Source organism: Convolutriloba macropyga, chromosome 3 (assembly GCF_964194025.1).
Source record: "Convolutriloba macropyga chromosome 3, txConMacr16.3, whole genome shotgun sequence".
In the NCBI taxonomy this organism is placed as follows: domain Eukaryota; kingdom Metazoa; phylum Xenacoelomorpha; order Acoela; family Convolutidae; genus Convolutriloba; species Convolutriloba macropyga.
In genome coordinates, this window is record NC_134470.1 from 56,701,562 (window position 1) to 56,773,650 (window position 72,089).

The window sequence follows — 72,089 nt, forward strand, 5'->3', positions numbered from 1 at the left end:
TCAAGTGTGAAGCAGGTTGATTCAGGATTTGTTTTGCATGTGGGTTCGTTTAAAACTCAGGTACAAAAATGTTGGAGTTCAACGGTGGCATAACAGGTGTCGGGGGCCGGAGAAGTTGCATAGGTAGCTGAAGTTGTGGCAGTGCAACATTTTGTACGTCAGCTGATGCTTGGTTCACGTGGTCCACCACACCACTGTCGGAGGGACTATGTTCGTGCTCGACCCTTTGATCACTGAGAGTTTGCTGCAGTTGAGCATGGAGTTTTTCCAGATACATTGCCTCTTGCTGAGCAATGGAAATCGCAATTTTTGGCCATGTGTACTGATATGGCATTTCAAAAGGATTTAAGTTACCAGCAACATTACTTGAACTTTCCGGGGGATAACTTAGTGCAGTATCCTGAACGGGATGGTGAGCGGTTGTTGAACCAGGACGAGAAAAATTTGAATCACTTGCAGCATTCAATGAATTATCGAGTGGAAACGATTTTACCCAATCCTGAACAAGTCATGACTTCCATTTGATCCCATATATTTAAATAAATTTAGTTCGCTTGAGTGGTCACTAAAAAAATGAACGATTATCCATTAATTCATCATAATAACTCATCTAATTTATCAGCGGCAATACGCTGGCGGTGGTTTTCCTCCAATTCTGATTCATTTCTACTTCATGTTCCTTTTTTTCTCATGGCAATTTCGTGTTTTTGTTTAGCGAGGCGCATGGCAGCTTGTTCGTGTTTCTCAGCCTCTTCGCGTTTTAATTTAGCCATATGAAAGTCACGTTTACGCTGGCTAGACTTTGATTACATTGTTCGGCGTGAACCTCTCTTAGAATGACCTTGAGTGTTAGCGCCCTCGCATACGGTGCCTTGGTCAGCAACTGAGTCAATATAGCTTCTAACCGCAAGCAAAAATTCATCAGGGTTCTTAGTTACATCATCCAACCATTGCTCAAGGACAGAATAAATTGAATTTGGGTTCTCGGTTTCACTGGCCAAGTCAAGGAGTTCTTTATTCTTCTGCACCAGTTTACTGGAAACATCTTTCAATTTAGAAACCAAGCGTTCAATTTTAACCCTCCTGTCCTGCCAATCTATGGCATCTGTGATGTCCTTATGGTTGTTTTGTAACTCAGATTCTAGATTAGATCCTGCTTTAAAGAGCTTTTTCAATTTCTCTGGCTGTTCGGTCATGATATTGAAAAGGCTTGTTTCTCAATGTAAAGTAACTTCGAACCAAACACGTAGGTTGAGGTTTACACCGAACCTAAATGATGACGACTTGATAAACAAGACGCCAAAGAGCAGGAAAAACGTTACCGAGTAACGAAGTACTCGGGGAAAGTGAGTAACAAAATTGAAAGCGTCTCAAGTGTTTTTTTTTAGAAACGTGAGACTAAACAGGAAGACAGGCGACCGGCAAGGGGGCGAAGTGTGAGCAATAGAAATCGCAATTTCTGGCCATGTGTACTGGTATGGCATTTCAAAAGGATTTAAGTTACCAGCAACATTACTTGAGTTTTCCGGAGGATTACTGGGGACAGTATCCTGAACGGGAGTGTCTAACTCACTTGCAGCATTCAATGAGTTACCGGCTGGAAACGATTTTACCCAATCCTGAACAAATCATGACTTCTATCTGATCCTATATATTTTTTAAAAAATTATTTCACTTGAGTGGTTACTAAACAATGAACGATTATCACTTAATTCGGCCTCATCTAATTTAGCAGCGGCAACACGCTGGTGGTGGTTTTCCTCCAAGTCTGCTTCAATTGTATTTCATGCTCCTTTTTTCTCATGGCAATTTCGTGTTTTTGTTTAGCGAGGCGCATGACAGCTTTTTCGTGTTTCTCAGCCTCTTCGCGTTTTAATTTTGCCATGAGAAAGTCACGTTTACTCTGGCTAGACATTGATAACGTTGTTCGGCGTGAACCTCTCTTAGATTGCCCTTGAGGATTAGCGCCCTCGCATGCGGTGTCTTGGTCAGCAACTGAGTCAACATAGCTTCTGACCGCAAGCAAAAATTCATCGGGTTTCTTAGTTACATCATCCAACCATTGCTCAAGGAGAGAATAAATTGAATTTGGGTTCTCAGTTTCACTGGCCAAGTCAAAGAGTTCTTCATTCTTCTGCACCAGTTTACTGAAAACATCTTTCAATTTAGAAACCAAGCGTTCAAATTTATCCCCCCTGTCCTGTCAATCTATGGCATCTGTGATATCCCTATGGTTGTTTTTTAACTCCGATTCCAGATTAGATCTCGCATTAAAGAGCTTTTTCAATTTCTCTGACTGTTCGGCCATGATATTGAAATGGCTAGTTTCTCAATGTAAAGTAACGTCCAACTAAACACGTAGATTGAGGGTTATACGGAACCCAAATGATGACGACCTGATAAACAAAACGCCGAAGAGCAGGAAAGACGTTACCGAGAAACGAAATACTTGGCGAAAGTAAGTAACAAAAGTGAAAGCGTCTAACGTGCTTTTAAGCAACGTGAGACTAAACAGGAAGACCGGCGACCGGCAAGGGGGCGGAGCGTGATAAAACGGGATACGAAACGGACGGGGCGTGAAAAACAGGGGAACGGCGCACAACAAAACGGGAAAAAGAACAGACAGGACAAAAAAGCGGGTAGGAAACGGGCAACAAAAGGGACGGTAGGGAGACGCTGAGCAAGCGGCGCACGACAAAACGGGAAACCAACCGAACGGAAAAGAAATATTGGGCGAAGAGCGCACGACGAGGCGGGAAAACGAACGGACTGAATGGAGTCGTTGAGCGAATAGCCCGCAACGAAAAAGGAAGACGGGAAATAACTGGCGGGGAACGAGCCAACAACAAGCTGGGAGGTGGTGAATACTATGCTAGCAGACCAGAGCAACAAACTCGACCAAACAAACTAGCCGTAACTCCAGAACAAACTTAATTCACACACTAGGAAGGAGGAGGGATGCTACTGCAAGACAAACTAGCACAAGGCATCAGGGGGCTTAATATACCAGTAACAAATTAATTTATGGCAACGCAGTAATATACTAATTGGATGAAAAAGGCAAGAAATTGCCTAGCGGTAACTCCAGAATAAACCTAAGTCACACCCTAGCAACACCCAAACCTAAACAACCAAACAGCATACTAAAAACATTGAATAAACTACAGCAAAAGTTAAATAAACTGGAAAGTTTTTTTTGTAGACAATGACAGCTCGAAAAGTCAAAAAACAACCTAGCCGTGACTCCAGAACAAACATAAGTCACACCCTAGAAAGTAAAAGATTAAAACAACTAACAATCATTCAGTTACACGCAAACATACATCAGCAAAAATCAATATACTACAACAGGGTAGCTAGTAAGTTAGTAAAGTTCAAAAAGTCAAGAGAAACTCCAGCCGTAACTCGTGAATCAACTAAATCACACCATAGAGAGCTACAAGACCAAAACAAGAAACCAGCATACTAGCATAAACAACATACTGCAACAAGAAGAAAACATACCTCATCACATATGAAAACATACTACATCGAAGGAATAAATGGAACGGCTAAACACGACGTTGAACGCAAAAAAAATCGGAACGATCGGACACGAAAAATAAAAAACAACGTTTTTGGGAGAGCGACTTTATTGAAAAATAAACGGAACGCGAATAGTTGAACAGTCAATGTACGAAAAATACGCGGGCGGTACGATATCGAATCGAGAACGAGAAAAAAGGCATGGCAAAGCAATTTTAGGTTGGAGGTTGTGAAACTTTTTTCACACATTTTTTGTATTGAGTTTAACTCAATTGATGAATCTTCTAGTTGGTACAACTGGTTTTTGGACAAATTTGTCAAACATTTATACTTCTGTACGTTTTCTTTTCTATTTTTGTTCAATTCTTTTGCAAACTCTTGTATACGGAACGGTAATCCAGTAAACTGGCGGTTTTGTGCTTGAAAGTCCGGTTTATCAATTTTCGATTTTGATTTTCTTTGTTTTTTGAATTGCATCAAAACTGACCAAAAAATTTCAAAATTGAGCAATTTAGCATAATGTTCTCTCAATTTTCTCTATATCAGAGTTTATTTTTGATATATGAACCGACTATATGAATTTTCCCGAATTTTCGACAATTCGACCAAAAATTTTCAAAATCGATGTTTTTTCGTTTCAAAAATTGTGTTTGTGGGGAGTAATGGTTACCATTTTTCCAATATTTTGAACTGACTACCCCATTCATTTTCAATAGTTCAATGATTGGGTTTCTTGCCGTCTGAAAATAATCAATTTACTGCAAAATCAGTAAACGAAGTTTTTAAGTTCTTTATTAGATTTTTTGTTGATTTCAGCAATTCTCTGGACGTTGGTGAAATTGAAATTAAAATTCCTCGGTGATAAAAGTTCTTTTTGAACTTTATCACAACATCTAAGGTTTTCCAGTAGAAAACATGTATCACGATTAACGCGGTAGTTCACTGCACAAATTCTTTTTTTTTCATTTTCCGTTCCCTGATGCGTGGCTGTGCCAACCATGGCGAATAATTCCGCTTAGGGAGCGGCACAATATACAGCTGACAAATTCAGACTTTCGAAGTATCAACTCAAAAAATTATCCTCTTCTAGCCTCTTCTAGCAAAAAGAAAGTTTGTTAGCTTCTGAATGTTTACCATCTGTCCACAAGGCGACAATGATGAGCCAATGTTCAAAGGGAATGAGAGGGTTGGAAACATTATCTGCATATTGACATTAGTTTACCTTCTCGTAGTCATTAGTATATTAGTATGTTTTGTTTTCAAAGTACTGTCATCAACACAGACGTGTCCAGCTGGCGAGGACTGTCCCCGCAAATACAGCACACCCAAGATTCCCCAATCTGGAAACAAAACACCCAGGGGAAAGTCAAGCAAGGCAACTACTGTTTCACTCTGTATTCTAAAAGTCTGGTTAAAAGTTTGATACATTCAAACAAAAAATATTTCTCAACCCAGGGAAAGTCTTATTTACACAAAATCCGTAAAAAGAGGTGATTTTATATTCAAACTTTCAAATTATTCTCCAAAGGAACCTGACAATCTACTTGACAGTTAAGCTGGATTTGATATCTACACGGCTCAGTGTGGGGTTCTATGAGACAAAGAAGATAACTCTACATCATGATTCAAACTTTGATCCATAAAATCAAAACATGTTGAGGTATACAATTGCACAATTTGTAATTGTTTCTGTAGCGACCTTTTTCAAAACATTTTTTACTAAAAGGAACTTTTCTAGGAACAACTCTCAAAAGCAAATGATTGGATGAGAAAATTGTCAAGCCAGGCTATAAATCAACTGAAAATTTCCAAATAATTTGACAAAAATAATTGTTCAATAAATGTTTACAATATAAATTTCGAAATTGATTGAACCAGTGAAACATGTTTGTGCCTGAACAAATATAGTCCAAATCGGCAGCTGAGTCCAGTTACAGACCAAAGTTTAAGACAGGAGAGGTTGCTCCTTACTACTACTATTACTATCCAGCTGCTCCAGGTAGACCACCTACAGCTGTAACCATGGCCTCAAATATGAACAGTTACGAAATGGTACCGAGAGATGGATCTGTCATCGAGGACAAAGGCATCAACACTAAAGGTAAAATATGCTGAAAACAAGAGTCCTATTTAGTTCAAAAATGTTGTTTTCGTTTCTCTCCTGTGAACAATATTTTCATTTTCATTAATGTGTGAGCAGAACAAGGTTTTGGTTTTGCACTTCAAAAAATATTTGTGATATCTATGGAGAGATCTGTTTATCCTTTACAGTTTGTAAAAGAATATAATAAAAGTGTAAAAAGTAGTTGTAGGTCATAATTTACCAGCAGAAAAGAAAAAATCCACTATTTACAGAAAAGGCAAAATAGAAAACATCTACATAATGAGATATCTACTTAGAAGATATCTAAAATTAGCTATTTGCTAATTGCTCTCAAATGAGGTTTGTAGCAATTACTCTGATCGCCTTGATATTTTTAATGCCCCTCTTGTTGTACTACTAATTTCTCATCTGGCCGTTCTTTTGCCTGATCACATAACACAGTGAGGGCAATAAGTCTCCGAGCCATGCTAGCCACTTTGTATGCAATTCACTGAAACCGTTGAAGACAAATTCATGTCATGGTACCGAAGAGCAGTCATTAAGCTTGCGTGTTTCGTGTTTGCATCATATTTTTGTATCATTACTTATAGAAATAACTGTACAAAGAATACGAAGTGAGCCATTGTTTTTTTAAAAAAAATGGTGTAAGATTGTTTTTTTTGGATCAGATCTGGGCAATCTCAAAGCTATAGTTCAGATGGTTGACAAAATTTGATGAAATTTGTTGCTTATTGAAACCTTTCTTTATTGAAAACAAATTTCCTGAAAAGCTTCAGAATCTAAGTTATTCAGTTTAAATTTGATTGACCAAATCACGAGAACTGTTCTTGCTCTTTCATAGAAGAAAGGTCGAGAAAAATCTAAAATAAATTTTTTGATCAACAAACCCAATGTTTGGTAAAAGAAATCTTTTAACATCTTCGGTACTGCTTTGCTTATCTCTAGCTCTATAGCATATGTAGTCAAGAAAAGTTTTTCAAATATCTTTTTTCCTTGTTAGAATGCCCATTAAAAACTCATATTGAAAGGAAAATTCAAAATGTGTTGATGCAGAAGAATTATGTGTCTGCTTTATTTCTTCGAAAGCATCTTTTTAATTACAACATGAGTTGTTGCTTCAGCTTTAAAAATTGTGGTACCTAGATTTAGCGTAATTTGATGAACGCTCAATTATTTTTCATTCGCTACTTAGTGAACAGAAAATTATTTTAATTCCCTCTGCTTTTCTGAAACTCGGAGCCCTTTCATACAAATGTGGAACCTGATCTCTTTATTTTTTTCAGATACCTTCTAACAGTTTTGGGAAAATTTCCAGTCCTATGCTGCTCTTAATCATTGAAAAAGACTTATATCGTTGCGCTGTTGACAATAATGGCTTTCTAAAACTCGCTCATTTTTTGAAAGCGAGCCCAATTCTGACAGCGAGCTTTTTTAATTGCTCTGCAACGAAGTTCGTAGCATCCTATATATTAAATGCATGACAGTTTATTAGGCACTGTGTTTAATGAGAGGCTAAAATGCATGGATAACAGGCCTCTGAATAGCATGTTTAAGAGCTCTCGAGCAGCATGGTTAAGAGGGCAGACTGCGAGAGGTCAGAGACCGAAAAAAATTGCTATCGTAAAAGGTCAATGGCCGAAAATACGCAGACTGCAAAAGAGTCATTGATCTAAATGCAAAATGACCGATAATCCAGCTGCAAAAAAATACAGATGCAAGAAAAATCATTCACCGAAAAAATGTCAATTAGAAATAGATCCAAAAAGAGGTAATTGCTGTTATCGGCCTTTATTTGACTTTTTATTTCCTCGACAATATCTTGGTTACGAATATATGAGGTTGAACTACTACTCTTTTTAATTGCTCTCAAACGAAGTTTGTAGCAATTATATTAGTCCTATTGGTCTTTTTTTAATGCGACTTTTCGCTTGACCAACTTTTTAAGTTTCCTCAGAGGCCCTTAGTCGCGTTTAGTATTCCTCCAAGTGCTTAGTGTGGTGTAGATACTGGGAAAGCACTAGTTTAAGGTTAAAAGATCATTTTGGCTTTTTTTTAGCCCAAAATGTTGTAACCTTTTGTGTTTTTTCGTCAGTTTTCGAATTTTTTTTCGGAGCAGTCTAAAATTGAGGCTGCTTAAAGTTGATAATGGTCATTTGCAAGACATCAGTACTTTCTGAGACCATTTTAACTTCGAACAAAAACACGCAAATATAAACTGATTTTCACATTTTTTGTCACGTTTTTGAAACATTTGTCATTTTCCGAGTTTTTTCAGCCCTAGGTGTCAACGAACCTCCTCTAGGGTTTGATAATAGGTTACTGCATTGTGGCAATTGAATCGTTTTTAATGTTTTAACATCCCGAATTCTAACATTTTTCCGATAAACATTACAATTTTCAATTTTTTGACATTGTCATTATTCAAGTATTTCAATTTTTGCAATTTCTTTCAAGTTTTTTGAAATTTTTCCATATCATAGTTTTCTTCAGCTTCAAGAGCCAAGGAACCTCTTCCAGGTTTTGATAATAGGTTACTGCATAGCTTTTGGATGTAGTGGAATGTTGTTCAAGACTTTAATATCACAAATTTTATAGCATTTTTTTAAACAAAGCAGTTTTTAATATTTTTTTACGTTCATTATTATTATTCAGGTTTTTTCAGCCTCAGGGGCCAAAAAAACTCCTTAGATTTTTATACGTTACTGGACTGTTTTTTTTTCACCATGAATTAGTTTTCAACTTTTTAATATCACAAATTTTAGCAATTTTTTTAACAACATGCAATTTTTTTCAAGTTTTTTGTAAGGAGCCAAGAAACCTCCTCCAGGCTTTCATAATAGCTTACTGCATAATTTCTAGAGGTAATTTCAAGTTTTTTTGAAAATTTTTGAGTCTTTCTGATTTTTTCCGGGTCCAGGGACCTCCTAAGGTTTGACAATAAGCTACTGCATAGTTTCTAGAGTTAATGGAATGGTAATCAATATTTCAATAACTCGAGTTTTGCATTTTTTGATAAGTTTTAAAAATTTTTTTCAAGTTTTTGGAACATTATTATGTTCCAAATTTAAAGATTTTTATGAGCCACTTAAACTATTTGAGTCTTGAAATGGGGAAACTGGTTAGTCTCATGAAACAATGGAAAGGTCCTGAAGATTTTAATATTACAAAATTTAGCAAAATTTAGTTGAAATTTTCAATTTTAAAATTTTTGAATATTCTTTATTTCTGTGTTTAACAATCATTACATGCCAACGAAACTTTTTAATTCTTGCAAATGGGGTTTATGATAAAACTCCATAGACAAATAATAGTTTTGAACATTTTTTCTACTGCTAAACTGGGAAACTTCTTTTTTTGAACTTATTAGTCTTCATATGATTTAATTACTAATAAGGCTTGAAATTAGAATGTGCAGAGTCGAATCTCATCATGAAAAACTTTTCTAGCTCTCTCTCTCTCTCTAACTCCCGCTTGTGGTTTCTTTCCTTCTCCTTCTCGTTCACGTTTTATCTCTCACATTCTATCTCAAACAAAATTCGTAGCAATTAAATTAATCCTGTTGGTCTTTTTATACGATTTTTTTTGCTTGACCGATTTTTTGTCACCCATTTGACTTTTCGTCCTCAGGCTTAAACAGGTAGCGCCCAGAGGGTATCAAGTTCTCTTAAAGCCTTACAGATCACTAGTCTCCAAGTACGCGCTTCACAGAAACTGTTTTGTGGACATATTCATTGTGTGATGGGCGGTTTTGAAATGCTAGCATCTCCAAGCTATCATGCCCCTCCCCAGTATTGCTAGCATCTCCAAACCCCAGCTGGGTACTGCCCAAGCAAACCGCTCGCGGTTGATTTGAGAGCAATTCGCCCGACGTTAGTCGGTTATGTTTCAGCTTTTGCGTAGTAGGTTTTGTTGGCCTAGGGAGTTTTACAAGTTTTCGCTGACGATCGATTTTACGATATTTTACGATAATCTATTCGTTAATTGCTTTCCATCAAAATTCTTCAGGCAATGTTTTTGGCTGAGAGATCGGGAATTTTGATATACTTGTTTGCTTTTTTATTCACGATTTTCTCCTTCACTTTTGCAAGCCCCATTTGTACTTTCGAAAGTGAGTTGGAATGTGCACCAAGTTACTAAAATTTTATCGAAGGATCTGATATTGCTTCAAGATGCTTGAAGAAATTTTCAGCTCACCGCCAACGTAGGTTGAGTTTATACCCCACTTCTTTTCGAGGGCGTTTCTATGGATGTTAATCGGATGTTTCATTGTTATCAGACAGAACACAAAACTTTTTATTCACATACAAATTTAGCAGTTGTGCTTAATCTTAATATTTGTGGCTTAATTTTGAAGAATTTTTTCAATTACCTCACGATCGTATACAATTTTTCAGTTCTCGGTAAATGCATCAATGAAATTAATATTGGGATGTGTACACTTGTTCGTCCGAATTTTTTAGAAAGTTCTTGGAAAAAAGTTTATTTAGATTGCTTTTAGAGACCTGCTAGTTTATTGTAAAACGTGTTGGTATATTTATGCAAAATTTCGCTTGACCGTTTATGAGCTTCACTTCTGGAACATTTTTTTGACTTCTCAAGTGTTTTTATCACGCACTTCTTGATTTTTGAGTGATTTCAATTGCTCTCACTAAGCAATAAAGTTTGTTGTTCAAACAGAACCAATCGTAAGAGACTTGATGATAAGTCGCTGATATTCGAGTGGTGAATACCTCCGTCGAGGTGAGGGAATAGGAAGCAGGAGGTCGGGGTTCGAATTATACCGTCGGCTAAAGTTTTCGCGCCCACAAAGAAAATTTATCGAGGCTACAGCCCTGAAATAAATTGCGCCGTCTGTCATTCGAGAGTAATTTTTCCGACGGTAGACGGTTTATGATCACTTTTAGAAAACAAACTGCTCAGAGAAATCAACTTCTTGGTTCAGGTTTGCCATTAACTAAAATGTTGATAATGCAATATTTTCTCATTTGCATAGTTTGCTTGCTGACTTAAGTAAAACCTTACTTTTTAGCGCAGATGGATTTTGTACGCTTAAATGGAATATTTTTCTCTATATTAGTGCTACTTAAATTGGCTGTAATTTTTTGATGTTGTTCAGCTAATGACTCGGCTGGTGGAAACCTGATTGTGGGCGCTTTCTGTCCAAAGAGCTCATCAATATACCAGGTCAAGGGCAACAGTCTCAGAAAGTGTCTATGGAAGGACTCCATTGACAAAGGTTACTATGATACTGAACGCGAGGAACTCTCTCACTTTCACTCTATTATTTCTCTTCATTTAATACATTTTTTAAATCGAACTTCATTTTTTTGTGAAATTTTCTAAGATGCATTAAATTAAATTTCATATCGGTATTCTGTGCGAAGATGTGATATTTGAAAAATCTCAAGGCAATCGCCGATTTGTAAAATAAGCATTGCATTTGCATTGGATTGCATTTATCATACACCGTTCAACTTTTTGAAGGAAACCGTACAATGGGAAATATAGAACCACTATCCACAGTACCCTGGGAACGTCCAAACTATCCCCGCGCAGTCACTCTAGGTCAAATCATCACCCACGATAGCAAACCCCAACAAGCTACTGGAACCCTAATATACGTCGGGGGGTTCGAGCTCCAAGAAGGTCAGAGGATTCCAACAGTCTGGCTTGTCGATTCGGAGTCGCTGCAGCCTAGATTGAACCTGAATATTAAAGATTACATGAAACAGAACGAGCTTGAAACAATGAACTTTAAACTTGCAGCTCAAGACGAAGTATTAGTTATTCACGTTGTAAACACTCAATATTTCTACGTGTACAAAAACCAAAGATTCGTCGCAAAGCTGAAAACTAAAGTGCCTCAAGGAATCTCGCAAATGGAGTTACGTCATAACTATTTATTTATCGGTAGTGCTTCGGAGGAAACCGTTGCTGTGTTCGAGCTCACCGAAAAGAACCCGAACAAGTTTAAGTTCTCGGACAAGAAACCCATTTGGGGTCCAGTTAAAGCACGAAAAGGTGTCTTCGTAATTCCAAATGATGAAAACGACATTGTTGTTGGAGATATGACAGATAGGAACAAAATGCTGCTCTTCAATTGTTCACACAAGAATCAAGAATGTTTTGACACTTATGAATGTGAACACACTCTGAACAAGTTTGGGGGCATTGAAGGTGGGTTGCTGCAGGGTAGGGATGGCAACGACAAACTTTTCTTACTCAAAATGGACTAACTGAAACTTAATTACCAATTCAACTTTGTTAACTTAATTGAAACAGTATACAGATAAAATTATTGTGAACTGAAGAGGGCCATTTCCCAGAATAAAGGCGAACTAATTAGAATATTTTAGGCAATTAATTGCTCAAACAAACTTTGTAGCAATTATAGTCTTTTCGCGGTTTTTCACTTGACCGCTTTTCGTCTGATGTGCGGTGCTCCACCTTCAGTTAATATTGAATGTGGTGTTGGTGGTGCTGCGTCCGGACGTCAGAGAATCAAGCTAATCAGCTGGCTTCACTGACGCCAGTGTTGCTGGTGTTTCAAAAAAGACCTTGAGTTAAATTTCCTTTGACATGATAGTAGTATACAGAGCTGTGTAGTGACTATTACGGGGGGGACGTTTCCACTTTTTGGTCGAAAGTTCACCTTTCCGAAAAAAGTGAAATTGTTCTAAGGGTTATGGGGTGGGCAATTTCCGGGGATAAAATCTTTTGGACTTTTGCTCAGTCGACTTACTGACGAGCGTTTACAGTGGTTTTATTGCTCACCTGCTCCATCAAAGTCTTGCGCGCGGGTTGTTTATTTAGTACTAGATATACAGCTGACCTACCTAACTACAACAGAGACGAGACTGATACTTATGATTGCAGTAAATTTGTTGCATCTTTGCAGAATTCTGTGTTCATGCACACATATGGGTGTTTTTTATAGTCTGAATTTTCCGACAAGTCCTATCTGATCTAACCGAGAACGCAACTGATATCTCCGTGAATGTGGCAACCGTTGCAACTGTTCAATAGAGCCGGGAAGCGGACTATTATTGTTGCTTGGGTTGAGAAACCAATGTCTAGACTATATTTGTAAGTGATAGGCAAGATATTGTCTCCATTTTTATTTATGCTTTCATTCCTCGAATATTAAAACAATTTAAAACAACTGTTTTTGTTTAAATATCCTAGTTCGTTTTTCCGTTATTTCAGTTTGGTTTCCAATTTTTGCTTAATCGGTAGCTTCTAATGCAGGTTGAAGATTACTACAATTACTCAAAGGAAAAAGACTTGAAAATCGGCAAAGTTTAGAGTTTTCAAATTTTGTATTAGATCGGTTTAAAAGAACAGTGATTAGAGCAATAAATCTATGCAAAACTGAAACCAGGGGAGTAAATAAGTTCTTGTCCATAAAAGTCAATTAGCTTACTACTATAATTTGCCGTTTTTCTTCGTCTTTATTTTCAGTCAAAGCCCTTAGTCCGGCTCCTGAAATCACTCGTGACGGAACTGAGGAAAAGAGAAAATCAACGTGACACGGCCAGACATCACCGAGACCAAGCCATTAAACAATTTGACGAGGCTATGTCACGAGCGAATTTTAGTTGCGCGAATTCGAACTGAATTGAGTAACAGTGAGATAAATCGATTGAGGAATAAATCTTAAGGCACTATTTGAGGCAATATATTTTAAGAACGGGGCCGAGGAACGCTTGGAACAAGCAATTGAAGATGCCCGAAGCTACCTGCAGGTTGCCCAAGCCAGTTTTAACTTGTACATATATGCCTGGGCTACCCTTTACGCCTGGGCGTAAAGGGTAGCCAAGGGTTACACTTTACCCACTATTGCTCCTTGGCAACAGTTGAAAACTTTTCGTGGGATTTGCTTCACAAATCTTCTTTTTCTACCGTGAAAAGGCTATCCATTTCCTAGCCATTGAATTACATCTCAATAATTAACATTATGACTTGGTGTTTCAAAGTTACAGTTTTTAGCAAGTGCCTCCTGGTTCATCTGACATTTTGAACGTTTGGTCCTCAAAAATGGGATACGCAGGTAAAGCCCAGAGGACATTAAGTGGCTGAGCAGCTCTCTAAGAGCATTACGCCATTTGGTCCCTAAATATGGGGTTCACCAAAACTGTTTTAAGAAGACAATTTCATGGTGAAAAGGGCGGTTCTTAATCTTAAAAGTTTGACGCCCTCAGTCACACCCCGCCCAACACTCCCCCGTCTACCCTCCTCCGCCATGTGGTTCGGAACCTCCTCTAGCGCACCCCTCCCAACCCTACGAACGCACATTGTATTCTTGATCAGTGCAGACGCATAGAATTTTCAGGTTTGGTGCAAATACAATTATATTGGTCTTTATGCGATTCGCGTGATTCTATACAATTTCTGCCCCAGCAATTTTAATCAAAAAGAACGGGGAAAAACCGATCTTTTAAAGAAGTCATTTGAAAACTTTATTAGTCCCTATTTTTTGTTGAGCAAAACAATCTAATTGCTACGCAATTTTCACTCCAAGTTCAAGTGCTTGTTATAAATGCACTACTTCAGCTTGTTATAAATGCCTTGACACAGAAAACCTGCATTATTCAGCAATCGTAATTCGTTAAGTTAGGAAAAATCCTGTTATTTGTCAGAAACAACTGGACAAGGCCGACACAATCGCGGTTCTTTTAACGAATTGAAGTGTAGTCAAAGCATCCCTTCAAGGAGTTTGTTCATAAAATCAAAAGATTACAATGCATTTGAATAATTAAGGAAAAGCTACGCCCCGAATTTGCACTCGGGGAAATCATATGAATCTTAAAAAAGACACCACTGCTAAAAGTTCCACTCCAATACGATGCAAAACACATTTACGCTCTTAGTCGTCAAAGGTTAGAATACATGATTTCGAGAAGCTTCATAGTCTTTGACGTTCAGTGTTTGAATTAAAGTCTTTGACAGAAGGTTACTTCTTCATCTTGTCGTGACTTGTATCTTAACAGATTGCAGTTTTTGACAATTGTTGGGCTGACTTTTCAAAATATTCATTCTTTCAAAAGTAACAAGATCATTTCACTTAATGGTTTGTAACCTTCACATTTTTAACTAAGATAAAAATTTTGTTTTTCAGCCTTGAAACTTACTACTTCTCAATTTTTCGAAGTAGCAGTTATAACTATTTAATAACTATCACGAATAAATTAGCAATGAAATTAAGTTGTGAGCAAAATCTTGCAAAAACAATCTTATTTTTTGTAGTTTGTTGTTGTAACCCCAATTTTGTGGGAATAGATTTCATGCCTGAAAACTGTTTCTGGGGCACCTGGGACCGATTTTCAAGTAGAGAAATTGGTTTAATTTAAAAGCTCTTAAAAACTGAATCGATATGGTGAAATAGAACTTTAAACTTCTGTTTACTTTGGAAGCAAACGTGCTTTGGTTATTTATTTTCGAAATTTTCTGGCACAAAGTTTTAATTCAAACTAAATCAACAACAAGAAGTTTCGGTAATGTACGTTCGCGTATAATAATCTGACTCCGCTCAACCACATTTTTGACTCAATTATCTACCAAACGAAGAGATAGCAAACATAAAAAAATTCATATATTGGTCAAAAAAATTTTGGTGTATCCATTTAAAAATTGGTTTAAAAACTCAAACCACTAAACAAATTAAATACTGCCTCGATAGAGGGGCAATAGTAATTGCCATTAAGGAGACTAAGAGACAAGACAAACAGCAAAATCAAACAAACAACAAGCGTTAATAACGACCAAAACTCAATAACTATCTATTTAAAAAAAAACTCAACAACAAAGTCAAAAAAAGCATCAGATAAAAAATAGAACAAACAAATTGGCTTGAACTTCACCAGAAAAGTTGTGGGACCTGTCTTTAGTGAGTAAAATAAAGGTGTGGACAAAAAGGCGAAAGTTAAAAATACCTACCTGGGAAGCCATTGAGACCTGTCATTAATCAGCCTAACAAACAACTACAATAAAAACAAATATAAGCAAAAGTAAAACTCTTTTTTGTGAAAATGATGTCGAATCCATTAAAATCACAACCATTTCACTAAAAACATAAAATAAAAAGCGCTTTTTTAAAACAACAATAATGTGATATGATAGACAAAAAATCATTATTTAAATGGTACAAAAACAAGGCATACAATATTGTAACCCATTTGAAAGTCGACGCGCCCTCTCCATCTTTGCTGTGATTACGCTAGAAAGTCAGAGAAATAAGACAAAACTTAGCACAAATAAAACAAACAGTTAACTTTTTATCAAAAGAAGGTTCTTCGAAACCATAGGCCATTTAAACAATAAGCTCTAAGCTTACAAATAGTACGCTGATTAATTTGCTAACGTCTAGGAAGCCAACTGCACACGTTGTTACTGAGAAAAAGTCAAAAGATTATAAAATAACAACAAATACAGGCAGAACTCGAAATTTTAGAAGCAATTTTAAGCATTTTTTGATGAAATTATAATCTGTGTCCTCTGGCCTTCATTAGCACACGCATTTTGTTTGCGAATAAGTGAGCTTAGATTTCAAATTTTGCTGGTCTGTAATTAAATATTAAAAAATCAAAAGAAATTAAGTAAATAATAAACAAACAATAAACAAAAGGCAAATCGGATTCTATTAGCAGTAAACCATTGGGCATCGACTGCAGGAATTAGATAGTTTTCTTAATAGTTCCTAAAATGGCGAATAAGACCTATGATTAATTAGACTCATTCATACGACAAAAAAAAACATGAACTGACAAAAACTAAAAAAAAAAATCATTAAAAACTTACGAAGACACTTCGTCGCAAAAATCAAAACTGTGAGCTTTACTTAGAAAGCAAAAAAAATTGTCCATTCGGCCACCTTTGAATAAGACTTGTCTGTTATTGCGATGAAAAAAAAGAACGGGAAACATTTTAAAAGTGACAGAGCAAAAATACAATCTGAATCTTTTTCCTGAAAAATCAACGATGAGAGCAAAACTGGCCTTTCTATTACTACGCGGCCGTCGAAAAAACGCCATTAATTCAAATAGTTGTTTAATAGTTCTTTGGGAAAACCAAAATCTTTTTCATCAATCAATGCAATTTTGATAAAAATCGGTTTAAATTAGCAAAAAGTCGTCAAATTCTTAGGAACCGGACGTAAAAATAGGCCTTATCTAACTAAACGACGTTCGTGCCAGCAGTGTTTATGTCTGCAATAGAAGTCAATTTGTACAAGGTGGCTAGAGACGCATAGCTGATGCAATTTTTCATAAAAGAACGAAAATTTTAGCCAAAAGAGTTGGTTCACGCAATTCAGAAACTTTCTTTTATCTTTTAACGCAAAACAATTGAGACTTTAGTTAACAGTTTAATCATATTTTAGCAAAATTTATCAAAATGTTAGCCAATTACGAAAATAGCAAACAACGGAAATAAGGCTAGCGTTCACAAAATTTAAACCTGATTAACTCCGTGAGAAAACAATCTTTTTAATTTGACATTCTACGCTTGACAAGCTTTCTAATGATACCAGTCACAACTCTTTACAAAGAATATACCGATCGGCAAAAATTGACTGACTAAAATAACCCAGTTAAGCATATAGTCCCTTCCCTACTAAAGTGGGTCGGACCAATTAAGACGCTTTCATGTGTAGCGCATGTTTGAGCATATCTGTGAGCTGTATAAAAAAGCATATTTCTGCGTGTGTATGAATCAGTGTACGTGCGGAAATGTGATAGTGTATGCATATAAATGCACCCGGACTACATATGAAGTCAGAAATAGTTTGGTCAGAAAACAAATTTCTCAAAAAATCTGACGAAGTTTGGCTCTTTTTGAAATTCATGAATTTTAAATACTTTCTCAAAACTATAGTTTGCTTATCAACTGAGCAATAATCAAGATTTGACAAGTCTGGAGCAAGTCGCTACAAATTTTAAGACTTGAAACAAAACGTACTGATTTGTAAATTTAAGACGTGTATGCCACTGGAGAAGTACTGATCAAGACTTCGAACTCGTTCCGGGCATATGTTTGTCAGTGTGCAAGCGTATGTATTCTTTCAAGTGGGCGCACTTGTGTGTGTTTCTGTGCACTCCGGTCTTTTCTTAGTTTTCAATAATTCGAAGAAGTTGAGTTTTCATGGGATGCTGTCCTCTTGAGGTTTTTCCAATCTGCCAAAACTGACGTCAGAAAATGGTGTCTGAACACTTTATGGAAATTTTCGAAAATAGTTTTTTTCGCTCCTTCTGGATCTCAAAGCTTCCGCTTATCATTCAATCTTTGTATTATTTAGGTTTCAGCCATTTATTGAAGATCTTAAATAAATTGAAACCAGACGTTTTCGAAAATTAGGAGCCATTTTCTCAATTTGTCGAACAATTTGTCACTTGTCGTTTTTTTTTTTGGTTCTGAATTTGTCTTCTGGGTCTAAGGGGGAAAGTAACTAGAAAGGTGAGCCCTAGAAAGCTGAGCCCTTAGAACAAATCTACATGAGATTTGAAGTATTGATGTAAATGCCGATAATTCTCAGACCATTAGTGCAGTATTTGTTTAATGTGCACCACTAACGTTGTAATTTCAGCAGAAATTGTAGTAGCACGATCCATCTTGTTTCTGGAGTAGATCGATTTTAGTTGCCTAAGTTCTCAAGCAGAAAAAACAACAAGGAGGCGCGTTAATGTGCGTTTGCACATGATGTTCCGACCCGAGCTGATCTACATTTTTTACCTAATTGTCAACCAAATGAAAAGATAACCAAAAACAGATGTTTGAGTTTAAAAAAATTGTGACACACCCAATCTACTAACTGAATTACGTAATGCCATTCTCCATCACAGCGCTCATGAGACGTGCGAATGAAAAGACTACGAGAAAAAAAAGCAGAAGCAAAACTAAAAAAATAACAGCAAAGAAGCTCAATATCTAAATGTAAAAGCACCTAACAAGCAACGTTTAAATGCAATGAGATAAACTTTAAATGCCCAAATTTTCTTTTATCTTAGCTATACAGCAGATGGGACTTTTCCTTATTGAGACTAGGTAGCAAGTAAAAAGAAAAAAATAAGGCGAAATTCAAAAATCGAATTTTTTAAACCAAATAATTTCAAAAGTCTTAAAAATCATTAGCTTTTAAGAAAACAATTCTCGATACATTCACTAAAAAATCAAACTGAATACGAAACTGATAGGACCTGTCTTTGGTTAGACTAAGCCAAAGAAACGGACTACAGATGCAGAAAAACTCAAGAAATTACAAACAATCTGCGAAAACGCAAACTATTGAAGCCATTAAAATCATTAGCTATTATCTCAATAATGTTTTTTATTTCAGTTATCTGTACTAATTAAGCTAAAAGTATACTGAATAATAAATAAGTTCACTTGAGCCTCATTTGCATATAATTGGGCTCTGTTATTACGCGAATGCGCTAAAAGAAGAGAAAAAGAAACACAAATATTGACCAATCACAAAACATTTAAGAAAACGAATATTGTCCCACAAACAAAACATCAGTTACGACATAATAACAATAGGAAGTTGAATTTTTGAATTACAAGAAACTGGATGGGACCTCTCAATGACGAGAGCAAGTTACAAGTTGACGAAAAAAAAAACAAAACTGAAAAAAAAATGAAACCGAATAATATCAAAAACATTAAGACTAATCGCTATGATCTGGCTGCAAAGAATAATATCATTCATACAATCCTCAATTAGAAGCTTATGAGACCTCTCAGCATTTAACAACTACATAAAGAACAAAAAAACAGCAAAAGCAGCAAACTCAAAAAAAATGAGAGAAGTGTCGAAGCCAATAAAAAATAAACTTTTGAAAAAAACGTTTTTTCAAATAAATTTTTAAAATCACAAACAAGACATCAGAATAAGTCTTATGACTACAAAAACAATAACAAATACAGGCAAAATAAAAAAATTCAGTAGAAAAGTGCGAAACGAAAGGGTTGAAGCAATTTCTCTGAAAATTTTATCCAGGATTCTTTTAACGTCTTCTCTGATCCAATGGGAAGTATCAATATTAGTATAATGTTATAAGATTTCAAAAGGAAACAATTGAAAAATATATCCAAAATTTAAAAATATATATAAAAACTCGTCGCATCGAAATCAAGAAGCCAAAAATTGACGATTAAACTGCTAATCAGATTAATTGTGTTGCAGTAAAAAAGACGGGGGTCTTTTCATTAATGAGTTTGACTTATAGTTCACCAAATTGAGCTTAAGATCGGTTGATGTTCAAAAAAGAATTTTTCGAAAAATTATTTTCAAAGTCTGAACAGCCATTACCTGTCCACTCAAAGCACTATATAGATTCAATTAATGTTCATTGAGAAGACTATTGCACTTTTAGTCAACGTGTCTATTCCATAGGACTTCAAAAGTTCAGTACAATCTCAAAAAGAAAATCAAAATTTCATTAAAAATTACGAACACTCAGAGTCGAAGCCAAAAAAAATTATGAGCGACTCCTTGAAAGCTAATTTTCTGTTCATTGGGCATCATTGGACTGTAAATGAGGTTTTTCATTAACGAAATATCGATAGGAAAGGTGACTATTCTCTTAGTGACTTAAAAAAACAAAATGCAGAAAGTTTTCTAAAAAAAAAAACAGCTCTCAAATAGAATTTGAATTCTTTTTGATAGTAAACGTCCCTATGGGACAAGAACTAGTCTTTTAAATCGCCTTTCGTCTATTAGGAACACCAAATTGATGCATTTGTAGCGTGAAATCCGAATTTGAATTAAAACTTTTATAGAAAAATGTAAATTCAGACAAATATTACGGAAAAAGTGAACCAATTATCCCGTTCTCACATGAAACTTTAAAGCTCAAAAACTCCTCGAAAAAAGCGAAATTCAAAAAAATCTTTTTAATTTCGAATTCTACGCTGGACGAGCTTTTTAATGATACCACTCACATTTCTCTGCGATGAATATATCCATCGGCCAAAATTGTCTTAACAAAAAAAAACATTTGAGTATATAGTTCTTCCCCCCACAAGTGGGATCGGAACAATAAGCAAATAACGCACTTACTCTACCCACAAACGCCCGCGCTTTTTAGCACCGCCGCTTACAAATTATGAGTAGCCGCATAACAACGTTACCATTTAAAAAATAGCACGATCAACATTTAAAGGGGGGTTGCGTAAAAGTTTCAAAGAAAAATCAAGGATTTAGTCCCTTCGTTTTTATTTTTGATTACCATTACCCTAGTACAGATTTATTTGGGGCATGTATGCTTGAACTATGTCAAGGATGCTTCATCCAGAGAATTTTTATTAAAAAATCCATTTACCATTTGATACAAAAAAATATGTACCGAATCGCAATTTAAAGATAGCTCTGGAAGATAATGAGAAACGGATTGGTCAAAATCTAACTCATGCAAATCATGATTGGTGGATATTTGAAAAATCAGTTAAATTGAAATGAAAAATAACCTGCGGAATTCATTTTTCATCGATAAGCTTCATACAGTATTTTCAGAAATAATACTGCGTAGTTAACCCGTATTTTGACCAATCTTTATAATTTCTAAATTTATCTGAAATTCATAAAAAAAAGTTTTTGATCCCTGAGATAGAGTCTTTTCTGAGTTCCACTCTATTTTGTCTTCATTAAATCGGAAATGTTTCCTTTTCCCGTTAAAAAAGTTTTATTCTTTCAGAACATATGTTAAAAACTTATGCTTGCTTGCGCAATGATAACGGCTCGCTTAGAAAAACAAGCGCATGAACTAGCCGAGAACCAAAACCACTCTAAAATCATAAAAAATTTTAAAATCACAGATGCCTATTTTACCAGAGACCAGGAGATGGGGGAGAGGAAGAGGAATTGTTTTCAAAAAAGTTCAGAGGACCCCCCCCCCCCCTAAAAAAAACAAAAAACCTCGTGAAAAAATTTTTCAGAGCCATGTGCGAACACACTTACATAGCCAGCAGATTGCCGGAAAATAGCCGCGATAGACGACTGTGGCCTTGCGTGCATTGAAACAACTAAAGAAATAAGATAGACAAATTGACCACAAGTCTTTTAATAGACTAAGACTTTTTTGTTAGATTCGGACTGTCATTTTTAGGAGACAGCTTTTTCAAAATTAATATTCAAAATCAAAAACTCAAGAGTCGTAATACTCAAGAATTGGGGGCAACTACGTTTCGCACTACTTAGATGCACACTATTGACCTTTAACTAATAAATGTTCATAAAATTTAAAGTTCATTATGCGAGTTTAGAAGCCATTTTTTTAGTGAGGCATGTCACGCAATTGACCTAAAAGCAGAACAAATGATGTCACGCACACAAATTTTAATTGCAAAGCAGTAGAAATCACTGAAATTTAAAGTCAATTCCAAGAGGTCAAGTCGCAAGAATCATCGATGGAGACGACGAATTAAAAACAAGTCCTGACGTACAATTCAAGGAATTTTCATTGAATTAACAAAAAACTAGACATAGAACGGACTATTAGTCAATTGGGATTTCAAAAAACTTCAGATAAAAAAAACAGAAAATCGATGTCAAAACGCCGCATGTGAACAAAAAACCACCAGCGAGAATTGGTAATTTGGTTCGAACTAGGCCTAGAATGAACTATGAAGGGATTGAGAAAACTATTTACAAATAAATCTAATCCAAAAGATCGACAAAAACATACCCGGCAGATTGCCGGAAAATAGCCGCCGTTGATTCCAATAAGCAGGATTGGGATTGAAAGAATAGAAGATATTGAAAAAAAAAAGATTTTTGTACAAAAACATTTTTTACGTCCGATTTATTTTCATGGCATTTAGTAGTTGAACATAACGTACTTCTGTTTCTTAGAGAGAGGCTACAGGGGCTACTATAAATACCAATAAGCATTAGAGATGGTAACTAAGACTTATAGGAACGACGTTCAAATAGCGGGCATCTAAAATTGGGCTTTATGGGTTTATCCCGTTTCTACTTCTGACTTCAATTTTTTATACTGACTCTGTTCATTTTGAATTGCTTTGCTGAGCAACTGATGTTCAAAATCACTTTAAGCAGAATGAGAGAAGAGAGAAACTAGCCTAGAGAAGTCAGAAAGATATCACGCAAAATGTTGAAAAAGCGGCAAAATGAGGTAAAGCGAAACATTTTTTTATTCGACGAAGTAAAAAAAAATAGGAGCGCTATAATAGCCGGCTGAGAAGATGAGGGCGGCTATTAACCAGTAAAAATCAAAGTAAAATTTCCGCATGCGAACAAAAAAACCACAAGCAAGAAAGTGAATTTTTGTCCAAACACCGTTTTCTCACTCAACTTTAAAATTAGAGCAAAAAAATTTCACGCCGCAAAACCACTCGCTTTTTCGCTCCATTTCCTGTTTCGGCGTGACCAAAACCACGACTCCAATTTGACTTCAAAAATCATGAAAATGTGCACATATCTTTAAAAAAAGACAGCGCCCCAATACAATTCAAATTCTTTGAATTGTAAAAAACCACGAGGTCCCCAATAATAGCCGTTATCACTTTGCGGCTATCAATTAAAAAAGGTTGATAAAAGTCGATTATATATAGTTATACTCTAACGGGATAGAAAAGGAAACAATTGCATGCTTTATTCTGAATAGGCTTTGATGGCCATTTTGAGTATGTTCTCAGCATTCGTTGTCTTGTCAATCCAATCACGTGGTATGCCCTCAATGCCATATATGGCACCACACATCCCTCCTGCGAAAAGCGCACGTGAACAGTTACACCCTCCCGCTCTGATACATTTTCTGATAGCTTCAGGATATGATTGTGACGTCACAACTGCGTGTATTGCACCCTGGAAATATGAAATAATCGTTTAAGCTGTAATTATATAAAACCGAAATGGTGTAAATGTGGTAGGCCAAGTTTTTCTTAGCTTTTGTTTCGTAGTTCTTATGGACACATCAGTGAAAAGGAGAAATATTTTAAATCACCTTGAACCTAATATCAATTTATAAAACAAACTCAAGGTGAACACAAAAGAAAGAAATCGCTGTTTTGTTATGAAAATTTATGCATCAATTATAATTACCTCAAGCTCAATATTGCACCAGCACCATCATCGGTTCAAACACAACTGTAAGATCCGTACAAAAAATTAAAATCTATGTGAAGATAAGCTCTCACTTAACCATAGCTTCAACCTGACTATCTTGGCCGCAATGATGGTAAAGTTCCGGTCATAAAAAGTTGCACAAACACAAAAGTGGCCATAGTGACCAAAAAAGAGCAATGTTGCCTATGAAACGAACAGTCTGAAATGTTGCAAATACAGGGAAAAACAGGCCGCTGTGACCTAATTCTGTTCCACTACGATTATGCAGAAATTGCAATTATTATCATTATCAGAAAGCTGTCAACTATTTAACTTTAGTGTCTAGCGTCTTTTTAATTCTGCTGTCTTGGAAACATATTTAACACAAAAATTGAAAGTTGCAACAACCCATCGCTGAACAAGCTCGCATTTAACAACAATTTCTGACAGCCGCTAATTTCACGAAACCATAATTGCCACAAAAACAAAGTAATTGCCCAAAAAAAGTTCCACTTCTCTTATGGCAAAAACGATTATGAACGCAGGGATATTCAATCACAGGGAACCAGTCAAAGTTATTAAGCCTTGCCAAGAATATTGTTTTTTTTCGATACTAAAATCTGAAGGCAGCGATTGTGCAAAATAATACACATTTTTTTCCACAACCACGTCCCGCAACAAGTTCACCAAGGCTTTGCTCACCTGAAAAGATCCAGGGTTGTAACAAGGACTTCCAAAAACGTAGTTCACGGCTTTAGTATGGTCCAAATTCTCTTCAATCACCAACTGGATACCATCCAGTCTCCTACTCACTTCTGGATAATCTCGTTTAATTTCGGCTTTGATTGAGAAAATATCAAAATTTGGTTCACGAATCAGACGAGAAATAATATTTGAAGCAACCATTCCGTGTTGAAATGCAATATTATAAGTCGACAACGTTTTGATAATTTCTGCTGATATTTCGTCAACATTCTCGTAGTCCATAAACTAACAAACAAGAGGCAAGTTGAAACAAAACCCATCAGTTTCTTTAATTCCCGGCCCCCCGTAGGGCTTTCTACCTTCACCATTTTTGTAGCTCTGAAGAAACTCAATTACAGCGCCGTGGAACCATTTGCCTATTATCGGTCCATCCAATTTCTGGCCTAAACTTCGCTTCTTCATGTAAGTTTGTCGCGCTTCTAGATCGTACCCTTTCGCATTTCCGGGAAGAAACGCATTTTGCAAAGTGTCGCAAACATTATTATAATCGTAACTTGAACTTTCAGCCAACAACACTTAGAGATGATTCTGCAATATCCCAATAGCAACTATTTTCGCCAGTGGGTAGAGTATAAAACGGTGATTTAGATTCCGGAAAAAATTCGGGAGTTTCTTTCACTTTTGAAATATAGGATTGTAACTTTGAGTTGTCATACACCCAGTGCATCGGCCTGGTGGCTGCATCACCCACTGCAGCTCCTAACACTACAGCAATTTTTCGCTGAGCTATTTTGTCCAATTTGATGACACTATCCAGTAAATTTTGAATAGAAGCCGACATACTGAACCTTCTGAAAAAGTATTGTATTGAAAAATAGGATGTTCTATTCTTTTCCGCGGAATTACCGGACCGAAATAAATTTATTCACCAAGCAAAATCATTTCAGAGTTTTCACTCTGTTAGAAAAAATATCAAAGCATCATTAGTTGAGTGAGCTTGACCGTTTTCGAACATGCAACAATTTAGTTTAAGGAAGAAATCCAAGTAGAGTAAAAAACCAGGAAATTTTCATAATAAAAAAGACGTCGTTCAAAAGCTCATTTGACACCGAATGCCTAGAACACTCAAACATTGTATTCAGAAAATGAAAGGAACAGGAAACAGAAAGAAAAATATCTTTTCAAAAAATGAAGTAACGTAAGTACATCAACTAAAAGAAGTCTACAAATTGACGGTAAAAACAGTGAAGAAAAGAACAGTCAACATATACCGTTGCAAACTGACAGAAAATCTTTAATCGGAAGCACTTCGCACACGCTCTGGGTTATCAACCAGAGTTACATTGTCCTCTACAACAAAATCGGTGGCAACCGATTGTTTTCGTTTGTCAGATTTTAACCAACCAACAGCCTAATTTTCTTGCGTGACGTCAATTTTCATCTCTTTGGATTGAGTTCCATAGAAATTTGCGTGACCTCAATCCAATAAAACTAATCAAACCGTAGCCATTTAACTATATCTCAATTGATATAAATGAATTGATTCCTCGATACTTTCTGGAAACCAAAACATGAAAGGAAACAGAACCTCTATTGTTTATCGACCCTGGTACTATGGAGCAAAGACGCAGCTTTTAAAATATGCGTAGTGAGTCCAAACAATCACGCACCCGGAAAAAATAGATCCACTAAGTGAAAAATGACGTCACAAACGCAGTAAAAGTTGAATGAAGGAATGAACAAAAGTAGATTTGAAGTGGGCGTTAGGTCATATGGTTGTACCAAACTCTTCACGAAATAAAAAACAGCAGGAAAAAGTCCTGAATTACAAAACAGCAAAATCAAATTTTGACAGCTAACAAAGCGCACCAACCTATATGCCGTAAACTAAAAAAATCTACCAGCAATCATCAAAATAATTTTTCCAAAAACAAGCGTTGTAGAAAAACTCTTAATAACAACTGAATGCGTACACCATACGAAAACCTTGCCAAAATGAGAAAAATTTAAAACAAAAATTAGAAAATTGGCAGAAATCATAATCCTTCGGAAACTGAAAATTACTGGCCTCAAAGTAAGAAAAGACGAATCACTATGTACTTTCACTAATTTAAAAAAATCAAAAAAAACAACAACGGGCAGAATTCAATAAATCCAACTAACTATTTGAAAAAAAGTTTTGAAGTATTGGTATTAACACCAGACAATAATAAGTTTCAATTTTGCGTCATTAGCGACCGATGAGATGGTTTCTTAATGGTATAAATTAATAGCACCAGAAAATGAACAACAAATACATGCAAAATCAAAAATTGGCTCATATTTTATTACAACAAATAGTGTCAATCAACGTCATAGACCCTTTTGCTATGAGCTGATACAGAACCTTTTTGCTCTGAGCTGATTTTGAAACCCTTTTATTATAAGCTCAGAACAACTAGTTGGGTATATCCTTTTTTGTGAACCGATGAGACTAATTGATAACTACTCTTACCAGCGTCACTAAAATCACCCCTCTAACTTCACATCAAAAAATCGCTAAAATATGTGAACAGATCCTAGAAGACGAAGCGCCAATACTATTAAATCCGTTGGATTTTTAGAAAAACCAAGAGAAGGCTAATAATAGCCCACAATCGCAGCTATCAAAAACAAGTTTGACAAATTTCAAGATGCTTTCGAAAATTAGTGGCTTTTAAGTAAATAGAATAAGAACCTATATAATAGAAACCTTCAGACAGCCCAAAGATGTAGGGCAGCTAACATTGTTTCTCACAAGCAAAACGATCAACAAATGAAAAAAATCAAAATCGTAAAAAAATGGTGTCTCAGTTAATCCTACCAGCCAAAAACTATAACTAAATTAAAAGTGGTCACATTATGTGCCCGATTAATAAGTTAGATAACACATGACATTAAAAAACAATTAAATACAAAAGTCTACACGAAACAAACAATATCAAAGACAAAAATCCTTTGTTAAACAAAAAGCACTGGTCAGATTGACTTTAATTTCTTTAGAAAGCAGATAGCTGATGTCATTAATGAGACTAAGACGCAAGTCGAAGAGAAAATTAAAACTGGGTCAAAAATCGGAACTTAGCTTTTAGAAAACCAATAATTTGGAATCACGAAAAACATGCTATGAACATAAACAGTGAATAAGTTCGACTATGCTTCCTTAGAAAGCCAGAGAGATCAGTCGGTAGTGAGACCAAATAGTAAGACTAAAATTAACATCAAGTACAGACAAAACTCATGGCTTCAAAGCCATAAGAATCATGACATTAAATAATAACATTGGATACTTACTTTTGGTCAGCACAAAGTCAATTTGAGCAGCCACCATTGGGTCGAGAGAAACAGACGATGCATAGGCAGGCAAGACTTTCACAGAAAAGAGAACTTTCTTGAACATTTTATATAAAAACGCTGACCTGGGTCCAAGTCATTATAATAATTAGCCAACAATTGAAAACTCCCTACACTGAAAAACGAAAGCCATTAAATGAAAATTCACAGGCCTCAACTAAACAACATCAATAATGGGACCGATCATTAACAGGGCTAAATTATCTACAACAAAAAGAATAACTGATGAAACAATTAACTGATGAAGCAAAATTGGTTCTAGAAGACCTCATTTCAACGTAAATGGGGCCTTTCGTTAAATGGGTTATATAAAAGAAGAACAAAAAGCGCAAAAACTACGCACAGAAATCGAAACTCAGAAAAGTTTTGAAAATTTTCCAAAAACGGAAAATTTGTTCCAACACCAATACGTAACTTCACTTCGAAAGAAGTTTGAAAAAATTTAAGCCTTAAAATTCCACTCTCTATAATCTTTAGATTCCACTCCTTCCCTATTTCCCTACTCACTCTTTCTCTATTTACACTACTCCAGCGTTATTAAAATCAAGGTTCCAATTTGACTTTTCATCGAAACAAGGAGGCTCAGTAATGTGCGTTCGCACATAAGGTTCCGACCCCGCATATCCACAAGTTTGACTTGATTGTCGACCAAATGAAGAAGAGATAGAAAACTTTCAAAATTTCGCACATGTTGATCAACAATAATTGGTGTATGAATAAAAAAAATGCCTCCAACTCAAATCACTTATTTAAGTAAATAAAGCCGCGTTAGTGGGCCAATGAGAATTGTCATTAAGAAGACTACGAGACAAGACAAACAAGAAAATCAAATAACAATAACAAGCATTTACATCCAAAACTCAATTTTTTTTGAAAAAAAAAAAACAAAATAATAAGTAAAAAAAAGCTAAAGTTTCAAATAAAACCTATATTAAACAAACTACTTTGGTTTGCTAGGAGAAACATGGGACCAGTCTTTAATTACACTCGGCATCAAGCAGACAAAAAAGAAAAAGGACGAAGTTACAAAAAAAAGTTTGTCTTCTCCAAAACAAATAAATCAATGAAATCCATTGCGCACGAATTCAAAACCTTAAATAGATTTGTTTTCATCCTTATTAAAAAATAAAGACATTGAGAACTGTAAGTTTCCAGAATATGTCTCACGTCTACAAATATAAACGAAAAGGTCAGAAGAAAAACAACAAAATTTCTGCTAAATTTTGCAATAAAACGGCGTGGAAGCAGTTAAAACCAAATTATAGTCAGTAAAAATTAAAACCCAATGGTGAGATATGTGAGCGTTGAACAATGAGACTGCGTAACAATTTTTAAAGAAAGAAAAAGGGGAGAAGTTTAAAAAAACATTTATCTCTAACTTTTCGAAAACTGTTAATTTCAAAAGCATCAAAGAATTAGATAGCAACGAAATCACTGAAGAGGGTTGTTTATTTCTAAAGAAGGCATTGGGAACTGCCGTTATTGTGAATGTCATACATCTACAAAAAGGATGATAGATAGACAAAAATCAAATACTAAATATATATTTTGCAAAAAAAACTGGTATTGAAGGCGTAAAACAAAAAGCACTGCACTATAAAACTTAGATTTGCTCAACTGTGCTTTTTTAACAACAAAAATATGATATGCAAGTTGTAGTTAAGGACACTGGATAACATGTAGTTAAAAGACAGCCAATTTCAAATTTAAAAAATAAACCGTTTATATCTTCAAAAACATTTGATTCCAAATTCTTGAAGATTTTAGCTATCAAATGAATCAGCAAACAGTTCTTCCACAACAAGCCATTTTGACGTGCATTTATGCAGTGTTTCTCATTCGACTACAAAAAGAACTACAAACATTAACGAAAATCAAACACAACTTTTGCAAAAAAAACCGGTACCGAGACCGTTAAAACAATGAGCGATGCACCAAAAAACTCCACATGTTGAATTTTGCCTTTCATCATCATCAATATTTTTTATTAGCAGCTGTATTTTTAGCGAGTCGGTAACATGTTGGCAAAGAAAACAGCAAATTATGAATCTTAAAAAAAGATTTCAAAGTCGTGAAAAACTTTAGCACTTAACTATAATCAGCAAAAAATTTCCATAGGAAGACGCTAACACCTGCAAATATCTAGAATTTGTCAAAGGACTACAAAAAGATTGAAAAATAAAGACCGAAAACCGAAAAAATCTTAAATTCTAGAAGACAGAGTCGAAGCAGTTATAACAATAATCTGTTCGTAGAAAAACCGATAATTTCAAAAAATTTTTCCTTTAAAATGCCCAGAATGTGACACTTGAGCTGTCGATAGTGTGACAGAACCCGAATGATGGGAAAATGTCCAAAAAAATTTTAAAATTTTATGAAAACTTGTAGCATCAAAGCAGTAAAATCGCTGTAGGTATTAAATTGTTAACCGAAAAGGAAACCGTGTGACTTGTGTTTGCTGACCTTAAGCTAGAAATTGACAAAAGCTAAGAAAGTCGCAAAGCTCAATAAATTATTGTATATTTTAAAATATGGATTTTTAAAAGTCAAAACGACCATAAGCTTTCGACTAAGAAGCGAAATAGGTTTCCTTGAAAACCCCTAGTAATGAAATCAAATGGACGTGTCATTATTTCGTTTTGGTATTAAATATTATTTTCAGTAATTAACGGAAAAAATGGGGAAATGCAAAAATCTTTGAAAAAAACACACTGATCACAATCAGGTCTTTTGGAATTTATGAAACAACAATCAGACCAAAACTAGCTTGGCCATTGCTGTACGTCTATTGGAAGCACTTTATTGTTCCGAATATTATGGATTTGGATTATTTGACAAAAAAGTCAAAATATCAACATAAATGATGCATTTTGCTTAATTAAAGGGTTAAATTAGCGAATAACCGGCAAACGATTAGTTCAAGTACACTGTAAAAGGATGCACAATTAACACTAGCCTGTTTCCGAAACACCGAAAACTGTGTCAGCAGTTTTTAGGTGTATTAATGCTGTAAATTTAAACAAATTGGCCTTGTGTAAATTCAAACAAAAGCCTATTTCCAGCCATTTTTGGTGGAAAAAGGCCAAAATTTGACAAATTTAGCACAATTATTGCTAACAAATTGAACCAAACGGTCGAAAACCACCCATGTTCTTAGAGGTAAAACGAACAACACTATCTTTACCAATTGGCAAAAAATTTGCATAAAAATATGAATTGCGGAAAATGTGAAAAGAAACAACGAAAATCAGTCAAACGTTCACAAAACTTTAAACCTCGATAACTGTGTGCAAGAAATAAAATTCAGGAAGCTTTTTAGTTATAATTTTATTGAATTCAGTGACATTGTTATTAACAATTTTCATAAATTTTAGCAAAATTGACGAAAAATTTTGTCAAAAATAGGGAAAATGTGAACAAAACAACGGATTTCGGTCTACTATTCTGAAATTTTTAAACCATTGTAACTCTCTAAAAAGAACGAAAATCAAAAAAATCTTTGCAATTCCACGAGTTCGGAGGGTTGGGGGTACGAAACCCTTCACGCCATAACTTATGCTTTCTCAGTAGTTTCGGTGAATCGCATACATGCAGACTACTACTAAGGCTCTTAGAGAACTGCTCAACAACTTGCGCAGAAATTTGGACCACAAAAATCGGTACGAAAAATCGCATACAAAAAGACAAACCAGACTGATATAATTGTTGCAAACTTTCTCTGAGATCATTTAATAATTGTGCGCATCTTTTCTGTTATACCCCCCCCCGGATTTTGACCCCAGCTTAAACGTGAAGCATACTGATACATATAATGTTACTTTGTATGTAAATATACGACCAATGTGCATTTACTACATACTAACACAGCGGAGGTTTCAAATTAATACATACGAAATAACTTTTTGCATATATGCATAGGAAGTTTAGTTTTATCCAATTTTTAAAGTTTTTGGCTACAAAAACAGGGCTGATCAAGTTCATTTTCTGAGAAATTGTTGTAAAAGTGCTTTCATTTCTCTCAATCATTCGGGTAGTAATGAAAAATAAGCAGGGTGTTGTTATTGAGGAAAAAGTTTGGGAAAAAATTTTGGGGGTGAAAAAACATCAGCAATATAGATAGGGTAATTATCTACAAAAATTTCATTTGTGCTTTCGCATTAATTGCAGAGAAACAGCATTAGACCAACCAGTGTTCTCAGCTTTTTTCTCAATATTTACCAAAGCTTTCAATTTTGTAAACAGGACATTTCCTTTTGGTGACTATGGTCATTTTTTGTGTCTGAAATTATCACGTGGTAACACCACTGCTGCCATGATTGGTACACTAGTCTGCAATGGGGCTCATATGCCTGGTATTACCTGGCGCTTGGTTCTACTATTCCGAGGTTAAACGAGGTCAACCTCACAGAGAGCACCAAAGAGGCAGCATTAAAACACCAATCAAAGGCGGGTTTAATTATACGACTTACCTCTCATACGCTCCTATTAATTATATTAAATACCTCCGCCTTTTTTAAAACCCAATGAGACACTCGAACTACTAACAACTATCTGTTCTAGAACACATTAGCAGTACTAAAACATGTGATTTCTTAAAACTGAATTGAATTTGATTCATTCAATGCAACTTTCGTTTGATAGCACATGTTAGATATTGGTCTGGAAACATGTATTCATTACACAGAATACCTATTGAATAATTTGAAGAGTGGTTTTGCTTTTCATATCTTTTATCAAGTGAAAACAATTCATCGCAACATTAGTATAATATAAGACACATTTGAAGATCACACAAGTGCTTGAAAGATAACAACTAATGGTTACTGCCCGTTATGACAATCTGTACGCATAATTAAAGCTTGTTCTGGCACACAGAAATAAATATGAACGCTTGTAGCAAATATCTCAGAGTTAACTCGATTTGTGGCTCCAAAAGAAATTAAATCCATTAAAATCAATTGAAGTCGACGATTGGCTACACTAGAACTAATTTGAAGTCGGAAAAAAAACAGTAATTGATCCTTGTAGGTGATATGGCCACAATGCAAATTCTCTATAAAGGATAGGGGTCAACATAAAACTGCCAGAATGTTGTAAACGGGTAAAAAGAAGCCCCCCAAGCGAGAACCAATTAGGAAACTAAGAACAAGCAGACAGGATTAAAGTCTTTGCGAAAACAGGGAACTAGAACTGCTATCAACCAAAGTTCGGTTTTCACCTGGTAACACCAAAGTGTTAGTGTGAATTTTCTTAAAAAATTGCAGCTACTGCCACTTATTCAGAAGTGAAGTGAAAGTACTAAGACTCCGAAATTCCGCATAATTCCGATACCACGCATTTCAAAACTTAGTAAATTTAGGCATGTATGTGTCGCAGATTGCTACGAAGAATCAGATAATTATGACTGATCTTTGTTGTGATCAGAAAAACCAGGTTGTTTTGTTAAAAACACATGGTAGAAAACCAGGAAAAAACGGGAGCTCTAGGTTGAGCACAACACCAAATCTATTTGTGGAAGCCATTTGGGCTTGAATGTTATAGGAAGAGAAATTTAACAACAGAATCCAGTCTGCATAACCGGTTTAGTTCATATTCAGTAAGTCTGGAAAGTTAAAGTTTGAAAGATTGAAATTTGTCGATTTTACAATTTGGTACTGAAACATAAATGTATATCAGAACAAAGTAAGTCTCACCCTTTTGAGTTACTTTTGTGTGATTAGATTAATTGTGTAAACTGATGTCTGATCATTTGAGATTATCATTTTATTTTAAAGGATCAGAATCAAACCTTGTCCGTTGAATAAGACGTATTGGGCCTTTTCCAGACTTAAGTAATTTAAGTTTTAATCTCATATGGTCGCTTAGATAAAAGGGGTAAAACTATTTACGCGATGTATTAAATGAATATTTGCACGACCTTAAGATTATACTGAATACCCCCACAACTTTTCAAGCGTAAATCTGTTGCGACCGCAGCTCAACTAAATACCCATTTTAACATCAAAATTACAAACAATTTTAAAAAATCTTTGACTGTGATATTCATTTTTTTATTCTAGGCTGACAACTGATTTACAATCAGTGTGTCGAATGTATTAGGTGGTGGAAGATAGATGTTCGATTCACAGACGTGAGTTTTCCAACCCAAAAATTTAGATGCTACGTCGTCTCTATGGCTTCGGCCCCAGTGACTAACGAGAACCTCTCTTTCGAACCACGATTCAAGTTCGCTTATGGCAAAAGACGAATTCTCCACTGTGAATTGTGTTCTATTCTGAAACCGAATGTTCCCTCTTAGATCTACTTAGCTATTTTTTTCTTGAATATTTCTATTAGTTGCTGTCTCACCAAAATTGCGCTTGCCTGTGACTGGTATTTCTTAGAATTTCTTTAATTTTATATGGAGTAATTTTGTTCTTCTAAATCCCCCCGCACTTTAAATTTTTAATAGCAACCACTGGGTAAAAAACATTTTATCATAAACAAATCTTAAACAATTTTTCGCTTTTAAATTGACATCTCACTTACAAATCAATTTCTTAATTTGGAACATGTTTCCCACCCTTTGCTTTAATAAACAAACTTTTCCGGAAACCGTTATACTTCCCGGTATATGCCACTTTCTCTGTCTTTCAAAATTTTTCGTACCACAAATACTTTTATTTCACTGTGTATTGCTGAAAAAATTTCATAATGGCCAACATTGTTGCTTATCCCGGCTTAGCATTGGAAAAGTTCACCGGTCTAGACCCATCAGAGGATGCACAAGATTTTTTGAACCTAATCAATAAAAAAATCGACTTTCCACTGGGTATACGCCCTGCCGATCCTAGTGACCAACCAGCGTAGGACGCTAGAAAACGAGCACTTTTTGGCTCTGTCTTACGAGGCCCGGCCGCTGAATGGTTTGAAACACTTCCCGATGGTGAAACCTGGACTCAAATAAGTAACGCATTTGTCAATAGATTTTCAGATAACCGAGATCAGTACCGTAAGTGCATCGAAATTGAAAATATTAAACGGCAACCAAACGAACTGTTTAAAAAATATATTCATCGGGTCAACACAGCAGTAGAAAAAGGCAGCACCAAACCCTTTCACAAATGATAAGAACATCAAAAAGAATGGAGTTTTTTGTGCGCGGATTAACGCCCCCAAGTTTAAAACAAAATCTCACCAACGCCAAATTGAGCATCCAGGGGATACTTGGCAAGATCTACAAGACTATGTAATTAACAGAGATCTAAGTTAGACAGTGAGTAGTGAGTATGCTTGAGCCGGCTCTTCCAATTTTCATAATCAATCCGAATTCAGGCACTGAAAAATCAACTAACCGAACTTACAAACCTAAAGAAAGAAAACAAAATAAATGCTACTTAAGACCCCAACCAGCCAAGATATAGACAAAATCATACACTTTTTTGAATTTATTGCAAAAGATCAGGGCACACTATTGCTTATTTTTTTGAGAAAAAGACATGACGAGCAAAACAGACAACCCCTAATTATCGGTACAAATTTACTGATAACTACCGACGCTCTCGATCAAATGAATACAATAGACAAACCATTCCCCAAAAAAATTCTCGGGACATAACCAGAGACTTTTTTCCGAGTAATAACAAAAACAATGACTATAATAATAGTACTAAGTTTTACCACAACCCTGGTCGCTCACCATCTAATCATTCGAGGCAACGATATCCCGATTCGCATAATCAAAATCGTGTTGCACAAAATGCAGCCACGCGATCACGTTCTCGAAGTTTTGAATTCAAAAACCGCTCTCATGAAATTTATCGAGATAACAGTAGGGAAAGATACCGATCTGAGAATGACAGAGCACGACATCCTGCGTATTCTAGACAAAATTCCAACAACTCTCGAAGTCCAAGTAGGGACAGAAAAACTGTTCACTTCCAATCAGAGCGTACACAAATTCAGGACCCAGGCAGAAATGAGTTTAATTTAAACTAGAGCAGTCTCCGAAAATTGATAAATCTCATATTTACATTAACTTGTATCAACGACCCGTCGGGGACGCTGAAAAAATATAACGGTTAAGAAACTCAGTTCCTTGTAAACATTGGCGCAACTTGTTCCCTGTTAAACTACTATTCATACGAAAAGATTTGTCATGTACAAAAATAAACAATCACCCCAACAAATTCAAGCACTATTGCAGTCAATGGTGAACGTCTCAAAATCCTTGGGTGCATAATCATAAAATCATCTTTTGACATCGAAGGGCAGTACGAAGTGGAACAAAGAATCCTAGTATCCGAAGAAAATGGCGCGAAGCATAACATATTAGGAATGAATTTCCTTCAATCATGCTCAAATAATATTGATCTAACGACACCCAAAATGGATCTAAAAATTCATCCAGGAGTGTCCGCAAAACTTTTCACATTTGAGTCCAACACCTTTCCATACATTGGGATATTCAATCAAGTTTGCCTTGTAATGTTATTGAGATTGCACCGCTAACAACACGCATCATAACGGTACATCAGCCTAACTATAAAATTCCCAGAGGAACAAGTTTTGTTTTAAGTGAAAAAATTACGGCTAAGGGCATACACTCTTATAACGTTTTTGCTCACAAGATGAAAAAGAACTTCCTGTAAGGCTCAACAATCCCGGACACCGGAAAATGGTTTTAGCAAAAAGTTATCGGACATACAATCCTTGACATTGATTACGAACAATTCGTTCAACTTTCAGTTTTTGACAATATCGCTTTTATAGACCTAATCCTAAAAAATGATGCGGATACTAATCGTTTGTTCCACGTCACGGAATGCGTACTTCCATCAATAATTAATGAACCTGATAAAAAAGAAGTAAACAAAATTAATCCAGTCAGCGGTAAACGAATAAAACAAAAACAAAATTTTTTTGAAACATTTGAGCTACCAGCAGATTTTAGTGACGAATTGAAAAGTTTGAAACCAAAAGCCGAACAAACCTTTATAACAAAAAGGGATGAAAAACTGGACAAAAAATTGTTATCAAAGTTTCAAAAATCCGACCGTGAATTTCTACAAACGTTTGATATTAGTCAATCAGACATCGATGAAAAACAATTGGCCGAACTTCTGGAAATTCTTGTCCTAAATAAAGACGTTTATTCTTACCACAAATACGACGTTGGCGTCATAAAGCAAAAATTTCACGTTAAGTTACTCCCAAATGCTCTTTTCCGCAAACAACGACCTTCACGTGTTCCTCTGCACTATGAGGAAAAACTCAAATCTATACTTGAACAACTAATTCAATCGGGTATTATCCAAGAAATGGGTGACAATAATGAAAGGGGTTCGTTGCTTATTAACCCCATAAACATCTTACAATTCTTTCTCAAAAGAAAACATTGTAAAGCTTGTCATAGATGCTCGATATTTAAATTCAATTACCAACTTGATGTCGTATTCGTGGCCACTCGAACAGGTGGGTGCCTCGCTAAATAGACTCAATGGTAAATATTTCACTACAAGTGATGTTTGTTCCGCATATAATCAAGTCCCTCTAACGGAGGAAACAAAAAATTAACGAGTTTTGTAATTGGCTCAAAGCAATATACTTTCCAACGTGGTTTTATTGACTTTGTGGTTTGCCAAGTTTTTTCAGCAGAATAATGACAATTCATTTTTCTCCCTTGATTAGAATTAACCAAGCAATCAATTACATCGACAATAATATCATGCAAGCTCAAACACAAAGTAAGATGTTTAAGATTCTTATTCATTATCACCATCTGTTACGTAAATCGGGATTAAAAGCCCAGCCAGAGAAAACTAAATTTTTCCTGCAAAAAGTTCAATTTCTTGGCCATGTAGTAGGTAAAGACCGCATTCAACCTGTTAAAAAAGGGAAGAAGACCTTCACGCCCTAAAATCTCCTGAAAATAAAAGATGTTATGCGAGTACTTGGTTGTCTAGGTTTTTATAGCATGTACATAAAAAATCTTCACTTCGATTGTGAACCTTTTTAAGACCTTACACGTGATGCTGTTTTTGAATGAAAACCAGAACATGAAAAATTATTTTGTGAAATAAAAAATAGACTAAGTTCTGACACTGTACTAGCTATCCCTACCACTAAATATCCTTTCCGTGTTCATGTTGATTCTTTCTCAATAGGAACAGTTTCTATTCTTGTCCAGGAATTCCCCAAAGGAAAACGCATCGTGTCGGATAATTCTGAACAAAAAAGTTATCTGAGTTTTTGATAAGTCTGAACAAAAAGTGTCAACTACGCACAGGGAGCTATGTGGTATTGTGTCCGCACTACAAACATACGAAAACTATCTTCTAGGTTTGCCGCATCCCATTTATGTTTATTGTGACCACAAACCAATAATTTAGTTGTCGGGAAGACGCAGAAAACGTTCATCGTTTTCTTAGATATCAAGTTGTTATTACGCAAATTCAGAATCTAAAAACTGTTTGAACAGAAGGAAAAAAGCTTTTCCTGATATATTGAGTAGAAATGTTAAACTCCGTGAACTAGACAGATACCAACTACAACACAAAAAAATTCCGAAGGATAAAATTTTTTGATGAAACGGGACTTGGAAAAATACTTCATTGTCCATGACACTGAGCGAGGAAAAACAAACCATTTTTTCCCAGTATTTAAACAAATTGTTAATGGAAAGGAAAAATAGCAAATTTCGGAATCAGAAATTGTGTCACAATCACATACTGAAAATGATCAAACGGTGTGCTCCCTTTCTAACATAAAAGAATCCTTCAGCTTAAGAAATTCAATAAATCACTATCGAATACTCAAATTTCCTAGGGTATCAAAAAATTTTGGAACCGAATCCGAGGAAGAACATTCCTACTCCCAGATTTCAGAGACCTCTGATTCGGAGGACTAAAACGATTTAACCACACAAAACTTTGACTCCTCTGATCTTGAATCCTCAGCAGAAAGCATTGAGTGCTCTGACCACGATTCAAATAGCCAAACCCTTGAACTTCCAGACAAAGCTCTTCATGAAGAAATACGTTCTTGCAAGCACAAATTCGAAAAAAAAAGTTTCAGTCAATCTCGCTACTAGAAGAATTTTCGGACTCCGATGTTTCACAAAAAACCGACGGCGCAGAATTGATAACTAAACTTTCTGACTTTGCTAAAAAGGCTGATTTAAAAATCGAGCTCGTCATGCATGAGCATATGAATGATCCCGTCTTGAGTATTGTGAGGAAAGTCTTCCAGGATAATGACAAGAACAAATAAAAAACAGTACAATATCGGCAATCCAAAGGCCTAAGAGCTTACATGAATCACTTCGAAGATCTTTGCCTTGTAGGAAACTTACTTTGCATTAAAAAATAATTCCCAGATTCCCCAGATTTGTGTAAAAATTTGCGTGCCTCTTTCACTAATTTTGAAAGTTTTCGAACAAAGTCACCACAATTGTTACGCTGGTCATTCTTGTAAAGAAAGAAAGTTCTCAAATATCCAACAATTCTTTTTTTGGCCCAGACATTAAAATGGGTAGACGCTTTATGTCAGGATTGTTTAGAGTGCCGAAAAACAAGCAAAAACCAAAAGACATAAATGAAGCGCCATTGGAACCGTGGTTTAGTACGGTCCCTTTTCCTTTCCATACGATTCACATTGACCACAAGCGTCCCCTAAATCCTCCTTCAAGAGGAAAAAAACATTGTTTGGTAGTGGTAGATGCTTTTTCTAGGTTCATTCAAGTTTATCCTGTTGCAAGCGTAGGTGCTGAGGATACAGTAAACGCCTTCAAAAGCTGTATTTTAAGCTTTGGCATTTCTCAAAAACTTGTCTACGATAGGGATTCGGATTCAATGAGCGAAGAGTTTGCCAGCTGGAGTCGTGAATTAGGAATAACACATTCCCCTCGCGCCTCTCATTCACCTTGGACGAACGGAAAAGTTGAAATTCAAACAAGCATCTCGCAGCTCATTTTCGAATTTTCTTGGACAATTCAAAACGTCAGTGGGCTGACTTGGCCAAAAAATTTGCTTTTTCACATAACACCACTGTAAACTCCACCACTGGCCTAAAACCTTATGAAATTGTATTTGGAGAAAAACCACAAATCCCACTTTCTCTAAAATTGGGTTTACTGAGAAAATCCGAGCTAAATTGCTCCTCCGCTTTTTGTAAAGATCTTCATTACATAAACACACTCAACAATCCCAAAACCAAGATATTGACAGGCTCTTAAAAAACAAATTAAGTACAAAATTCTTGTTAAGTGGAAACTTTTAAACATCTTTATCATACGGCTTATTTGAGAAGCCTTTCAGTAACCAACAACACTCATACGCTTAGGAACAAACATAAACTTGGAAAAGCAGTTCCGGTTGGCGGAAACGTTCTCGCTAATCATTCTTTTCAAGACGGGAAATCAAAAAAATTGCATGAACTGCTAAGTGGACCTTACACTATCACAAAAAAATTACAAATGTGAACTATCAAATAACATTAGATAAGGACGAAAATCACAAAAAGGTGTTCCATCCGAACCATCTCATCGAATATTTTCCAATTGAGGAAAAAATAGTAGATCAGACAACTACGGACTAACAAATGATGATAAGAAAATTTTTTATAGCAAACCACAAAATTCACAAACTCAAACTTTAGATTCGGGTTTTTCTGATGTCACTTTTCCCTCTAGAATACTAACACTCTCGCCAACTCCACCGCATAGACCTAGGGGTAGAACCTCAATACCATAATAAGATTCTAATCGCACTAATGTGTCGTCTAAAAGTACCCCTCCTGATAGTCGAACTCATGGAACTCCTGTAATCAACTCACCTCAAATGCTTTCAAATAATGATTACACATATTTGCCCTCATCGTCTCTTCGTACTCGCAGACGACCAAATTTCAAGCAGGCTTCACCAAGGCTGATAATAAATTATATTTTTTTCTGTTACAGAACCTTCTGCACAAATTGATAAAAACGACTTATCAATCATTGTAGATCAACTCTGCCACGGTTCCTTCATTCCCACAATTTTTGGTCACTTCATAGGCATGCTTCACCAGTTTAGTTATTTCTTTATTATGTATGCTTTTTCCTATTTTCTTTATATTTTTTTCCTTCTCTTTACTTTTTAATTTTACCTACTCTGAGTCTCGTCACGAAGATGTGCCCAACACACTAAAAGTTTCTCATTATGACTGTTCTCACCCCAATGAGAATCGAATGTATGCCTTAAAACAAGCAGCTCACTGCAAACTCAGCCCTGAAAAACCTTTATGTAACAGAGGTTTCTGTTACACTGTATCAAAGCTCCTATCGTGTTTCACTCAACGGGACAATGTGTCGCGTGAAAGTTTTCCCTTTAAGTTTTCATTGCGGAATAAATTCACACTCTATAATTCATAACTAAAATAGTATTACGTACGACCTGATCATATCTCCGGAACAATGTGCACTCGCTTCAAAAAAAATGAAATTGTTGTAAAGGAATTTGGTCAAACTTTTACACTTCCAATTAAGTTTAAAAAAATACAGCCAAATAATAACCACGGCCAAAAAAAGAAAAAGATGGTGTAACTGATTGTGATGGCAGAGGCCATATTAACCACTACACATTTGAAACTTATATGCAACAAGTGGAAATAAAAGAAAATGCTGATAACAAAAAGGTACAGAACCCATATGGTTTTGTCCTCCCGTGCAGTCTGACTGACGGTGGATGTGAATCCACATCCTTAGATCCCTTTGCTTACACCTGGACCCAATCTAGCAATTGTCTTCTTTCTGTTCTTTTCCAAAGTAAAGCCAAAATGGTTAAGTATCTTTTTGATCCCACGCTCGCTCAATACGACATTGTAAGCGACGAAAATTCCGCACCAAATGAGAGAAAAAAATGTATGGTCGTGATGAAAAGTGACAAACTTGACATGGAATTTCGTATATATGACAATAAACAGAGTTTTGGGGCAAAAACGAGCACTGTACCGAACAAATTTTGATTCCTTGCTTATTCGTTATTCAGGTGGTTTTGATATGAGTACGGGCAAACCAAATGTTATTCAACAAGGAAAAAATAATTATAAAAAGACAGTTGATTCAAATAATGTGGTTTTAATAAACGGGATGTCTAAGGTAAGGTCTCCTCTAATCTCGGTAAATTTGAAAAAGATAAACTCCACTGGAACTTTGTAGGAACAGATAAGATAGACTATGAGTTACATCTAGGCGCCAAATTCTCCTATCTTATGTATTTCAATGCAAAACAGTTGAGACATTCTGAAATGACTCTTTTACAAAACCAATGTGAGTTAGAGAGAACCCAGATACTAACTATTATGATGCTTGCTGTGCAAAATAATAGATTAGCAGGAACCGCAATATGCTTACCGGGAACCGTTCGATGTTTTTAGAAACCGATGGAAGTATCGGATAACTATATCACTGTCCAAAGAAATTGTCCCCACTTAAAGTTCTTGATCGTTGTTTTGATAGAATTCCAATTTTCTCTGAAGATCGTACTATGATTGTTGATCCTATTACCCGTCACACTTGTCCTTTTGCTAATGAAATGAAATAAAGTGTTTTGGAGGCTATCAAAATGCCTTCCGACTTGATGTTGAGGATGAAAAATCTTGGTACCATTTGATGCCCGCTCCGATGCCTTTCTCCTCTCCTGCGATTATGTCACCCGATGACATTGGTCATATAACACAATTTCCCACTTATGACACACGACGAGCCGGAATGTACACACCTCAGCAAATTATACAGTTTTGGTCAAACATAATACAAAATACTGTTTCAAACGATATCCTAAAAAAATACACGAACGGTTATGACTGAAGAGAACATAAACTTTGATTATCAAAAGGGATATGACTTTGCTAGCTCAGTAAATTTAATCGCGAGGTGTATCTTGATTCACTTCTATCTCCTACCTTTTTTGTGAATCAATTTATCGGCACCTTTGGAAAAATAGCCTATTGGGTTGAACGCTGTGGTGCCTATTTTGCTTGTTTCTTCTCGTAAAATTTCTTATTGATATCTTAGTCACAATTCTTCGGGCTCTTGAAATTCATCGTTTGTCAAAGCAAACTACAGGTTTTTGGAAAATCCTCCTTGGAGCAACATAAAAAATTATTGTTCATTCTATTTTTACTTCAGTTTTTTCACCTAATGAAAATGATGAGCAGAAAGAGAGAGCAGCTGAACACAGAGTTGAACTCAAGGCCGTAGGATCACTTAAATACAATCATTGTACAAAAACAGAAAACGCTCAACCATTGCCAGAAGAACCCCCATAAATTAAACACTACCCCGTTATAGTCCCCGTATAACAAAACAAAAGCTTTAAAAGTTTGCTAGTGTACTTATCAATTATCCTTTTTACAGAAAAAAACTTTTCTGCCTTTTAGTTACCCATGGTGTCGCCAATTCCTATATTTTACAACTTATTTGTTATTAAATGGAAATTATTTGGGACACTGGTTTAACATATTTGACTAATAACAAAGTTACTGTCCATTTTAGCTCTTTTATTGGTAAAATTGTTGCTTTCCATATACCTTTATCAAAAAAATACATCCAAATCAAAGTTTGTATTAGCTTAGACTTTGCCGCATTTTCTTTGAGCAAACTGATTGGTGAAGACATTAATGCATTTGTACCGAGAAGCAATGATAACTTTTATAATTTATTAAATTACTTGCAACTGTAGAAAACTGGAGGAAAATGTACCTAAGACGTACATGTTGGGAGCCAAGGTCAAATTGCTCCTCTAATGACTCCTCCTCTGATTGCTCTTTGTCTTCATCGGCTTCTTCAAATGACGGTTATCCCTCTGACATTTTTGTCTCAGAAACAAATAAAGAAATCGCAATCATACTCCATCAACACAAATTAGCCCAAGATAGATCTTTTTTCATAACCCGATCACGAAACTTTATTCATCTCCATATTAGTGCTGTTTGGGAGCAATATGACGTAATTCCTCACAAAAACGACATTTTCAGGAAATTCTTGATCTTAATGAGTCTCAAAAACACAATAAACCATCAAGTGGACTTTAACCCGTTGGCAATTTTTACCCCTGTTTAATCTCTAGATTTTGAAATTGAGTTTTTGAATTATCAAGGAAAAATTCTCTTTTTATATTCCCTCGTCCAGAAACATAGTTCACTTGAAAGTTGAAGTAAAACTTGACTTCTCCCTTCGTCTTGAAATAAATGAGACTGTACGCGTCTATTACGAACTAATTTTGTAAAAAGAACATGATACATTTGATAAACTCGTATCTTCTTGAGACCAGAACGTCTGCTGATGAAAAACTCTACCTGGCTCCATACTTCTTCAAAGTTCTCTATTTATGGATTTTAACCCATCTGCTTTCTGCACTTCCCTCCCTTCCCAAATTATTTGTGCAGTTCTTAAATTTCTTTAGCGAAGTCTCGTCCTATTATATCCCAAACTCAGAAAACCTCGTTCACCTGCTTGTCAAAATTATTAATGGGTTTTCCTAGATTTTTAATCAACCTGCCATCTGCATTAATATTACGATGTCCTTGTTGTCCCAGTAAACACTAGCTTTGACGTGTTAATAGAACATCTTGAAGCCGAAAGCACCTCAACTGAAACAGTTTTATTGGGATTCGACGTAAAATTAATCGTATAACTTAAAACCAGTGTGCACATTCTCAGTTACATCAACTTTATGTTACTTTCAGGGATAAAAGAGGTCACGAATCGAATTTTTAGTATCACCATATTTTTTCTGTCTTCCCTTTTTACAAGCATCCCGCCTTTGTTCAATAGAATCCTTTCCTCGTTATTCGTAAAAATTCCACACTTCCTTAAAATCTTAAACAAATTATACCAAAGATGTGTGTTTGCCTTTTTCGTTTCAATAATAGCAATTAGAATGTATATTCATTTTTGCGTTACTACCAACATAACCAGAACAATAACTTTCCCTGAGTCTCGAATCCGACATCTCAAAACAATCTATTAAACCTATGCAGATTTCCTGCGTTTTTTCTTATATCAGGATTATCCATACAGTGCTATTAAAATAACAGTTTCTCTCTGGCCAATAACTCCGCAGTCCGACGAGCGTCCGAACAATAGTTTTGGTTGTTACTTCCATCCTAAACCTTTACTTCCTTTGTTGTTATTTTGAGTTATTCTACATTTGCAAGCTCAATCTTTTCTCTCTATGGAAAATTTCTTCCCTCCCAAATATCTTAAACCATTACATCTATAAAGGGCGAGAAATTTGCTAACCTGCCGCGTTAACGTGAACAAGCTCTACGTACCTATTTATCAATCATCAATTTCTCGAGGTTTTGAAAGAACATTCAAAGCAAAACCGGAACCACAAGCTTCTCTACGTGTTAAAATTCGTTCCATAGGCTCGTCAAATGCTGGTGAAATGTCTGTCTATCCCAGTTCAATTTACTGGAAATATTTTATGTTCTTTTTGAACAACCCTGATCATATGCAGTCAAAAAGTCTGATATTTAAATAATCTTCCTCCCAATGATTTTCAAATTTCAGAACGTTTATGTTGCCCTTACCCACTTCCAAAGATCTTTTGTTTTTGCACCAGATGAAAATCATGTCTGCCCAGCCGTTATAATTCACTTTGACTACTTGGATTCAATAAAAGAAGATTTCATTTATGTATTCCCTGACTCGCCAGTTTGGAATTTCTTTTTGGCTTTTTCGAATACAACGCCCGATTAGGTCCCCATTCATTAGATTATGTTTAAAATTTATTTGACTTCGGCATCATGAATTTTTGTCTTCAAGGAAAATTTATCAAAATAACACGAATCGAAAGGTCCTTCACGCAAACTTTGGGAAAATTCCCTCCAATGATTATAATTGATTACAGGTTTGGAGAACCTCCTTTCGTTTCTAACACTATTGTCGTCTTCCCTGATAATTTATATTGGAATTTTTTCTTTGCTATAGTATAGTTGACATTCAGGATATACCCTCAAGCTTAAATCTTTTACCAAACCTCAAAAAAATCCTCCTGAAGATTCTTAATCAAGTGAAATGGAAAACATTAAACTTACTTATATTTGCCCCTAGTGTTTTTCAGGTCCAATAAAAAACAAGTTATGCTTCACTTTGATCCAAATGTTCAAACACAGCATGCTGCTTGCAAAAATTTATTCTGTTGTCTTCCTATCACGTAAGAACTCAAAATGACCCTGACGAATATGGCCTTTACCCTCTTCCTCCTCGCCCTTTTTGTCATGAGCCCACAACGACGCAAATCGATCTGCAACCATGCGAAATATGTACTATTGGTTGCTATTGCAGTCTTGGTTCCCACATGAAACAGCATCCTGGACGATTAATTTGCTTGTCCTGACTGCAAAGATTAAATTACTGTCCAATTTGCAAAATCAAGTACGACTTCTCGAGTCCCTTCGCTTAATTTTACTTGATCGTTAGTTAGCTTACGTTTTGACACACCTATACTGCTTTAATATGCAAACATTTTTGTTAAAAAAACACAGAAAAATAGCCTTACTTCAATCTATGTAGAGGAAAGAATACCGATGGCTGCTTATTTGCCAGTAAAGGGTAGCTCGAAAAACTGAGAAAGATACATTTGTGGTTGTTGATGTTCAGCCACCAATCCTTCAAGCTTGTTAACATCACCCTTAGATCAGCTGTTCCCTTCTATTTAATAGCGCTCAGGTTTTTCTGCCTATCGGCACAAGCATTACCGTGACAGAGTTACCTTTGGTTGCTGGAGATGACTTCTTTCGGTATTTCTTTTGTTTATATTGGCCTACTTCAACTAAGCAGTTGAGGGGCAAGAAAAAAAAATTAGTTATAATTTAACTACTAAAAAGCAAAAGACTTACTGCATTAGTCAACTTTATTTCTTTATTATATGTTTTTTGACTCTTAATTGAGTGAAGATTTTGAGACATTTGATTGCCATTAAACTCTCTTCTCCTGTTGCCACATTTAGATGACAACTTCCTTGTACGCAAAAGAAAGTTACAAATGCTGCTACTGTTTTGAGGACTCTCCTCAAAATATGGTTGTACTGCTCTACGGCACAAAAAGGTTGCGAGTGGCGTGCCGGGAGTGTGCACTAACTGCACGAAAGCTATGTGCGGAGTTTACGTGCCCCGAATGCAGGCAGCCCCTGTCGGAGTTCCTCTTTGTCAGGACATGTGTACAGTGTTTCCAAGAGAAGCGACATTTTCATAGCGGCAGACATATGTCGCTTCATCCTGAATATAACTTCTGCTGGGACTGTTCTCAGCGGAAGAAAAGATGTGTGATTTGTCAACCAAAAGTATACTTTCCTTCGCCTTTCGCGTGAAGTCGAATACTCAATTACTGCTTGCTGATATTTCAAACTTCTTCACTCTAGCTTACTTTATTTAAATTTTAAGAATACATTTCTTTTAATTTTTGCAAATTGAGCAAATGTAATGTTCAGGATCAAATTAACTGGAATGTCTCTCTAGGTGCAGTGGAACATCGTCGTCATCTCAGGTAAAGTAATACAGGTATGTATAAGGTTGCTTTAATCCCCAAGTGGAATAAGCAGAAAGATTTATAGTTAGGAAATGCTTATTTTTTTTTCCTGTCTGAATTCTTTGCAACTGGAAAGAGGCATTATCTGAAATCATCAAAAATGTTGTAAAATGTTCTTAACGGTTTCTAGTGTTTTTGAGATGCTGCCCACAGAAAAGGCAAACGTTATTGATCTGTTTGACTCCGAAAGCAACCTTGCGGGATTATCAAACGAATGTCCTACTGAGAACAACACACTCAGCAAAAGTCAGCATCGACAAAATAAAGAGCTCAACAAATTTATGGTCGACGAACGTCAAAATCAGCGGAATCGTGCCCCGTCTTTAAAACGCAAAGGTCTTCCAGAGCGAGAACAGCACTCACGAATAATTGAACCGACGCTACCTCCAAACAAACGTGTCCTCCTCGATCATGGTTTCAGCCGTTCTCGAATGCCTACGTTGACAACAAAACTTCAAATTCAGCGGGAACGAGAGCTGAAATTTAACTCCCACAACCCAATGTATACACGTACGTTAAGTTATAAACTGCGGTTGGCCGCCAACGACTTTAAGTTTGTTGGAAAGGTTATCTTGAAGAACGAGAGATTCGGCATAATACTTGAGGGTGATGCGAATGATTTCCAGCTATCAAACGTGCATTTACCTCACCGTGTCAACTTCTGGAAACTTGATTCCCGAAAAGCACTCTTATATGTTGCGACAAGATAGAGGAACTCTACGAATATCGGTGCCATACGATGCTATTACTGCATTTGGCATTCCCATTGACGAGATCCCAGTTAGCGATTATCAGCTTAGAACTTCCTTGTATGTAGTTGAAACCAATCTTCAGGAACTTCAGATGAAATTTGATAATTTAAATTTGAAAAACGATAAATTATCTGATGCCGAGTCTACACTGAAAGAATTGCAAATAAGATTCGACAATCTGAGGTTGGAGAAAGATCAACTATCGCACGACTGTATAAACGCTAAGAAAATGGGCGATGTTCGACAAGACAGAGAGAAACGATCAGTTGAGCTTCTCAATCTAGAACGACAAACCCGACAAACTACACAGATGTGCTGAGACTCTAAAAAATATGAGAAGACGTGCAATACTTTCCTAAGGAACGAAAAACTCCATCTGAAAAAGATTGCAAGTCAGAGGAAAAAGATTGAAAGTCTCAATAAAACTGTGAACCGCCTAACGACGAACAAATAATGACAAACAAATCCTCAAAATGGCATCTTGACTATTTTCAATAGTATCCGCATCAAGCTTTCATATGTGTGATTATGATGCTTCCTTTTTAAATTTTCTGCTATTGTTTGACTGGGGTGAGATGAAAACGGGTAAAAAGGAGCCCTCTCCCCAAGCGAGCGCCAAGTAGGAAACAAAGAACAAGCAGACCGGATTAACGTCTTTACGAAACAAGGGAACTAGAACAGCTATTAACCAAAGTTTCGGTTTTCACATGGTAACACCAAAGTGTTAGTCTGACTTTTCTTAAAAAAATTGCAGCTACTGCCACTTATTCAGAAGTGAAGTGAAAGTAATAAGTCTGCGAAATTCCGCACAATTCCACTTCCACACATCTCAAAACTTAGTAAATTTAGGCGTGTGTCGCAGATAGCTGCAAAAAATCGGATAAGTATGCCTGATCTTTGTTGTGATCAGAAAAAACCAGGTTCAGTTTTGTTAAAAACACATGGTGGAAAACCAGGAAAAAACGGGAGCTCTAGGTTGAGCAGAACATCAAATCTATTTGCGGAAGCCAGTTGGGCTTGAATGTTATAGGAAGAGAAATTAACAACAGAATCCAGTCTGCATAACCGGTTTAGTTCTGATTCAGTAAGCTGGAAAGTTAAAGTTTTGAAAGATTGAAATTTGTCGATTTTACAATTTGGTACTGAAACATAAGTGTAAATCAGAACAAAGTAAGCCTCACCCTTCTGAGTTACTTTTGTGTGATTAGATTAATTGTGTAAACTGATGTCTGATCATTTGAGATTATCCTTTTATTTTAAACGATCAGAATCAAACCTTGTCCGTTGAATAAGACTTATTGGGCCTTTTCCAGACTTAAGCAATTGAAGTTTTCATCTCGTATGGTCGCTTAGATAAAAGGGGTAAAAGCTATTTACGCGATGAATTATATAAATATTTGCACGACCTTAAGATTACCGAATACCCCCACAACTTTTTACGCGTAAAATCTTAAGCCCAAGATTATTTTGTATTCTATTCAACAGGTATTTGGCTTTATAGTCTGCAGAGTTTTTAGGTTATCAAATAAAGTTTCCTAGTCGATGATTAGCATAGATTTTATTATCTGGTCGATGGATATTTGAGAACTCGCCCTTAGAACTCAAATCAGTATCTTCTGAAGATATAATATGGCTATTGCTATTACTCATCTGTTGCTATTTTAGCACATTGTAGTATGAAGAGCAGCGAAAAAGAACAGATAATCAGTAGGGCATATACAGCGAACGCATTGAAATGCTAACTACCACCATGAGTACGCGCTAGGCAAATAAACGCGCCATAGAACAGAGAGAGTATTAAAATCTCAATTGTACGTCAATAAACTTTAATCAAAACTTCAGGCCTGGATTATCTAGGCTCATTTTAAATTTAGAACAAGAGCTAAACTCAATTCCATTTCAGCGAGCGGACAGTCGAAACTCGATGAACTCGGGTGAAGTTGCTTATCTTAAATGCAGGTGGCTCAAAAGGAAAAAACTGAGAAAATTAACTACGGTTTTTAAAATTTGAAACTTCGACAGGCAGACGCCAAGGCGGTGATGAATGATTATGATTTATCGGAGGTGTCCACGGGTAAAGGAACCCCAAGCGTGCGCTAAACTAAGAAACTAAGAACAAGCAGACCGTATTAAAGTTAGTAGAACCTAGGGAACTAGAACTGCTATAAACAAAGAAATACCATTTAAACCTGGTAACAACGTAATAGCTGGACTTTTCTTTGAAAATTAGATCTAATGTCAGTTGGCATCTTGCTTTTTACCAGATACAGAAGTGAAGTGAAGGAAGTGAGCTATTAAAATTCTGCATGAGTCTGATTCGATTCCAAACTTGAAATCTGAAAAACATGAAGCTTGTGTGTGTCCAAGATTCCTGTGAAGAATCAGATAAGTATGCTATCTGTTTAAGCAACCCATGATATCGATGCTTCCTGTTTTTGGCCACTTCATTGGTCAATGTCAATCGTCTGGGAAACCTGCTGAGCAACATTGACTAATAACAAAATCAATTTTCGCGTATTTTTTGGTAGAATTGTTGCCTTCTATATAACTCCCACGGAAACCACGTCCAAAGCAAAGGTTATATGAACTTGGACTTCACTGCTCCCAATTCACTTCCACTGTGAGTAAGCTCGTTAAGACTTTTAGCACTTTAACAAAGTTATTTGAACCAAGAAGGAATGACAATTCTATCATTTATTAAACTACTTGCAACACGAAGAAAATGTATCTAGAACATAAAGGTTGAGATCCAATGTTAAGTTGCTCATCTGATGAGTCCTTTTCTGGTTACTTTTATTGCCGGTTTCTTCACATGACAGTAATCCAACTGATATTTTCCCAGAAAAAAAAGAGGACATCAACGATCATACTCAAGGAACATCAATCAGCACAAGTCAGATTTTTTTATAAACCCGTCTCTTAATTCATCTCTATGTCAGTACTTTTTCGGACGGCTATGAAACAGATCAATATAGCAGGAACACAACCTCCAGGAAATTCACGAATTATTATCATAAAAGTAGAATAGTCGGTGCAAATGTGGGGGGGGGATAGGTTCGGAGACGCTCCTGATTGGTTGGAATTCAGCCAATCAGTAGCGTCTGATTGACTGAAATTTTGTGGGGATAATAATAATTTTTGTGTAATTATTAAGTGTTTTGATGACAATAGAAGATTTAATTGGCGTGGGTAATTAATTGCTCTAATTATCTGAGGGGAAATTGTGTGACATCTTGAATTTTGGTTTTCGAAATTTTAGGTCATATTAAAATATGAGATTAATTGGTGTGGGTTTTTAATTTGCCTAATTATCTCAGGGGTAACTATGTCACATCTTGAATTTGGGTTTAGAAAATATAGGTCATACTAAAATGTGAAATTAATTGGCGTGGGTTTTTAATTACCCTAATTATCTGAGGGGTAATTATGTGACATCTTGAATTTTGGTTTTGAAATTTTAGGTCATTAAAATATGAGATTATTGGTGTGGGTTTTTAATTTGCCTAATTGTCTCAGAAATTGAATTAGTGTTTCTCGAGTGGACTTAATTACTCTGAGTTTGTTTACTTAAGATAAAAGTAAGCTGTCTTTATTATGTGTAGATAGCTAAAAGACAAACTATAACACGAGTCCCCTCAATGTTTAATCTAGCGAAAATTCAGACGACGAAAATCAAGTATTGCCAAAATGAGACAACTTTTAATTTCATCCGCCATTTGTGTAAGAAAGATTGTTGCCAGAGCACAAGATGCCTTTAAAAATATTTCTCCAGAACAAGCTGCGAACTTTTAAATTTTTATAGAACATTAGCAATAATCACGACCTATAATTCATAGTTTTCGATTACTTTATATAATCCAATTCGTGGGCAGTTTCAAAATACAATGAAACTCAAATTCTAAGGACCACAGGCATGTATTTTCACGCTGTTTCCTGTTCATCACAAGGTTAGAAACTCCGACAAATTTGCTAAATTCGAGTCTACGTTAACTGATTTGATTAAACGAGCAATTGTGTTTTGATCAACTAGTTCATAGAATGGTGCTCGTTTCGACATTTGATGGTCCCTAGTCGGATCGCGACTTGCATATTTATCATCATCACGTTCATTTGATGTTATCGATGTTGAAGATTTCTTAATTGCATGCAAACTACTTTCGATTCCTGACAAAGTTTCCACCAATCGATCAAAGCTGAACTTATCTTTTGCTTTCTCAGTTGCAATAGAAGAACATAGAACCACGAAAAGGCTAACTACAAATCGTGAGTTTTTCCAATTCGCAGTCGAAACCAGAATTTCCAACATTTCCAACTTGTCAATATTCGATTCTAAATCGGCGATTGAGGCTTTGAAGCTTTTGCAAAGTTGAATCGCGAATTGAGGATCTCGAAAACCGATCGTTTCATAATTTCCACTGACCGATGCTGTCTCTTTTTTGATCAAAGGGTACAAATTAGTACATATTGATAACATAAGCAGTACTTGTTTGTCGCTTGACAGGCGGGGTAATAACTCACCCAAAAACCGACACCCTTTATTTCCGCAAAGCAACATATTTTTGACAATTTCATCGATATTATTGAAATCAAAATGTTTCATAACATAACCGAGTTGCTGTTGCTCGTTTTGTTCGAGCTTCAATTTTTCGCTTCGGTCTAAATCTTCGTTCAAAGTTTGGACCTTTTGTTTCTTAAGCTCGTCAAAAATTGTCAAACATTTCTCAACATAAAGCAAATGCTCCCTATGCCTTCTCGTTTCTCGAAGCGACGTTGAGCTATTTTTCATAACATCTTGCGTAACTGCTCTGTCACGTGTTATGTAATCCAGGTCAATAAGTTTACGAGGCTGAAAAATGGAGCCGACCGAAATTTTTCCCAGGGTATTTTCGAAACGAGTGGGTTCGTATGATTTGTTTCCCGAGCTTTCGGCAGCTTGCGCAGATCGGTCCGGGTTGCCAAGAGGAGGACTAGGATTAGCGGGCACGGACTCCGGCTTAGAGGTTGAATGTTCAGATCCATTCGTTGCAACATTTCTGGCATCCAAATTATTGGATGTTTCACCTTGTTGGGCAACTCTATCATTCAGCTGATTCCGATTTTCTGTCTTGAGGTCTTCATTTCGACCACCTTTCTGGGCATTGCCTCTATTCGGAGAATTGGTCTGATCATAGGAACTGCTGACATCCACTTTGCTTCTTTTTCGCTTCCACTGCTGATAGTAGAAATCTTCCGTTTGCACGTCTTGCATTTTCAATTGCATAAGCTGGACTTTGAAGATCCACTCCACCTCTTTCTCCGTCATCAGGCCTTTCACAATTTTTTCACGTTCCCGATTTTGATTTCTGTTTTGATACCTTTGATTGTTGTTATTGTTATTGAAGTTTCTGTTCTGCTGTTGCATATTGCCACGATTCTGGTAAGCGTTCAGATGCCGACCACCTTGTGGTATTGGATGCGGGTAAGGAATTGCCCCCACTGAATTCCGCATCTGTTGCACCGGATTCCTTTGCATCTGCTGATTGTATCGCTGATTTTGATATCGCGGAGAGTGTTGCTGATGTATCGATTGATGGTGTTGGAACCCTGGACTAGTAGAGGAGTTTCCAGGAGATGCAGGACCCATGAACCCAGGAGGAACCTGTTGATTATTCCTCAGAAATGAAGCCAAAGCGTCTGGGTTAGTAATGCCCATTTTGGCTGCCAACGCCATTTGTTTTTGCATGTTCATGGCAGCAGCTGCCATCATTTGTGGGTTGTCATGAAACCCTCTCATGCCTTGTTGCATCATCTGTTGAAATTGTGCGAAATTTAAAACTCCAGGCGGATTCGATGTTTCATTGCGAGGCGGGGTGCCAATTGGCATCATTCTAGAATGTTCTTGGGGTGACAGTGAAACTTTTGCATCTTTAGGAACATCAGCGCCCTCCAGTTCCTCTAAAGTGTAGACCTTCACAGGTTCCGAACTGCTGTTATCATTAGACTGAGTCCCGCTATCTCGTCTCTGACCACGAGAATTGTTCTGTTTCTGGTCTCCGCTACGTTGTTCTTGAGGTCTGATGTTTAACAACGCTTTTATGTGCTTATTGATGTAATCGGTATCATTCTCCTGTTGCTCTGGATTCCAAATATTTCCCCCACTTTCTGTAACACCAAATTCTGCTAAATTCAAAGGCGGTAGTGGAGGCGAAAATTTAAATCCATCAGGAAAAAGTTCACTCATTGAATCGTTTTTCTGTCTTCTGGAGGTTGAACTCGAGGCATTCAATATCGTTATATCATCACCGTCCTCATTGCTCAATAAAGCATCACTATTTTCGTTTAAGAACATTTCATCAAAACTCTTCGCCAGATTTTGCTCAAAATATTTGTCTTCTTCAATTTGGAATTGAGAGCTTTGGTCGCCAACACTTTGAACTGTGTGATCTGCAAAAGATCTGTGATCATGAATGGCTGGTAAGAGTCTTGATCTTTTAGTTACTGGTCGAGGTTCTGATGAAGAATATGATGTCTGTGGAACCCTTTGAGGAGTTGATGTCGGGTAAACATTCGCAAAATTTGCACTAGAAGTGAACAAACTAGAAGCTGTAGTCTCCAGAAAATCGTCTCTTCTGTCACTTTGACGCTGTTCAGAGGTTTTCAGGTAACTGTGGTCTTGAGGAACGGGTGCCGGTGCGTTTCGAGAAGCTTGCTGCTGGGCAACGAAATCTAAATGACATGTTTCCCATCCCGTTGGACCATTATCGCCTTCGTCAGAAATATCCGAGGCAAAAGTTTCATCGTTCAGCTGATCCCAATCTCGAGATTCCATTTTAATCAAGCACTTCGGGTCGAAGTCAAAACTATATTTCAAACAGTTCCGCAAATCTGAGATGAGTAAAAAAAGTATCGCAAATCTTTTTTGGTCCAATTATTACATGGACCTAGCAGCTAAATGAGCGCTGTCAAAAGAATTGAAATAATTACGAATTGTCAGATAAAATTATTTGTCAATGAGGTAACATTTTAACCTGAAACATTTCATTATTTTCATATCATCACTGTTTTTTGGTTTCAATATCATCCCTGAGCTTCCGAAGAATTGGTGTGAAACGAAATGCTACGGGGGTCAATGATTTTACATTCCTTTTGCGCGGTGTTATTTTTCATTAGTTAATTGCAGCCAATTGAGCTCAGTTGCTTGAAATGCAGATAATAAAAACCTCAAGAAGTCAAGGGAGAAAAAGAAGTGAATGCCTCAAAACGGGAATGTTAAATCGCAGAAAAGAAAAAGTTCCGAAGATATTCCCAACTGTACGCTTCCGATAGTTCGTTTAAAACACTTGAGCAATTGAAGACTAATCAATGAGGATGGCATAGAAAAGATGAAAAAAATGCATATCACAAGAAGATTGCCCGACAGGCCTTTTGGTTATCATAGCTAAAACATTAAATCCGCAAAAGATTAGGTTCAATCTGGAAAACGAGACTGCCAGTGCGACATCTTAGCCACTCAGCTACAATAGCTTTAATTTCTTTTCGCCAACATTCGCTTTTACCAACGAACTTTATTTCAGAACGAGATCAACTTAGATCACTACCAAATGAAGAACTGAGGAGTGAAGAAGTCACTCAAGAAGTTAAACATGTTCTATTACAAAAACGTTCAAGCAAGTAAAACGTTGAACAAGAACATCTTCTTGGCAAGCTAAGTCAATCTTATCTCATACACATTTCACATTAGGTTGTTCTCTCTCAACCTTCGAACAACTTTCTTCATTTCATTTTGGTCACTACAACTTAGTATTAACAACCCTCAATATACAGTATTCCTTCAATGACCCTGAACGAAATTATCGTAACGCGCATAAAAGCAGTTAAAAAGCATCATGGATGGAAAAACATAATTGCTGTTAGGGGTATCGTGGCGTAAAAAAAACAGATAAGCGCCATACAAAGAAACAAATCACCGAGGAAACCGCAAAATAGCTAAGTTCAGTTTCGCAACTATAAACAATTTGAGCTCCAATTAACCATTTATTATTGCTTAATAAACTTTTCGCTTTTTATCATCTTGTAGAAAACTTATACAAATTTCATTCAGTGAAACTGTTGTAAAAATAGATGTACGCCATTATAATTTCAAAAATTAGATCCACGATTATTAGAGCATCAACGTTTAAGCCCTCGCTTAGGTGCATTCTATAAACCGCTTCAATAAGTAAATGTTTTCAAACATTAAATTTCATCCAGTGTGTGTGGAAGTGATTTCTTCGAGTGAGCTAATTCCAATTCTTATGCCATCAGTGGCCTAGAAGGTGGAGCAAAAGACAGTAACGATACTTCACGCAGAATAACAGACAAATGAGTAGCTGCGACAATCATCAACGGAGACGACTACACAAAAACGTCTAGCCTGAAAACTCTAGGATTGACTCACAGAAAAGCTTCACTCAAGTCACAAAATATTCACGTAGACAAATTCGCCAGTTTACTTCGAACTATTCAAATAGAGTAAACGTAGGACAAACACGAGATATGGATACAAAGAAAATCTGAAATCTCATAAATTTTTAGGCTTCTACACAAGTTCTGAACAAAACGTTTACTCTCAATGCACGTCAAGCAATACAAATTTGGTCCAATTACTGAATTACGCTGCGATAGAGAAAAAATTAAAACGAAGGTTATAGAACTAGAACCAATAACTCAAAATGTGCTACAAAATTCTGTTAAAATTTCGCTGTCACAACCTCGAGACGCCTTGTAATAACATTTCTGTTTGTTAAGTGAGCAACCACACGATAGACAAATTATTGATAAAGAAAAAACGGAAAATGCAAACTTCTAAAATCCACAGAGGTATAAAACCTGCTCAATTTAGCCAATTTTCATACACAGAAAAAAGTGAGAATTCAAATCAAAACGCAAAATGTAAAACATAGCTGGCAGATTGACAGAAAATAGCCGCAATAGCTTCGTAGATCTGCAGTCTCAAAAAACAGTAAAAATACAGACCAAAAAAATTCGTCTTTTCATTGAAGGCTGAAATGTTATATTTTGATTAAAAATCTGTATAAGTTTTTGCTGCCTCTATTAGCTGCCCTCAAATAACCTTCATTTAGAGTGACACACACCCATTTGATCTTATCTCTTTGAATTAAAGTAAATAAAAGTCAACTTCAAAGTGAGGAAGTCATTTTTGAGTGAGGTAAGTCAAGTGTGACCAAAAATTTAATCACGCGAATGATTAAAAAAAAACTCGCACCACTAAGAGCAAAAAATGACGTCACACACGCACTTCAGTTGAAACTGCATGAACGAATGAACAAAAAGCAGATTTGAAGTGATTGTGACGTCATATGGTCGTAACAAAAATAGTCGGAAGAATTCCGGAAGCGTCAAAACTCACTAACAAAACCGAAACTGCAGCGGAAGCCACTACCTTTTGTATTAAAACATTAACTCACTACCTCTCCAGGTCTGCTCTAAAAATTGGTGAAACTTTAACCACTGTCACCCAGAGAAACAAAATGCAGCAAAATTTTATATTGAAAACGTTTGGTAACGTTAAAAAAATTGAAATAATTCAAATGGTCAAAAAAGTGATAGTCTGAAAAAGCTGACAAGGTTATCAATTGCCCTCAAATAATTCATGATTCTAATCTGAAAAAAAAAACGCGAAAGCAAACGGCAGATAATAATCTTAGAAACTAAGTTAAATCATTTCAAAACAGAAAGCTCAAATTTAAGAAACAGAAAACACCTATAATTACACTTCTAATCACTGCAATTAAGACAAAAACAACAAACACTTGTTCCTTGTTGTACATATGCTAGAGAACATGATTTCATAAAAATTCAAAAATTAAATTGATCATAAGCAGAGGAAGAATATTCAAAGGCGAAAAATCCTTTAAATTAAAACCAAGGCCTGACGAAGTTGCAGTAAATATTCATAAGTGGAAATTTTGGAAAAGGCTTGCTATCAAACTCTCAGTACTGCCTTATGTTGGAAGAAATCAATTGCAAACCAAAGAAATGACGAAAATCTAAGAAAAAGCTGAAATCATTCATTTTTAACAACTGAAAAAATCAATATAATAAAGACATAGAAAAGATAACTAGCCGATACAGAGATCTATCTTCCTGAAGAGAACAAAAATATGAAAAAGCAGAACCCATAAATACGAAACATTGAAAAATTTTGCCAAAAATGGTCAAAAACTATGAAAGTTTAAACTGTTTTTCAAAAACTTAACGCCAAAAAAAGATTGAACTTTTATTGAAACGAAATTTAACGTCCCTCATGTTGCACGAAAAGACTATTTCTAGCAATTACAACCAAAACACAAAAAAACTGACGAAAATCGGAAAAATACTACCAAAAATTTATAAAACAAAATCACATCGAGGTAGAAAGATGCGATGAGTAAATGAATTATCAAAGAGAAGTTGCCATATTAACTGATTTTTGACAAAAAGACGGTTAAAAGATCCAAAATTGAAGAAATTAACAGAAAAAAGCCAAAAATTAACTAAAGAATCAAGAAACATGTGACAATTTTCAACTTGAAACGCATTTTCAGGCTCTGCAAAACACTGTGGCATCAATTTCCGAGGTTGAAATTTTAATATAGTATCGAATAAACTTTATTTTTACAAGAAACCAAATTAAAAGCAAAAAGATTGGGCCACTTAGACAAAAAACGGCTACAAACGGTTATCTATATGTGCCATTCAGTCAAAAACTACTTTTCAAAGTCAAAAAGTCATTCACTAAACGCAGCGCATGATCAAAAAACTTCTCTCGCTCAGCGAAAATCTGTTCACCACGACAGCTTTTCTCACTTTCGCTTTTAGGTCAAAATGCCGCGTGAACAATTCTACTTCCTGTAAAAAAAAGACCGAGAGATGACCAATACTCCTCTTTGAGTCGTAAAAAACCAAGAGAAGGCCAATAGTAGCCCCCGCTATCGCTGTGCGGCTATTAAAAAAGAGACCGAAATGACTAATTGAAACCGAAAAACGTCCGTTAACTAAAAAAAACTTTCAAACGAAAACAAAAACTACTAAAAGCGTCTATAAGGAAAATTTGTAAGGAGGAGAGAAAGTATAAAGGAACTTGGTTCGTTTACACCGAAGATGATCAATACTTCTCTCCGAGTTGTAATAAAACTACGAGGACATCAGTAATAGCCTCACTATTGCTTCGCAGCTAGTAATAAAACCAAAAACTCTTGAAACCTGAAATTTTGACCTATAATGGTCACACGTCTCTTCGCGTCGACGAAAATCGGGGAAAACCTCGACAACGCTACGCGTCTACTAAATAACGTAATCTGTAGCGCATAACATTGTAGTTTGGTCTTAAAACTGACAATATTTATAAAGCAATTCTCGACAAAATGCATATAATGAAACAATAAGATCAAGCACTCAGAACCACCTCCGATGTCACAATCGGTTCTTAAACTCAAACTCGTGAGATATACAATTTAAATTACACAAACAAATAGCCAAAAATCAGTTAAAAACTGCAAATCAAGGTTGCATTCTCATTGCACCATCAAGTCTGATTGTTTCTGCGTTCAAAAGCGTGTTCTCGTAAATGCACTGCACCAAATGGGCAAACTCCTCGGGTTGTCCCAGTCTTTTAGGAAAAACTGTGTTTGAAATAAGTTGTTCAATCGCTTTCTCCGGAAGTCCTCGTAACAGGGGAGTTTCAATAATCCCAGGCGCTATTGTCATTACACGGATTCCTAACGAACTCAAGTCGCGAGCAGCGGGCAGTGTTAAACTAGATATTGCACCTTTAGATGCAGAATAGGCAATTTGGCCAATTTGACCTTCAAAAGCCGCAATACTCGACGTATTGATAATAACCCCCCTCTCGGCTTTTGGATCATCCATATGTTTTGTCGCCATTACTTCGACACATCGCGAAAGAACTCGGAAAGTACCGCCCAAGTTCACTTCCAGAACTCGCTCAAATTCTTCTTGAGAGTGAAGTTTGTTGGATCTTTGGCTGTATATTCTTTGAGCAAAACCAACTCCTGTTAAAAACACAGCTGGAAGATTGACAGAAAAAGCTGCGATTGCTTTATTTACCTGTGGTCTCAAAATGCAAAAAAGTGCTAAAAAACTAAAAGAAAGGTAGTTTTCATTAAATGGTGTAATATTTGAACTGGAATGTTTTTGTGAACTCGAATTTTTGTGTAGCTTATGAATTCTCCGTCTGCAATCAAATAGCCTTCAGTAAGAATAAAATATTTTCCAGTTGAAATCATTAGAACTTATTTCGAGGCAAGTGCGACCAGAAAATTATTCACGGGAATCAACCAAGAAAATCACTCCAATAAGAATTAAAAATGGCGTCACGCCCAAAACACAAAATACATGCATGAAAAGCAGCTAAAATGAAGCGAGATCGACATCATTGGTCGCGGGGGGGGGGGGGTGGTTAACCGAGGGCCATCAGATGATTTTTAAGAGCTAAATTTACAACACTACAAGATTTTAATACAACAAGGAAATCAATTTCGACGCTCTTTCCAATCGCCTTGTAGAAAACGGCCACATAAGACACGCTGCTTTCGATTTTGAACTTCACACAAAACATAACCGACTAACGTCGAGCGAATTGCTCTCAAACGACCGGCAAGCGGTTGGTTTTCGGTAGTAGCCAGCAGAGGCTTAGGGATGCTAGCAGTAGGGCGCACATTGGAGGCGGGGGGGGGGGGGGGAGTGAGCGCAGTGGCAAGAGGGGGGAGTGAGCGCAGTGGCAGGAGGGGGGAGTGAGCGCAGTGACAGGAGGGGGGAGTGAGCGCAGTGGCAGGAGGGGGGAGTGAGCGCAGTGGCGGGAGGGGGGGGGGGGGTGAGCGCAGTGGGGTTCTGGTGTCGGGTCTCAAGCGATGTGGTGACGAGGGTTACGTTGGGAGTGTTTGACGAGAGGGCGCGCCAAATCGCCAGGTGGAGGAGGGTGAATAGGAGGTGGTGGCAGGGTGGGGTGAGTGAGGAAGGGAGTGGTGTTGAGTGAGGGGGGGGGGGGGGGGGTCAAATTTAAGAACCACCTTTCACACCATCAGTATACCTCTCCTCCAAACAGTTTCGTTGAATCGCATACTTAGAGACTACTCAGGCTCTAAGAGAGCTGCTCAGACACTTAATGCCCTACGCATTACTTGTTTTTGAGGACGAAAAGTTAAAAGCGTCAGACGAAAAATTGCTCCACTCAGCTATTACAGCGTTTTGAAAAGTAATTAAAGAGGTATTTTCGTTGTTTGTGATCAACTAAAAGCTATGTAAAAAAACATTGGAGCGCAATTAGAATTAAAACAAAAAATAATTTGAGAAAGTTTTTATAAACAGCAGTTCTGCAATTCTTGACTTCGATAACCAGCAGTTGAGCATTGAGCTAACCATAGCCAATAGCCAAGAAGAGACAATCAGAACTGTTTATATTCATTATCTGGCGTGGGAATGGCGGGGGTGGGGCTGAAGTGAGGGGGGCGAGGTTGAAGTGGGGGGGGGGAGTGAGGGTGGTCAAAATCTAAACATTGACTTCAACAACCAAACGATCAATTAAAACAGTACGAAAAAACTCCGGAAATACCCAATTCAAACCTCACTTAGGCCGTGCCACTGTACTCACCATTAATCAAAAATCAACACATTGTGACAAATTAACTAAATGAAAGCAGTAATCTTGAATTAATGGTGACAAAAAATAGATGAAGTTAAATCAAAAACTGAAAATCTTCAAAAACTGAAATTGCCTCCTTTGTCTCAAAAGATTTCAAAAGATTATAATGAAAAATTATGAAAAACTGGCACATAAAACTGTTTATTTTATGGTACATAATCAATTGAATATTGAAACATAATCGATTTTCCATGAAATTTCACAAAAATTGCGGATAAAATTCCCACAAACCGGCTCTAGTTATCTGAAACCAGACAGACAAAAAAGTGAAACATAGTCTACTAACGTCAGGCGAATTGCTTTCAAACGACCGGCGAGCGTTTGGCTTCGTCAGTAGCTATCCACGGTTTAGTGAGTCTAGTTTTAGCTTAATTTAAGTGGCGTGAGGTGAGCGCAGCGGGGGTACACTGAGGGCGGAGGGGCTGCTGGGGGGGGGGGGGGGCAGTGGGTGGGGGCCAACGGTGGGAGGGGGTCTTCGGCTGCACGGGTCTAAATGATGTGCAGGGTTGGTGATTGGGGAGTATGAAGTGGGGGAGGGGCTGATGTCTGGGGTGTTCAACCTCTCAGAACCGCCCTTCACATTATAAGTGTAAGTAAGTCTCCAAAACAGTTTCTGTGAAACGCGTACTTGAAGACTAGTGAGCTGAAGGGCTCTAAGAGCACTTAATGCACTCTGAGCTCTACCTGTTTATCCCGATTTTGAGGACTAAAAGTCAAATGGTTCAGACGGAAAATCGATCAAGCGACAATTGCATAAAAGACAGACAGGACTAATATACACTATGGTACCAAAAAGCTACGTGCCCCAAATGAATTTTCAAAAACCGCCAGAGACATCAAATAATACAACCTTTTGCGATGAGACGGTTATAATAGATTTCACACAATTTTCTAACGACATCTGAGTCAATTTACCGACACTTTCCCAAATTTCCAAATTTTCCCAAAAAGATGTCTATTTTTGTAGTTGTTACTTCCAAATCACCAATTTTTTTTCAATATGGATTCTAATCGGGACAACTTGCTGATCATTCCGGTACCCACTCTTTTATGAAAACGCTCACAATCTTATATGTATTCACAGGAACATCACCTTGTCGAAAAATAAAGTCAAGAACATGCTTTTTTTGTCAATTTTTTTCAAAATTTTAAAAATATTATGGTAAACTGAACCGTTAGTTTGACCCATCTGATTGTATTACTGTACCCAAAACGTAAGTGATCTATTGTCCGAATTCAAATTTTTCGATTTAATTGCTAACAAATCTTGTTCCATTTCTTCAAAAAAACCCGCACAATTCCTTCGCTGGAGATGCCTTGAGCATGTTACTTTGTTTTGATACCGTCTGTATGTATGCTGATTACTAAATCTTGATGTTAAATTGAGTTGCTTTGGATTTTGTCCGTGAATATCGGATATTTCGAATCGCAGCAGCGTGAAAAACAGTAAGGGAAATAAAGCTGCTTAATCATCGTTTCTTTGTAAGCGGTGAGAATTAGAAATCTCGTTTAGAACTTTACAATTTTAGGTAGTTCTTCAAGCTCTAGAGCAAGTCAAACGCTTTGAGCGACAAAAACACTTAAGGAACACAAATTTTTCTGTACGTAGCTTTTCTGTAAAATAGTGTAATTGCTACCAACTTAATTTGAGAGCAGTTAACTATAAATTCGTTAGCACAAAAATAACTCTTCATAAAGAACAAAAATAACTTAAAATGCTCTGGAACAAGCAAACTAATGGAAATAGCACTAGTTTCCACCAAAAAATCCACTAAATCAAAACTATAAAACCACCGATCTATTATTGTCCGTGTAGTATCATTATCTATGTGGTATATCTTAATATAAACACTTAATTTAAAACTTGATTTCAAACAGCTTTGAGAAAAAGCGCCTGACCAAAATTATTCTTTTTCTCTTTCATTCTGTCTTTCTCATTCTCTGTAACTCTTTCACGAAAACCAATGTAAACAAAATCACTGCTCTATTCTCTCCACACCTCGAATCTTTTTAAATTGAAGAGCGTTTAACCATTTCATTCGGTAAAACTTCAGTTGCAATGCAACAAAAACCACTCAAAAATGGTTTAAAAAAGATGCTAAAAAACAAGAAACCATAATGCCTCATCTCAAATAAAAATCCGCTTCGAGTAGTAGAAACTAAGGATACAATCTCCTCTTCGAGTAGCAAAAATCAAAATAATGCCAAAAAGCGGTTCAGCTGTCGCTATTGGAGCTATTAAATACGTTTTGTTTTGTTCGGACCCTACTTATGGGGGAGGTACTTTAAACTCAACTCGTTTTTTTAGTCAATTTTGACAGATAGAGATAATTATCATAGAAAGTTGTGAGTGGTACCACTATAAAGAGTAGAATATAAAAAGCCTTTCTCAAAATCTCGTCTTTCTCGAATTTTATGATCATTTCTTTTTCCATACTGATTTTGTTCATATTTCTGGATTTTATTTTCATTATTTTTCTTGCCTAAAAATGGTTCCATATTCAATATTTATGGGTTTTAGTAACCCTAAAGTTGATATCGAGGCTAGTCTCACCGTAGTTTTAGGAATAAAACAGATTTGGATCTAGAAATTTCGGTTTTTAGCCATTTTTTATTTTCAATTTTGCGGCCACTTGACTTGTTTTCACTTTTTTTTCTCGTGATTTTCTGGCAAGGTAAATACGATGCATTTATTTTAATGATAAATATGCTATTGATCGAATTGGTCCGAGGGCCACTAAAAATTTTGTTTACAATTAAAAGCTTTCATTAAAATTTTAAGAAATTTGCTTAATTTTTGCGCTCTGACAGGTCGTATCGAAGTACCTTCGAGGTCTAAAAGAACTTGAAAATGATCGCGGTTTATAGCCTATGGCATTCATTACTTTGAAACTTCTTGATATAATATTTCAATCTCGACTACGTTCTCTTTCTGTAATTTTGTCAGTCTGTGTAATGAACGTTCTCATTGATTTCAGTAGGGGTATAAAAGACGCTTATCACTGGCTTGGGTTCATAGCTAATGGTGTTTATGACAGGACACTAAATAATTTCTAAAACGAATCTTGAGTTCTGTTTGTTTTTGTTGTTACTGTTTTGTTATTACTGTCTTGTTCTGCAATCCAATTTATTAATGTCTTCATGTTGAGCTCAGTCAATGATCAGGCATATTCGAATCCAAAATTCCTCAGTTGATAACTGATCATATATTAAAAAAATTGTCGCCATTTACTTTTGAAAAATGTGAAGGAAGATCTGTCTCTTTGGTTTTTCACTCATTTGGTTTTCTTGGTTAAATTTGCATTTTTACAACTACTCAATTTCAATCTAATTTATTAATGTTCTCATAAGTCAATAATGAGGCACATTTAAATCTATATTTCAAAAATTGCTAGCTAGTCATAGATATAAAATTGTCAACATTTACAAAAACTTGATGAAAATCTGAGTTTTGTCCTTTTGGTTTTTACTCATTTCGTTTTAATGGTTGAAATTGGTTGTTTAAGATTACGCTTATAAATGATTCTTATTGCCTAATAGATCAACTGGTTTTCTTAGGAAACACAACTGGTTTTCTTAGTTTTCTATATTATCTAGACGACTTGTAAATTATTCTAATTAGTAAGATGTCCTAGCTAGTCATACTTTCTACTTGTCGTTAGTTGTGTCAGTTTTACAATTAACTGTAGGGATGTATTTGCTTTTTCAAATAAGTTTTAGAAAATTTTAGAAAGTATTTTAGGAAGTTGTAGTATTTCTCTAGAATTTTTCCTTTGTTTTCGCATATGTGGGTTGATACGATTTGATAACTAATTAATTATGTGAACAGAAGTTTGGTATGTTCAGAGTGCAAGTCTGACATACCTTACTCATGACTTGGCTTGTGACCATCTAGCTTGAGCCACCTGTATTTGAAATATCAATCTCAATTTGATTTAAACGTAAGTGCAGAGATCATTTTATTTACATTTGAACTCCCTTAAAAATCTAGGTCAGCATTTAGAATACAGATGAATTTAATTAGAACTGAATAAAACTGAATAGTAGTGAAACTGTAACTTGGGTAAGCTTGACTTAACAGCTCGAAAAAGGGATAGATGTTGATTTCTGGATCTTTTTTGTTGTTAGGTAAAAAGTAGATGTTGATCTGATAGAATTGAGTTTTTCCATTTCACGAAATTGTATGCGATTTTATGCTCAATTACATACGATTTGACTCAATGTCTGACAAACCATATTTCTCTTGTGTTGATTCCAGTGAAACAAAGAAAAAAATGATCTTACTGGTATTAACCTTGTTTTGTATACATGTTTGTCCTTTTTTAAGATTCAATCAAAATTTATTATTATTATTATTATTATTATTATTATTATTATTATTATTATTATTATTATTATTATTATTATTATTATTATTATTATTATTATTATTATTATTATTATTATTATTATTATTATTATTATTATTATTATTATTATTATTATTATTATTATTATTATTATTATTATTATTATTATTATTATTATTATTATTATTATTATTATTATTATTATTATTATTATTATTATTATTATTATTATTATTATTATTATTATTATTATTATTATTATTATTATTATTATTATTATTATTATTATTATTATTATTATTATTATTATTATTATTATTATTATTATTATTATTATTATTATTATTATTATTATTATTATTATTATTATTATTATTATTATTATTATTATTATTATTATTATTATTATTATTATTATTATTATTATTATTATTATTATTATTATTATTATTATTATTATTATTATTGGTCTAAGCACCATTTAAAATCTCAACAGTGCAGGAAAATTAAAACAGATAAGTTTTGAGTTTTCGCCTGAGAAAATTTCAGATGGTAAAAGTTTCAGCTCAAAAGAGAGTTTATTCCACTCAACAGCGACGGCATGCGAGAACAAATGTCTTCCAAAATTAGAGCGAAATTTGGGAACATATAAATTGTAAAAATATTGAGTCCTTGTAACAATCGTGTTTCGTTTCATTAAATCCGAAAAATATAATGGCAGTTTGCCAGGCTGATGTACAAAGCGATGCGCACACAATAGGATTTTGCAGATAATGCGTTGCCTAATTGGCAACCAGTGTAGCTGCTTCAGGCATGACGAAGTTGGTGTTGAAGGTGCCAATCGCAAAATCAAACGCGCGGCAGAGTTCATTATTCGCTGAAGTTTTGCTGTTAAAAGGTTTGGCAGACCATAATGAAGCGAATTACAGTAGTCAACACGATAATTCTAAAACTCTAATTAACTCAATTATGACTGATGTTTTAACTTGATCTCGAATTGACCATACTTTACGGAGATAATAAAATGAATTGGAACAAACAAAGTCAATCTGTCGTTGCAGATAAGTTGACAATTAATATAACAATCTCGAACTTCTACCTGTTCAGTGTAGTTACCATCTTCTGGCAGACGTAATAGACCAAGTTTAACAATTTTACATTTCCGAATAATCATATACTCAATCGTATCCGCATTCAATTTCAATTTTGCATTGCTGAACCAACGTTGAATCGAGGTCACAATATTACAAACATGCATTGACTTAGGGTCGAACTGAATACAAAATAAAGAACGGTATCATCTGCGTAGAAATGGTAGTTTATTCGTAATTCTTTCAGCTTATCTTCAAAAGGCAACATGGGAAAAAGGCAAAAGGTAACAAGAAAAAAGTAAAGAACCAAGAACTGACCCTTGTGGCACACCCTTCTTAACTTTAACATCACCAGAAAGACATCCATTTATGATAACTTGTTGCGAGCGATTCGAAAGATAAATTTTAATAAACAGTAACACATGTTGCAATCCAATCCTTTTCGCTAATATCTCAAATAAATAATGATAATCAATTACATCAAACGTTGAATTACATTTCCGTTGAATGCGAGCAACAAAAAACACTCCGATAATTGCTCCTGAGATCATTAGATTTCAGATACAAATTAATTTGCCCAAAAACAACTTTCAACAACTTTTGACATAAATCTTAGATTTGTCACAGGGCGATAACTCGACAACAATTCAGGATTAAGGTTAGACTTTTTTATGAGCGGCCTCACGACGCCTTGTTTGAATTGATTTAAAAAGTACCCTGTCTGAAGAGTTAAATTAATTAATGCAATGAAGTAGTCCGGAGAGAACTTGTCAAAACAACTTTGCATAACCTAGTTGGTATTACATCATTCGGTGCCGTACTCTTCGAAATTTTTGGTAGAAGTAATTTCAAATCGCTCAGTGTAAAAACCTGAAAAGCGTCCACTGTAGTTGTATGTGAAGTATTCAATTTTAAACCATAAAAGGTTTTGAAACTAACACAGTTTCTATTTTCTCAACGAAGAAAGCAATTTAAATTACAGAATACGAACTACTGAGTCTAGCAAACGCAATGAATTTGTCTAAATGGTGTATATATGCTGCTGTACGATTTGGTCTGTGAGCAACTGATTTTTTTAGACTTTGAGAGTGTATTGTTACTAGGTCCCAATACCGATTAGTCTCGTTGAAACTCTAACTAGGTCATATGAAAAACCTGGATCAAGGTTTTTTGTTCATATATTCCTGCGGCACTTTGACTTCTGTTTTCTTATTTTCTAACTTTCAGGCGCAATACACTAAACTCGATGCAGCTATTTTATGCTTATTATATGCTGTTGTCCAAATTTTTCCTATTTTGTTGACCATGACAACTAATAATTGTCATTAAAATTCTCTGTTTCCTTCAAGTAATTTTATTACTGACTTTCGATACTGGCAAGTCTTATTCAAGCGCAAACGAAAATTCTAAAAGAACTTGAAAAGTTGTCTCAGTTTATAGTTTATGGCATTGATAACTTTGAAACTTTTTGATCTGGTAAAATTTTAGTTTGGACAAGATGTTTGTTTTCTGTAAGATTATTACAGTCTGTGTAATGAATGTTCTCATACATCTCAGTAGTAGTACTAAATAAGCCCATCGATGGCTCGAGTTCATAGCTATCGATGTTTAAGACAGGACATCAAATGATTCTTAAAGAGTCAAATTTGAGTTCTGAAGCATTTTTTATTTGTCTTACCCTTCAATCTTATTTACTAATGTCTTCATGAGTCAATAACGAGACATATTTGAATCCATATTTCTAAAATTAATAGCTTATCATAGATCTAAAATTGTAGCCGTTAACAAAAACGAAGAAAATCTGTCTTGTCCATTTGGATTTTACTAATTTCGTTTTGTTGGTTGAATTTTGTTGTTTAGGATTACGCTTTTAGACGATTATGATTGCTTACAAGATTAACTGCTTTTCTAAGGAAATAAAACTTCTGAATAAGTCCAAGTGACAGCATTTAGTTTTCAATTGCTTGAAGTACAGAACCAGATTTTGGCAAAACATTCCTTCTATATTGTCTTGATAACTTGCAAATTACTCTTATTGGCAACACGTCCAAGCTGCTTCATACTAAAACCTTTCTGCTTGTCTTTAGTGATTTCAGTTTTGGAATCAATAGTACGGTTGTAATTAGTTTCTCAATTTTTAGTACAAAAGTTTTTGGAAGACATTGGAAAATTATTCTCGAGTTTCCCCTTGTTTGTTTTCGCTAAAGTGGGATTACATGATTTGATAATTACTTTGTAAGAAAATCGAATTGTTAAGCTCCAGGGGCAAACCTGAAATACTACACTCACGACTCAGGACTCTAGCTTGGTTGGCCTCTATTAAAAATTTCATTCAACTTAGATTTATGTGTAAGTGCAGAGAGCATTTTTTCAACTTTTGCTAAAGATTTGATAAAAATGTGTTTTCCATATCGCCATAATGCATGTCATTTTATGTTCAATTATATACGATTAGATTTAATGTCTGTCATATTATTTTTCTCTTTTTCATTCTAGTGAAACAAAGAAAAATGATCTCATTTGTATTAACCCTGTTTTGTATACACGTTTGTCCTTTTTTCAAGTCCTATCAAAATTTAAATTACAAATACGAACTACTGAGTCTAGCAGATAAGGTGCATTCGTCCTAATGGCGCATAAATTCTGCTGTCCGATCTGTGGGCAACTGATCATTAATATTGTATTGTTACTACGTCCAAATACTGAGAGGGCTCATTGATGTTCGGACATGTCCTATAAACAACTCTCTTCTTTTTATAACTTCTTAAAACTTTGAGCTTTGAGTTGAGTTGTTTTTCTGTAGACATGTCAAAGTAAGACTGATAAAAGAATTTACTGATTGCAGTAGTGGCAAAAAGGAAACTGAAAAAAGGAATGCTGGAGTTCATAACTACCAATTTTATGACTGGACTTCTATGTCTTGAATTCTATAAGTGTAAAAAGAGAATGTGAAACCAAATCGAAGTAAAATAGAGGACACATGTTATTCAAAGGACACTACAGTTAGATGAAGTTTTAAAACCAGATAGATGTTGATTTTTGGATCTCCATAATTGTTTTTGGTAAAAATTAGTTGTTCACTTGATATAATTTTTGTTAAGTGTTCTTTCGGTGAGATAAAGACATTTGGTCACACTGGCAAGAACCCTTTTTTGTATAATCGTCTGTCCTTTTTCTAAGAATCTATCAAGGTTTAGATTTCAAAAAATATGAACGATTTCTTTAAAGACGGTATCTCCGCTTCAATTGGCAAATAATTGAGACAAGATTGAGGATCAGTCGGGTCATAATATTATGTGTCATCGCACATTTGCGAGCCTCCTGGTTTCATATAGCACTTTAAGCAGCCAAATTTAAAGCTCTTACTAATATTAACAGAGCTTGGATTAGCCGAAAAAACTGAAAAGCCAGAAAATCTGTCTTCGAATATAAAAGGAATCTTTTCTTTTCTGATCAATTCTGCTGAGCCTTATCTTTTTGCAGTTTGTTTTCAGCTTTAAGATTTGTTTGCAATAATAATTTGTTTCAGCTTAATGGCAGTGGAGCAGCATTAGGCTTTCAGACTACATTAACAGTAGCCTGTTCTCAGCTGTCCTTTTTCTACTACCGGTAGGAAAGGAATACGTAGGAATGTTCACCGGTAGGAAATCAATGTTGCCTTTCAGAAGAAACATTGATTTCCATTGAAATCAATGTTGCCTTTCAGAAGAAACGAACCACTAGACTAAGATATAAACATCACGACTTACGCTTATGATACAACTTTACTACATCTCACCCACAGATTGAAATTTTACGTGACATGATAACTCCCTACCTACATATTTTTCACGACTGCCTAAAATCACGAAAACTTAAGTTATCAGGTGCGAAATCAAGTGCATTAAATTAATGGCAGTGGAGCAGCATTAGGCTTTCAGACTACATTAACAGTAGCCTGTTCTCAGCTGTCCTTTTTCTACTACCGGTAGGAAAGGAATGCATAGGAATGTTCACCGGTAGGAAATCAATGTTGCCTTATGTATTGTATATATGCAAATATTTACTGCGAATACGTTGAAAACTACTAACAGCAGCTGAACAGCTAAAAAAGGAAATTTTCAGTGGATATCCAAGAATATGTCAAAAATCTTCCACCAAGAATTTTAAAACGGGGTTTCTGATGTCTGGTTGACTGCGGTGCGTTTAAGCATTAATACCTGCACAGTTGACATTAAGGTTAAGCGGTCCAAATTTATCCACTGTAGAAAGCAAAGCGTCTTTGATGCTCTGATCATCCGTGACATTGCCTGGCAAGTAGATATAATTGTCCTTTTGCTCAGGTGGCAGCTCGGCAGCTAACTTATCTGCGCTTTCTGATGCAGTCGGTAAATCAAAAACAGCAACTTTCGCTCCATTCTTTATAAGATGCTTGACCGTCGCAGCACCTAATCCAGAGGCTCCACCAGATATGAACGCGACAGCTTTTGCAACATTATTCAGAAATGACATCTGGAACATATGTACTCAGAAATAACAGTTGAATCGCAAAAGACTACACAATTCCAAAAGTGAGCTCAAATTTCCAGCGCGAAACCATTTGAAGGTTCTCCAAAACCTAGTGGGAGATCGAGAGGGTCTTTCCCATTATAACCTAGTTGGTATTACATCATTCGGTGCCGTACTCTTCGAAATTTTTGGTAGAAGTAATTTCAAATCGCTCAGTGTAAAAACCTGAAAAGCGTCCACTGTAGTTGTATGTGAAGTATTCAATTTTAAACCATAAAAGGTTTTGAAACTAACACAGTTTCTATTTTCTCAACGAAGAAAGCAATTTAAATTACAGAATACGAACTACTGAGTCTAGCAAACGCAATGAATTTGTCTAAATGGTGTATATATGCTGCTGTACGAT

General features: G+C 35.8%; 4 protein-coding genes across 7 annotated transcripts in view; 1 reads left to right on the forward strand and 3 right to left on the reverse strand.

Moving 5' to 3' along the window:
* The window catches only part of LOC142336303 (uncharacterized), a 51,992-nt gene extending 39,100 nt beyond the window's left edge, over window positions 1-12,892 (forward strand). Inside the window, exons 9-13 of one of the 4 annotated variants that reach the window (XM_075385029.1) lie at window positions 4,791-4,900; window positions 5,434-5,626; window positions 10,746-10,864; window positions 11,110-11,806; window positions 12,836-12,892. In XM_075385029.1, coding sequence (XP_075241144.1) covers window positions 4,791-4,900; window positions 5,434-5,626; window positions 10,746-10,864; window positions 11,110-11,806; window positions 12,836-12,858 — 1,142 coding nt within the window. In that variant the 3' untranslated portion in view covers window positions 12,859-12,892. Of the gene's footprint in view, window positions 1-4,790; window positions 4,901-5,433; window positions 5,627-10,745; window positions 10,866-11,109; window positions 11,959-12,835 lie in introns of those variants that run through there. The other 3 variants (XM_075385027.1, XM_075385028.1, XM_075385030.1) reach the window with 3 other exon arrangements.
* Window positions 12,893-23,168: 10,276 nt separating this feature from the next.
* LOC142337157 (crystallin J1A-like) lies at window positions 23,169-25,242 on the reverse strand. Its single transcript, XM_075386263.1, is given in 3 exon segments — window positions 23,169-23,450; window positions 24,393-24,968; window positions 24,970-25,242. Coding segments are annotated over 3 exon segments (1,056 nt in total). The 5' UTR covers window positions 25,237-25,242; the 3' UTR covers window positions 23,169-23,237.
* A 26,574-nt stretch (window positions 25,243-51,816) lies between these two features.
* On the reverse strand, window positions 51,817-55,077 carry LOC142336304 (uncharacterized). The gene has a single exon (XM_075385031.1). The coding sequence runs from the start codon at window positions 54,880-54,882 to the stop codon at window positions 52,015-52,017; it is 2,868 nt and encodes a 955-aa protein (XP_075241146.1). The 5' UTR covers window positions 54,883-55,077; the 3' UTR covers window positions 51,817-52,014.
* A 4,458-nt stretch (window positions 55,078-59,535) lies between these two features.
* Window positions 59,536-72,089, reverse strand: part of LOC142336673 (3-hydroxyacyl-CoA dehydrogenase type-2-like) — a 20,210-nt gene continuing 7,656 nt past the window's right edge. The window contains exons 4-5 of the mRNA XM_075385583.1: window positions 71,395-71,686; window positions 59,536-60,106 (exon numbers count right to left, since the gene is read on the reverse strand). Of these exons, the coding sequence (XP_075241698.1) occupies window positions 59,595-60,106; window positions 71,395-71,686 (804 nt within the window). The 3' untranslated portion in view covers window positions 59,536-59,594. The remainder of the gene's footprint in view (window positions 60,107-71,394; window positions 71,687-72,089) is intronic.

Bases quoted from the DNA above. Each gene is read 5' to 3' on its own strand.
- LOC142336304 (XM_075385031.1), bottom strand. From the start codon at position 54,882: ATGGAATCTCGAGATTGGGATCAGCTGAACGATGAAACTTTTGCCTCG.